At 42.4% G+C, this 72,089-nt stretch overlaps 2 protein-coding genes and 1 long non-coding RNA gene across 4 annotated transcripts in view; 2 read left to right on the plus strand and 1 right to left on the minus strand.

Moving 5' to 3' along the window:
* Positions 1 to 360: 360 nt before the first annotated feature.
* Positions 361 to 27,540, minus strand: COG2 (component of oligomeric golgi complex 2). 2 transcript variants are annotated; one of them, XM_035108476.3, is made up of 18 exons: positions 27,294 to 27,540; positions 25,583 to 25,744; positions 23,744 to 23,809; positions 22,345 to 22,425; positions 21,113 to 21,216; positions 19,466 to 19,574; positions 17,714 to 17,893; positions 17,248 to 17,372; positions 14,062 to 14,188; positions 13,387 to 13,526; positions 11,568 to 11,629; positions 9,735 to 9,886; positions 9,233 to 9,430; positions 7,654 to 7,726; positions 5,868 to 6,010; positions 4,920 to 5,059; positions 3,134 to 3,314; positions 361 to 1,727 (listed from the first exon to the last, which is right to left on the minus strand). In XM_035108476.3, the coding sequence occupies exons 1-18, from the start codon at positions 27,363 to 27,365 to the stop codon at positions 1,626 to 1,628; spliced, it is 2,217 nt and encodes a 738-aa protein (XP_034964367.2). In that variant the 5' UTR covers positions 27,366 to 27,540; the 3' UTR covers positions 361 to 1,625. The 2 variants fall into 2 exon arrangements, with proteins under 2 accessions (XP_034964367.2, XP_088522552.1); XM_088666426.1 differs by lacking the exons at positions 25,583 to 25,744; positions 27,294 to 27,540 and having other exon boundaries at positions 21,113 to 21,218; positions 22,346 to 22,425; positions 23,744 to 23,781.
* A 1,227-nt stretch (positions 27,541 to 28,767) lies between these two features.
* Positions 28,768 to 41,825, plus strand: LOC148686299 (uncharacterized). Its single transcript, XR_015949381.1, has 3 exons — positions 28,768 to 28,865; positions 41,326 to 41,413; positions 41,748 to 41,825. It is a non-coding gene; the product is annotated as an uncharacterized LOC148686299 (long non-coding RNA).
* Positions 41,826 to 61,219: 19,394 nt separating this feature from the next.
* The window catches only part of PGBD5 (piggyBac transposable element derived 5), a 75,941-nt gene continuing 65,071 nt past the window's right edge, over positions 61,220 to 72,089 (plus strand). The window contains exon 1 of the mRNA XM_035108475.3: positions 61,220 to 61,955. Within this exon, the coding sequence (XP_034964366.2) occupies positions 61,253 to 61,955 (703 nt within the window). The 5' untranslated portion in view covers positions 61,220 to 61,252. The remainder of the gene's footprint in view (positions 61,956 to 72,089) is intronic.

The following is a 72,089-nucleotide window of genomic DNA, read 5'->3' on the forward strand; positions in this document are numbered from 1 at the left end:
AGTTGGGGCAGAGCAGCAGGAGCTCACCCTGTTGCACGGATTCGAACTGCCGACCTTCCAATTGGCAAGCCCAAGAGGCTTCTCCTTAACAGTGCATCAACACTCAAGGAAATGCAAATAAGAGCAGAAAACACACCCAACATATAGCATGATTGGGGAAGTCTATCTTGATCGCAAGGAGGTGGCTTCAATATTATGCTATCAGCAAACCTCCAGTCAATCATCCCCTGTCCCACGAGATGTATTTAAATATTAGCTATACCGATTCCCCAAACAAAAGAAGTGGACAAAATTGCAAAGGCTTGATGTTACTCTAACATACCATGAATAATTCTATAAGAAATATAATTCTTTAACAGCTTTCTTTCCAAATTCACATTTATTTGGTTCTTTCTTTGTGATGGGCCCCAAAGGAAAAATCACAGGGCAAACAGGCATGCTGTGCCATTTGAAAAGAACAACAACAATAAAAAATCATTGTATTCCTCCAACAAGCAGACATGATAATCTACCATTTTGTGAAAATAGTTGGAAATAAAAATCTTTATAACTCTTTAAAGTATTTAAATAATTCTATATCCCACCATATTCAAAAAAACTCAGAAGTTAACAATACATTTTTGCTTAGCCATGTGAGAAATGTAGGTAAGTCAGGCTACATTAAGCTTTGAAACCAGACAGGTTTTTAAACCAGGAACGCCTTGGATGGTGTAAAGCAAATACGCCAAGCCATGTACATTAGGTTTCAAATGACCTCAGAGCAGTATATGCTTCCTTAAGGAATGCATAAGGTCAGTTGACTGTCATATGAGCCTTTTCTGAATGTTAGCAGCAACAGGAACAGGTAGTGTGTTTTAAGGAGTTTGCATGTAAATTATGATGAGGTCTTAAAGAGGTGCAAATGAAAACCCCAAATCCCAAAGTAATCCTGAGTTTTTCCATGAGACAGACAGACTGACTTTTAGGTGATTTAAGACCCTTCCAAGACACAAGACAACCACCTTGACAAATGCTTAATTTTCTTCTAAAAAAAAGTAAGTAAGTGTGACCTCTTTAAAGACAAAGCTCAGGAGAATGCTTTCTTGTTTGTTTTAAAATTCAAGAGTAGTAATGCTTATTTTAATCTCTTCTACACAACCCAACGTTCTAACGTATAAGGTATGCTTAGAGGTCGGTCAATTACTATTCTTACATTGTGTGAAGATTAATACTACAAAGCCACTTGAACTTACATATTTAGTATATCTCCTCTCCAGTGATAAAATGTTACAAAGGAAGACAATGCTTTTCTTGTTTATTTTAATCATGTTAAATCAGTTTTCCTGCATGATAAGATTTACAATAATAATAAAAATAATAATAATAACCTTTCATAGCTTTGTAGTAGATTGCTTAGAAATATATAAACTTTCTTCCATACAATGGAAAATGAGAGTATATGCTCTTCTATAAGGTTCTCTCCTTTTTGGTGAAACAAGTTTTTTATGTCTCTTGAGACACACTTAACTTGCTGCTGAAGCTGCATTAGGAAGCACTTCATTGCTACATAGTACTTGACGAGAGAAAATGAAAAGAAACCCTCTCCTTTTTGGAAGCCAGGCCTGATCTCTCTCATCAGCTGAAAATCATGTTTGTTCTGCTGCTATCTGATCCTTGGCAGCTTGAACAAGCTCTGAAAGAGCTGAAAAGCTTTTGATGTTGCTCAGCTGCAATCCCATCTTCTGTATCTAAAACAAAATAATACAGTTCATTTATTATTTTTGCAGGGAAAAGCAAAAATTTCTTCCTTAATCACTGCATGATCAGAAGATCTATAAGACAAGCACATAGAAACTGTCTTGTGTTGACAGCTACTTCTTTTATTTAGCATGCATTTGACAAAGTTATTTTTAGGCAGCTAGAATAAGTAGCATTTGATAACTCAGACTTGGTTAACATTCCAGTTACTTTTGCTGGTTGGGACGTTTTGATGTTCGCCAAGCATGAAATAGCATGTGTGTGGGCAACTGCTGTTGGTACCTGATGAAATGCACAACATGAATACTTGCTAAAAGATCTCAGTTTTGCTGCCTGGGTAATACAAAATAGCTAATCTCACCAAAAGAGCAGTAAAGAGATGGGACACGATGGTTTGAATATGGAAATCTATTCCATTTTGATTGTTCGTAGAATGCCTTCAGCTCACATCTGAAGACCAACACTAAAGGTGAAAGATTTACCTCTAAGAGACCATTTGAGGGGCAGGGGTCTGCAAAGGAGAAAGCCATTCCACATATTTCCCGCCCCAAATTTAAGTAGGGACAACAAGCAGAGTCCTACCCACTTGAGTGCCAATTATAAAGACTGAGTTTGCTAACAGTGGAGGAGGCCCTCTTGCAGTTATCTGGGTCATGCGCCAAGACAACGAAACACCGTTGCACAGCCTGAAATAAATGCTTACTTCCCTTTCAAAGGCATGAAATATCTGCTTCCAATTATTTCTGATCTGTCTGTATTTAATCAGGCTTTTGTTGTATGGTGATTTTTATCCTCAGCAACAATACCTGAATTAGTGTTTCAGTGAACTGTTGGTATTTTTCTCTTGGTATTGTGCTTTTATTGTTATTCTGCTGATGATGTTAAGATGAGTTACACATCACCGTGAGCAGCTCCCCTCTCATTTTATTTCACTTTTAATTTGTATACCACCTTTGCCGAGGGCCTTCTGGCTGTTCCCTTGCTGCGAGAAGCCAAGTTAAAGGGAACCAGGCAGAGGGCCTTCTCGGTAGTGGCACCTTCCCTGTGGAACGCCCTCCCATCAGATGTCAAAGAGAAAAACAACTACCAGACTTTTAGGAGACATCTGAAGGCAACCCTGTTTAGGGAAGCTTTTAAGGTTTAATAGATTATTGTATTTTTATGTTTTGTTGAAAGCCACCCAGAGTGGCTGGGAAAACCCAGCCAGATGGGCAGGGTATAAATAACAACAACAACAACAACAACAACAACAACAACAACAACAACAACAACAACTATATACAAGGCGGTTTTCAGTGGTTTACAAGCTTTGGAAGGAGGCAGATTTATATAACCCAGATGAAGAAAATTGTTACCCCCCAAAACACACATATATTTGTGTCTGCATCCAAGTTACCTGAATCCCAAAGTGCTCCACATCCAAGGCCAGCTGCAGGCGGATTTTGTTATCATCACTCATGCCTCCATTTGGAGCGGTGCTATTTGCTGTCACGGTTTTTCTTGCCTGCTTCAGCCTTTTCAAACTCTCTTCCATTTTCTTTACAGAATTCAGAATATCTGATATTGTCTCAAAGTACCTGAATAAAGAGATTCATTAATGTATTAGACTGTGAGCCCCTTACGGACAGAGTGATTAGCATTCAGAAAAACAACTCTAATCTGCTTTGAGCCCACAGGGCACAGCCAGATAGAAACAAACAAAATGTGTGTTTGTCTCTCTCACTGAATTCAATAGGACTTAAAAGTTTGGCTGAACATGCCATAGCTATTAATACTTAGATTCTTCCTTTACCTTACCAGTAAAGTAAAGGTAAAGGGGCCCCTGACCATCAGGTCCAGTCGTGTCCGACTCTGGGGTTGCGGCGCTCATCTAGCTCTATAGGCCGAGGGAGCCGGCGTTTGTCCGCAGACAGCTTCCGGGTCATGTGGCCAGCATGACAAAGCTGCTTCTGGCGAACCAGAGCAGCGCACGGAAACGCCGTTTACCTTCCCGCCGGAGCGGTCCCTATTTATCTACTTGCACTTTGATGTGCTTTCGAACTGCTAGGTGGGCAGGAGCTGGGACCGAGCAACGGGAGATCACCCCGTCGCAGGGATTCGAACCGCCGACCTTCTGATCAGCAAGCCCTAGACTCTGTCGTTTAACCCACAGCACCACCTGAACCTTACCAGTAAGTTGTGTATACTATATCAGACCCCCAAAACCAACTATTATAAGTGCATATTTAGCAGCCGGGACCACCAATGCCATGTGGGACATGGGTAGCAGTTTCTGCAGGGCCAGCTCCGAGTTTCTATAGGCTCTGGGCAATATAAAGGCAGTGAGCTCTGCAACACCCAGTCACGTGCTGTTGCCAGTCCTGCTGCTGCATCCCATCATTGCAGAGCTGGGCTGTGTAGAAGGAGAAGGGAAACAGCAGCAACAGGGAAATTGGAGACCGATACAAGCCAGAAGACCAGGGTAGCATCAGTGTGGCTGGCCAAACTATGCTTGCCCGAGTGCACTGCTGGAATTAGTGCAGGAATTGGTACAGGCCTCATGAATGGAGGAAGGGAAATGCATCCCATCACTGCAGAAGGCTTGGCTGATGCAGCAGAGGCTGCATGATGACAACAATAGGAGTTAGGCAATCAAGCATGTTCAGTGGGTTTACTGTCTGTAAATGCCTTTGCATACAAAACAGTAAGATTCTAAAAACAACAACAACAACTCCACACCAAAGTTTCCTGGGAACTATAGTTAACTGAAGACAACCTGGATTGTCTGAAGAGAAGAAGAAGAGTTTGGATTTGATATCCCGCTTTATCACTACCCGAAAGAGTCTCAAAGCGGCTAACATTCTCCTTTCTCTTCCTCCCCCACAACAAACACTCTGTGGGGTGAGTGGGGCTGAGAGACTTCAGAGAAGTGTGACTAGCCTAAGGTCACCCAGCAGCTGCATGTGGAGGAGCAGAGACACAAACCCGGTTCACCAGATTATGAGACTACCACTCTTAACCACTGCTGGCTTCTACTACGAAGGGAGGAGCAAAGGGGTTATGTGCGCAGCCAAAGTGCTCACTCATATCTTATTTTATCTAGCCCAAGATGTGATTGTCTTAACCCACAGTGGCTTGGGAAAAGTTGAGTTGAGTTTTTAATGCTGAAATACCCTTGTGAAGTTGCATTAAATTTCACTTACTTCTGTGTGCTTTTGCCAAGGGCTCCTTCAAGCCACTGCTCAATTACAGCTGGTTTTAGTATATCTTTGTACTCATTCTTCAGTTGGTGGAAAGGTTTAAGAGCAGTGTCAACATAGGGCAATGCTTTGGTTGGCACCTCCTGGTTAATGTTACACAAATTGACAAGAAAACAAGTAAAAATCTCGTTATTTTAGAGTTCAAAACAAGCAAAGCTCAACATGCTCATACATAAGCAGTACATGAAATTCAATACTAGGTAGTTAATCAAATGGTTTTTGAATACAAATATATATCACCAAACCTCAATTAGGTTCCTTTCTGTGCCTACACATTTGACTTTTTCAGAAAAGAATGTATTTTTGTTGGATTCCCGTCATACCAGACATAAACATGCACAGAAAGGGTTGGCGTAGGAAACTGCTTGCCCTGGTGGTGTTGAAGTGTGTTAAGTAGTAGTTTGTCTGAATTAAATGAATATGACAAAAAGCAATGGACATGTTATCAAAGGTCCTGGGGGAAAATCTCAAAGTATGTGCAAAGGGCAGGTCTATTCCCATCACATATAGGGAAGGTTTTGGATTGAGGAAGTCTGCTGGTGCCAGTATGCAGTAATGCTATACACTAGGATTCAAACATACACTATTCCTACTTCCTTGGCTTAGGTGGGCATGGCAGGCTCAATTGAGATGCATAAAGTTTAAATTAAACTAGGAGAATTTGAAAACTATGTTACTGCATGTAACACAGATCATCATTAATCATTAATCAGCATAACACCGTGCTCTTCCATCTCATATAGCTCATTGATGATATCTCAGGTAAGAAATTATATGCCAAAGCTACTGTGCTTCATGGGGTTTGGGGCCATCAGCTGCAGGTAAAAGTGGTCAAAACATTCTGCGCTGCTGACAAAAGCCTATATTGTTCAAATATGAAGTGTATGTTACCTTATTAGTTCTTCTATATAGTCTTGGAATCTCAACAGCACTTTTCAGGCAACTGAAGCAAGAATCACTTAACTCCTGAATAAGCTTACTGTTCAAGGTTGGCCAGCAACCCAGCAAAGAGTCCTTTGAGTCTTCCAGGGCTCCTGTTAAGAAAAAAAACAAACGGTGGTAAAATCTGAGCTCCCCTGATTTATCCCAGATACACACCTTTGGAGTATTTCTTAAAACATGTGTATACTGCCCTTCGTTAGAAACTCCAGGGCTATTACAACAGTCTTTTTCAACTCCCTTGTCCGTCCCCCCCGGCAAAATGTAATCAAATAAAGAAGACGGATACTATTTATTATGCTGTGTTACATTGACAATTCACAGCATAATCTTCAGTGAGGTTGGATGGGCATGAAGTGACTGGTTGTCTGCCACACCCAAAGCCCTGCTAGCTTTCTCCAGCCAGAACAAGAGGTGTGGAGGGGTTGTCCCTCTTCCTTCCTGTGTGGATCTTCTTTTTCTTTATCATCCTCCACTACTACCATTGGTTCTAGAAGGGGGATTAAGTATGCCAATCCTGTGGCCTCTCAGATGAACAAAGCACCTGGAATCTAACAAATCCAAGGCTGTCTCCGCCTCCCCTGCCCCACAACTGGAGCAGCCTTTCAAGGGGTCTAAAGTTAAGTAATGAAAAACTAGCAGTTCACAGGGCTATCCACAGACATATGAAGGGCCTCTACTGTGGACATCCAACTCTGCCAAGCTCTTTTCCGCTGGTAGACAGACACTACTGATCCCCCTTCTTGCTATCCCCCCGTACTCAGTGAATCTGTGCTTGAGGATCTTTCTGCCAGGATGCATTAATATTCCAATATTATCTCTCATTCATACACATACAAAAGGCTTGGGGGCAGATGCTAAAACACTGCCTGATTAAAGTTAGGCCATCAAGCAAGTCCTGTGGATTCATGACGGTTCTATGCTCCTTCTTCATATGCAAACATCTTCTTTCCCTTTCATTTGTAAAGCTAATCAATAAAATAATAATAATAATAATAATAATAATAATAATAATAATAATAATAAATACTTTTATTATTTATACCCCACCCATCTGGCTGGGTTTCCCCAGCCACTCTGGGCGGCTCCCAACAGAACACTAAAAACACAGTAAATCTTCAAGCGTTAAAAACTTCCCTAAACAAGGCTGCCTTCAGATGTCTTCTAAAACTCAGATAGTTCTTTATTTACTTGACGTCTGATAGGAGGGCGTTCCACAGGGCGGGCGCCACTATCGAGAAGGTCCTCTGCCTGGTTCCCTGTAACCTCACTTCTTGCAGTGAGGGAACCGCCAGAAGTACTTGCACTGGCATTTTTGCTACCACAGTTAGATCTAAATCACAGTTGCAATCATAGTAAAAAGTAAATCTGCAAACTGTGGTAGTGAAAAATATCAGCGCAGCTGTAATGCCACTTGATAGCTCACTCCAAAAATGAAGGCAAAATAGATTTCTGAACAAGCAAGGAGAAGGAGAGAGAGGACCAAGCCACAGGCATTCCTAATCTCCTAACCATAGTCTGCCAAATAAGGGTAGGGTGTCGCATGTATAAAATACTGTGCAATTTAGAAATTTCCTCAAATTATGGTGAATCTTCTTGAATCAAAAATAGTCTCTCTCATTAAACAATTTATCTCCATTACGCATTTGCTGATATACCTCCCAGCAGAGTATGTTCATCATATCATATCATGAATATGTAACAAAAAATATAAGCAGATACCTGAACTCACATTTACCTGAGATGCAGTCTATGTTCTTGAAACCAGTTGTTTCAAGTTTTGGTTTGATAATTTCCAACAATTCAGGAAACTGAAAGAAAAGTAATATTCAAACAATTACAGCTACATTTGAATATGTTTTCTCAATATATTCAAATTCCCCATGCACAGAAGTGTATCTTGTGTGCAACTACAGTACAGTATATAAATTTTATTCCAACATCACAAAACATAACATTTTGAAAATCAGCTATGCAAATCCAGATGCAACAGCAAGAGATTCTGAATTCAATGCAGCGCACTATGAAAGCCTCAAGGCAAAACATCTAGAATTAATGGAACAGTTTTATTCAAAATAGCATATTTGCTCCTTGAAGCATTTAATTAATCTTGAAGAGAAAAACTGATCAAAAAGTCACACTCAAACAGACTTCATAGCACCCCAGTGAGCTACAAGGCTTGTGCTGCAAAATGAGAGCTTGACAGTTAAATCTTGCAGGGGGCTGAGAGGCTAATCAATGAAAATTTACACTGCAAGCACATGGCTCACATCCCAAAGATACACAAAACCACAGAGCTGCTTTCTATAGAGAGTTGTGAAAAACCGAAGCAGCAGCAGCCATGAATGTTACAAATTGATGGCAAGTTAGGCTGCAGGAGATGAAATAATTCTCTTTATGACATAATGTACTGCATTATATCTTCCCTGCAGATAGACATACTTTGACGTAAGCAGATAAACCTTGATATATCTAAACTCCATGGAAGCAAAGGCACAAAGATTAAGGGATATTTTCTACATCTGCAACCATTATTCATACAGTAGTCAGAGACTTCAGCACCCTATATGTGACAATCCATTCTAATGCTTAAGGTTCTGGAAATTACAGCTATTACTGCCTGCCATTTAAATATTTCAAAAGCTCAAGTTCGGTGTCAGGGTGGGGTTAATGGCAGGACAACAAAAGTGGACTTTGTGGACCCTTATGGTGCCTAAGAGACAGAAATTGTGTGTGTGTGTGTATGTGTGTGTGTGTGTGTGTGTGTGTGTGTGTGTGTGTGTGTAAGTAACAACCATTAGCTCAAATTGAGGATACAGTAACCACAACTACACTCAACTTAATTAAACACATTAGTTAATTTAAGCCCTCCAGATGTCCAAATAAAAATCAACACAAGACTGACACTCTTAAAAATATGTTCAAATGTAGCCAGGACTACATAAAAATATAACATTAAAAATATGTTAAAAATATAAAAATATAAAAAATATGTTCAAATGTAGCTTCCGATTGAGTGCAGGAAGTTCCTGCAGCCAATCAGAAGCCGCGCTTTGGTTTTTGAACATTTCCAAAAGTCAAATGGACTTCCGGAATGGATTCCATTCGAGAACCAAGGTATGACTGTAGATGGCAGATGTTTATCCTTCTAGGCTTGAAGTATAATTTCCTTTCCCTGATTTTTCTCTTTTCCTTCTTTGTTAAAAAAATGACAACAATAAGCATTAAGAAAAAAGTTCAGAATCAGAGTCAGCTGGGCTCAGAGAACCTTAGGCCTGATTTGATACTTGACATGCAAACCAATGAAGTATACTAACCCATTCCTGAAGCTTATCCAGATCCGAAGCAACAAGCACCAGCTGAGTGGTGGATATGGAAGCTAAAGGCTGAGACTCTGGACAAGAGTCGTTTCCTTGGTCTTCAACAGAGTTTGGGTTCAGTGGGCACTCCTTGCTACTGCTTGCCAATGATTTCTTATCCTTTGTACTTTCGTTAGAGATGGGCCTGAGTAGAAGCTGCGACATAAAAAATGAAAATGGCAAAGAGGTTATTACAGCTATATTATACACCAAAAAGTACACCTCTCAGCACAATGTCCATTCATAAGTAAGTTCCACTGATTTCACTGGGAATTGCTCCCTAGCAAGTATACAGAACTGTAGCCTCAGGCTATCAACTTAATACCCTAATTTGATAAACCTACAGTGAAACAGCATTTTGGCTCGCCATACAGGGTTTAGACAAGCTCCTAAAAATAACAACTATAAGACTTGAAAGGAGAACCATAGAACTTTGAGAGGAGCCTGTGATTTTCCTCACCTCGCTAATAAAAAACGAATAGCGCGCTACAATCTGCAGTGAAAGCTTCCAAAGGCGATGTGTGAGCAATGGCAGAAATATCTGATATGACCAACACTTCTGCAGACTTGCACATGCAACATGTGTTGCCAAGAGGCTGTACGAACTTTGAGCTGAAAAGAAAACACAGGAAGAGTTAAATTATTAGTCACAATCCAGAACTGTAGCCCTACGCGTTTTTCCAAATTATCCCAATTAGACCAGCTATATTATGAAGGTTTATGAATACATTTTTGCTTTTATTCTCTTATTTCCAATCCTGTACCCATACCTGCCCCATATCTTCTGTATAGCACCAATGTTTGGGTGATCACTGACACCTCTTCATAGAATCATAGAATCATAGAGTTGGTAGAGACCACAAGGGCCATCCAGTCCAACCCCCTGCCAAGCAGGAAACACCATCAAAGCATTCCTGACAGATGGCTGTCAAGCCTCTGCTTAAAGACCTCCAAAGAAGGAGACTCCACCACACTCCTTGGCAGCAAATTCCACTGCCGAACAGCTCTTACTGTCAGGAAGTTCTTCCTAATGTTTAGGTGGAATTTTCTTTCTTGTAGTTTGAATCCGTTGCTCCGCGTCCGCTTCTCTGGAGCAGCAGAAAACAACTTGTGTAAAGACAGATAAGCTAAAGTGACAAATATCTAGATAACCTAAGGCCCACCCCCACCCTCACTTTATTCTGAGGAAAAGCAACTAAACAACCACCCAAGATTAAATAATAATGATAATAATAATAATAATAATAATAATAATAATAATAATAATAATATTCCACCCATCTGACTGGGTTGCCCCAGTCATTCTGGATGGCTCCCAACAGACTATTAAAAACATGAAAGCTGGAGGTCAGAGGCAGGCACATCTTATGGATTCTGGGTAGCAAAGCCACAGCTGCTGACGAAGGGGAAAGGAAGTCTGCTGCTGTTTCCTTAATAACATATTAGCTTTTTTAGGAGGGTTACCTCTCATTACAGAGCCATGGATGGAGATACAAAAGCAAAATAATGCTATGCTGTGATGGTGCACATTTTATTCCAGTGCTACACAGAGGTTGTAGAACAGGGGTCCCCAAACTAAGGCCCGGGGGCCAGATGTGGCCCGATCGCCTTCTAAACCGGCCCGCGGACGGTCCTGGAATCAGCATTTTTTACATGAGTAGAATGTGTCCTTTTATTTAAAATGCATCTCTGGGTTATTTGTGGGGCCTGCCTGGTGTTTTTACATGAGTGGAATGTGTCCTTTTATTTAAAATGCATCTCTGGGTTACTTGTGGGGCGTAGGAATTCGTTCCAATTTTTCTTCAAAATATAGTTCGGCCCCCCACAAGGTCTGAGGGACAGTGGACCGGCCCCCTGCTGAAAAAGTTTGCTGACCCCTGTTGTAGAACTACCCGTTTGTCAACTGCCCCTCCAGTCACACACCATTAAATGACACAACATTTAGGACTGTAAGTGAAATAACTTTTGTCTTCTTTCCAGTGCAATTCATTCTTCATTCCTAGCCACTATATCTAGCCATCACTGCTACCCAGTTTCTAGGCAGTGCAGCAGACAAAATTTCTGCCACAGCTGATGTCATTGGCAAAAAGCAGAAATCATTCTTGAGAATTATTTCCTTGAATTCCACCTTAGACACTACTGTATACTATTTTTCTTAAAGCACAACTGAAGTTCCCATCAGTACAAACATGACAGATATATTTGTGAAGCGCTTTATAGTAGTGAAAAATTATTATTTGTCATTCATTCTCAAATCCTCATGGCACATGCTAATTACAGTGAAGATCTTTACCTGGAGCTTCTTCTAAGTCATCAGAAAAGGCTGTTTCTAAGGCCCCCGCTATTTCTCTAAACCTAAAAAATAACATAACAATGCTAATTAAAATTAATAGTTGGCAGCTTACTGCTGCATGCTGTAGTCCAATCCCCCCAAATGTATTTCAAACCCGAATAGCGTAAGAATCTCTTTAACACAACAGCTATAACTGCTCCCATGTAATAGAAGAATGACAGCAGGAGAAAGAGAGGCTGTATCAGAATGAGTGGAAACATAAGAGAGTTTGAAGAAGAGTCTGAGAGACAGAGCAGTTAATTAATGTTGTCGTCTCTAAAGAGACTGCCCCATCATCTGCAAGGCCAATATACATTCATTCAATTCAACCCTTGGTTGTGCACTGTAGTTTCCAATGTTAGTTCTTGCTGTTATGATGAGTAAGAAAGCTGGTAGATTTCAGGAATAAAGGCCATTCCCAAATGGATAGGGCTGGTAGAGAAATGCTGGACCTTGTGAGGGCCCTAGAGGTTTCCCCAGCCTCTAGTTATCATCACTATATTTTAGCATCTCTTTAAAACAAAAACATTTTGAGTTTTGCAAGCTGGGACCAAATTTAATGTCGCACTAGGAGGGAAGTGCAGATTGGTTAAGAAGCTTAAAAGGGAAAGTTTTACATTGAAAGAGGGAGGGGGAAGGGGATCAGGGATGTGCCTTAGTTCTTAGAGTTGCTTCTGATGACCTCTGGCTGGCTAGGCCTTATGACCATGGCACCGACAGTTGCCTTTTATTTGCTAATGGACACTGCCACAAGGTCCTGCAAACAGTTCTAGGGGATGGAAATCAATAGTTCTTTCCGATACCCTGAAATTTTTGTTTTTTTAAAAAAAGAAAAGTACTATCACAACCAAGTTTTCAGAAATATAAACAGAAGCAGCTTGTAAGCTTATCTGTGTTTCAACAGAACATGTGGCAATTGCTATCAGGCTATCTGGAGGAACGCCACACAGTGCAAAGGGTCCAAGGAGCGCCACAGCCAAGTCAAATGTTTCGGTCCAATTAAGCAGGAAGGTTTGGTTACCTTACTCTGGGTTTGCTGCTAACATTTAATTATTTATTTATTCAATAAATAAGTCTAATTCTTTTAGGTACAGCTTCGTTTCACTTCACTTGACTTTTAAATCAAGCGGTTACTATTAAAAAAAAACCTTTACTTTATTAATCATATGAGTTTTAGTCAAATCAACTGAATTTGCATATGAGTAAAAATAGACCAAACTGCGGGAGGCAGTGCAAGACAGGAGTGCCTGGCGTGCTATGGTCCATGGGGTCACGAAGAGTCGGACACGACTAAACGACTAAACAACAAAAATAGTAATTCTGAAATATGAAGCTTAATTTCTTATTTGTAGATGATGGATTCCCGTTGGAGGTTACATTATCTTACATGTTCTCTTCTATTTGAAAACGTATGACATCACAAAAAGGTAAAATCAGATGGAATATAATTGTTAAATTTCAAAACACCTAATAGGAGAAACTGTTCCTGTTCAATCCACATTCTACCTCATGGTAGGAAAGTTGACAGAATAGACAACTGCAAACCACAGATAATGTGTAAGATTTGAAAAACTGTTCTATTTCAGTACTTGAAATATTTGGATGCTGTTCTGACAAACAGCATGCTTTCATACCAAAGGACATTTATTGCACTTTTCAACATTTTTGCTTTTGTAGGTTTCAGCAGGCAGCAAGGAACTGTGTCTTTCAAAACATGAAAAATCTTTTTATCTAAATGAAGTAATTTCATGTCCCCTAAAAATAAAACTCAAATACCAACCTTATTTGGAAATAAACAGGCAAATTCCATTTATCATTAAAGCTGTGGTAGGAAGGATGTGACCGTAGTCTTTTAACACTGGCTTGTGAGCCACACTGCCGTTCAAACTTTCTCACGAAATCCATGCTTATAGTGTATTTCTGAAGAAGGAAAGTATACTTTAAGGTATATTTCATACTTTCTTTAACATACAAATATTGAAGTAACATCTATCTAATCTACCTACCTACCTACCTACCTACCTATCCAGCTCTCTGAAATCCAGAATACCAGATATATAATTAGCAATAGAACTGGAAAACTAACTCATTTTTATTCAGCATATATTTTTTGTTTTATTGCAGCTCCTTGAGGGTATCTTTTGATGAGCAGAGATATCACAACTCCCAATTAATCAGAATTGAGATTTTTAGTCAATTGAGTAGGTTAAAAGGCCTAGTACCAAGGCACATCAAATGATGCTTGCTCGTATCAAATGATACTTATGTTGACATTCTTTACACCATTATTGTTAATCTCTGTATATAAAATTCAATACATGACACTGCTCTTAAGTTGTTGAATTTGAGCATTCTGTATTTCAAAAATCATTTTCTAGTTTTCATATTAAACTAAAGCCTGCACTCCTTGGTTGACTGTGTTAAAGAGAAGGTTAATATGCATATTTTAAATTACCTCATGAAATGCATCTGGGTTCCCAGGATTAAACAGTGATGGCAGCTTAACTTCTAAACCACGAACTATTTCTGGCCACACAGAATTTACCAAAAAATCATATCCAGGAACAACATTCCCCTTTTCGCTGCAAAATTAAATAGACATTTTTTTCCCTTATAAATACTTGAAAAATAAGCATTATCAATAGTTATACAAAAATGTACATTAGTAGGTTTGTAGCAAAGCATTAAAATATTTTACTACTTCTACTAGCTTAATGTCAACATATTCTTAGTTTCTTATCATATTAATGTCTTGTCTTTTTGATACTACAATCAAATTCAAATTAATGAGCAGATACTTCTATGAAACATATAAATCTGCTTATATAAATCTGTGGGGATATACTCGGTCTGGGAAAACTTTATAGATATAAAAAGTTCTGCTCAGCACAGAGTTTGCATTCTGAGCAGAGGGAATTTAGGAAGAAAATTTATGCCACGCTGAAATTTATAGCACAGCAGCAGCTAGTTCATACTTAATGCAAATACAGGAGAATGTGTTAGTCAGTGACTTGTTCCCAATAACTCAAGCAGTCAGCAGGACAGCTAGCCAATAGCGCCCATGAACCTGCACAACCTGTAGGCGAATATCGCTACTCAGAACTGGGTTTAAGGGTCTTCCAAATGGGCAGATCCTATCCAGTTGTTGCTTTTTCCGCTACAAGCTACACATGAAATTGCAGGCGACTTTCCACATCACTCAGAACATGTTGCGCTGCATGCTTGTAACATCTCTCAATAATAATAATAATAATTTATTACTTAGACCCTGCACATCTGGCTGGGTTTCCCTTCCAACAGGAGATTAAAAATACATTAAAACATCAGTCATTAAAAAACTTTCCTAAACAGATCTCCACTCTCGAGGACTTAATTCATTTCTGACTCTATAGCACAAAGATGTTGTTCAAATGGTTGTGTGTGTGTGTGTGTGTGGTTGGTTCAGGGTAGGATCTTGCGATAAAGAGGACAGGCAAAGATAGGGAGAATCATTCTTTTCTCCCAAGTCTCTTGAACAAAGCTAAACATGAGGTGCTGGGCATTAAAGGATAGGGAAATGGGTTCTGCAAATATCAAAAACGCACCTCTTTCAAAAGGTGGAAGAGTCTTTCTAAAGCTGTCAATAGTTGTGAGGCTTGTGCTACGCGTTCGCAGATTTTAAAGTTGTATTTTCTGAGGTGTAAGACATGGAAGCATCATGGAGGAAATATACTCCATGATGTAACAACTTTGTGTGGAGTAGCAATTTCGGTGTAAATACCTCATTTGAAAGCACCCTAAGTTCAGAACAAGGAACTGGGTATGCAGAAAGCCCTATTGTGCAATAAACATGGCTTACTTCCTCAACAGCTACTGATAGATAGTTGAGTACATCCTGAGTCTGGGCATAGACGTGATATGGACTGGATACATTTGGTGTTCACCCATTCAGTGGGCCATGTATGTGTTTGATCTTAACATCAAAAGGTCATGTGCTTCAGAGGAACTGAACCCTCCCCGTGGTCTGTTGACCATGGCAGTTTTAGTCTAGTCCAGCTCATTCTAGAGCTTGACTATGTGAAAAGAGGGTAAGGATGTAAGGTGGAAAATGAAGCAGGACTCAGTTTCCCTCAAGAACACATAATAATATAGACATGAATGGGAAACACACTTGAACATTATTGTGGCTGCCCCAGGGAGAAAGAAGAAACTTTGTTATCTTCTTCCCCAAGTTCCAATTTCTAAATGCAACTAGCATCACATACAGATTAGGATTTATACCCCATTTGATAGTTCAGAAACTTGGGAGGCAGAGTGGGGGAATGAAATGTTTTATAGTTCTTGTCCATCACAAACAAAATATTAATGATTTTCTCTTATGAAAGAAGATTAAACCTATTCAGGGATTAAGAGAATTGAAATGTTAGCAAAATATGAAGTCATAGGAAGAGTACCACAATGCCTGGATAATTAGGAAAGTATTTCTGCAGTCTCGAGAGCTAAATCCTAAGCACCAATAATTGCAGGCTACTATGTTAACTGATCTGTTAAGAACAAAATAAATGGATTCAATTTAGGTGGCCTGAATTTAATTGCAATATGAATTAGGCACTTATTTAAGGAGATAGCAATCCGAAATAATATGCAAAGTGCTCAGTCATGTAGCTCCACTAGTCAGCTTTACAATCTCTTTTTCTTATTTGATTTTATATAGACAAATTAGAAAACTACATTTCCCAACAATTAGCTGTTACATGCTGTAACACAATGACCCATTATATGAGATAGCGCCAACCTAGTACACACACATTCCAGAAGTTAGACCAGTAGTTAGTTACTACAGTAGATACACAACACCCTACGTCTTGATGGAATATTGCCCTGAATCTACTGACTGTAGCCCTAACTTCTGCATCACAGTCAAGCTCATAGACTTTACACTCCAGTCCACGGCTTCCTGTTGCTTGTGATTCCTCTTGCTGAATGGGGGACATCCATTCTGTAAAGGCTTGGATTATAATGGTTTTCTAGTTCCCCAAACCACTACAAACATCAAATCCAAACAAAATACAGCACGTGATTTGAAATCATGTCTAGCACATATTTGGAAACTACCAGATGTGCTATCCTGAATTAAGAAATTGAAGGACCCGGCAATGAAAAGAAAAATATTTCATTAATGAAGTGAGAATAAAATCAGACACTTTCAGAATGAGTTGGGGTTATTCTATTGACTCCACCCACCCCCCTTCAAGGAGACCACAGACAGGAATATGGTGCTGATAATGTTTTACTGAGTGTGAAAACAATATTTAGGCTTTTAATCTTTTTTCTTTGTGGAAAACAGTTGCATTTTCAATAATATTCTCAGCAGGTTACAGCATCTCTATTCTCTACTGTAAGATATTGATTTGCTGCAGATGAGGATCAGGAATTCTGCTTGCATCATTTCAAAGAAGCAGGGTGCTATCAGACTAAATCACACTCAGGAGTAGCCCCACTGAAACTGATGCACCTTAGTTACAACTAACTTAAGTCCACTGACTTCAGAAGGTCTACTCTAAGTATGATCTCATCAGATATTGTCCATAGTTATAAGTGAAACTGAAACAATTGCTCACACCATTTAACAAAAAAACAAAACAAAAAAGGTTTGTGTTACCTTGAAATACCTCCCCCTGTTACTTCACGCAAGAGGCGGCAGTGGAGAGGAACAAACTCCAGCAATTTGTTGTACATGGTCTGGAGGCCATTAGGACGAGATTGAACAAACTGTTCCACAATCACCTGTTAAAGAACATTTAGTATCAAATTGAAGATGCAAGACAAGAATTCCAATGAAAAAAAGATTAAAATATCTTACATCCACAGCCCAAAGTCAATAATTACTGCATTATCATAGCAATGCTCAAGATGTTAATATTATTATGTATTAAATTTGTAGATCTCAGGGCAGTTCACAGCATAAAAATGCAAGATAAAAATACAAATGTTCAAATAACCTGCTTTCTGCTCTAACTTTCTTTCCACTGTGTTCTTTTTCATGTCAGGAAGAGCCCCAGAAGTACTAGACATATATACAAAACACAATGTATTCTCCTGAGTCAGCTGCCTCCAGCTTCACTTACCTCATCTACATATGGTTTCACAAGCACTTCACCAACTAATGCTTCAGCATCCCGTGTTTTGTCTATTGTTGCATAAGTTCGCAAGCAATGACGGATTATGTCAATGTTGGAAGTTTGAAGGCCTTCTAAAAGCAGTCCTTCCAGCGACTGCTGCAGCATTGCTGTTATCCCAACTATTCGCTATGATTTTCAAAAAAGAATGAGAAGAATTGTTATAGCTGTGCCAGAAAAATTAGCAACATCCACTTGTTTTATTTAGTCATTTAAGAACTGCATTATAGCCTCCACCAAATCACCAATCACCAAATACTGTATTTTTCCAAGACAATGCTTTTTGCTAAAATCAGGCAAAAATTGGGAGTCATCTTATACATGGATAGTGAATGCAGAGGGGGGACGTGCGATTAATGGCAGCAGCAAGCAGGAGATTGGTAGCGGCGATTGGGCAAGTGATTGGTGGCTGCAGCAAGGCCTGCTGGCGATTGGCTGTGGCAATTGGCAGGCGATTGGTGGCTGTGGTGAGGCGGGCAGGCAATTGGTGGCTGCGGCAAGTGGGCGGGTGGGCTGTTGGTGGCGGGGAGTGGGCAGACAATTGGCGGCTGCGGCGAGGTGTGCGATCGGTAGTGGCAGGCAGGCGGTTGAGCAATTGGCGGCAGTGACCTCCCCCCCCCCCAAAGCTAAACAACTTAATTTCTTAATTTCGAGTTAAAAAATAGGGGTTGTCTTATACATGGGGGCGTCTTATACATGAAAAAATACGGTAGGTTAAAATTCTAATCTGAAGTTTGGAGAAATCCAACCCTTAGTGATTTCTATAGATTATTATTGAATGGCTGTTTAAAATTAAATTGTTTTAAGCAACATGCTTGGATATTTGGGAAAAATAACATTGGTTGAGTTATAACTTGAGTTAATATTACATTTATTACGTGCATTTGCTTCTAAGGGGAAAAACTACTACTCCTACAAAGTTGTAATTGTTGAAGAGTGCTGATCATTCGACTCACAACAAAACTGACATACTGTATTTATTAAGAGTTCTGGATGGTAAACACTGCTGAGCATGTGGGTTAAAAGTGTAAAAATATAAACAATTTGTTGAAAGGATAATTTGTTCCTTACAAATTACTGAAGTAGTAAATATCAGAACATTGTACAGTGGTACCTTGGTTTAAGAACAGCTTAGTTTATCAACAACTTGGATTAAGAATGCTGCAAACCCAGAAGTAGGTGTTTTGTTTTGTGAACTTTGCCTTGGAATAAGAACATTCGCTTCCTGTTGAGCGTGTTCCATTTGTAATTGAGTCCCCCGCTGCTATGGGGAAGCACGCCTTGGATTAAGAACGCTTTGGTTTAAGAACGGACTTCCGGAATGGATTAAGTTTGTAAACCAAGGTACCACTGTACTGCTATACATACAGTTTTAACTGATAGGCATGATTTACTTATTTTTATAAAAATAAAAATAAATTAGCCTCAGCTGAGATAATTGGTGATTCACCTGCCAGAAGGCAAATAGAAATGCAAGCATTTCAGTTTCCAACAAACAAGATTTTAGGGACTTTAAGGAGAAGAGAACGTATTGGCTGACTTGCTGTTTGGTAACAGATTTAATTTTTGCATTATTTTTGTTCATTACAACTACAGTCCACAATAAATGCATGAACTTTCATAATGATAGCACAAAGTCCACAAGTTTGTTTGCTTTTTAAATTGTGGCAACTTTTTTGTAAAACAAGGCAACATACTTACTGGTTTCAGCTTGTCTAGGAGTGGCATTCCTTTGCTCTGTACTGCATGAAACTGTAACTGGTTGAATTCTGTGGCAATTCTTTCCAAAATCTGTCCAGTCAGAAGTGGACTTGCAAAGGAATTGGCACACATCAGAATATGATTTTGATAAATGATGGCAGTAGATAATCATAATCCCTCTTCCCCCCTTCACACAAACACACAGTCTCTTTCCTATATATGTATGTGTGTATATATACGCAAGTTCCTCCCAGCTCCCAACAATCCCTTTGCATTTAGTGTGACCAAGAAGATCCTGCAACAGGGCTATGCAGTTAGGAACAGGTTTGACTCTTAATGGCGGAAGCTTTCAGAGGCTTCAGGGCAAGGGACAGGTAATTCTGCATCCCTTGTTGCACCCCTTTCTTGTCTTAAAAGGTAAAGGTAAAGGGACCCCTGACCATTAGGTCCAGTTGTGACCCACTCTGGGGTTGCGGCACTCATCTCGCGTTATTGGCCGAGGGAGCCGGCGTACAGCTTCCAGGTCGTGTGGCCAGCATGACAAAGCCGCTTCTGGCAAACCAGACCAGCACATGGAAACGCCGTTTACCTTCCCGCTTGGAGCGGTACCTATTTATCTACTTGCACTTTGACGTGCTTTCGAACTGCTAGGTTGGCAGGATCTGGGACCGAGCAACGGGAGCTGATCCCGTCGTGGGGATTCGAACTGCCAACCTTCTGATCGGCAAGCCCTAGGCTCTGTGGTTTAACCCACAGCAGCACCTGCTGTCCCTTATGCCTGTCATACCTGGGCAAAACACAATAGAGGCCACATGGGATTATGCAACATGTCTACTCAAACCAGCTTCAGAGCAACTGAAACATGCCAGAACATAGGAAGCTGTGCCAGGCCGTCTCCTCTGTCAATTCCAAGGAGTGTCAGAATCCCAGGTGGATCTCCTATCTTCAGAGACCAGCTAGTGAACCCTTGCAAAGCCTAGAGATATGCTGGGAGATTTGTGAAAACAGGCAAGACAAATGGGCATTTGCATTTTAAAAAGATATACTGAATGCAAAGACCAAGAGGATTTCAGAGGCTATGAAAACGTTCCAGTGCTATGTCTTCATATGTGATATTTTTCTTATGGTGGTATCACAACACGTAAGTACAGTGCATTCTCTGTCCATTATACATGAAGAATGCATACATGACTGTTTCACTAAGCAAGGGATCAATCATAGGTTTCTACCACATATACAGGTCATGAAACAGGCACATGCGACTTGCACAGGTTTGTGTGCACACCTCTTCCATACGTAGAAACCAGATCTAAGCAGGGAAAACATGACCATAGCTCCCTTTTGTTGCTGGCACAAGATAAACAACAACAACAACCATAGAGCCATAGGGAAAATCTACAACTAATTTACTCCAGAGCAGCCCTATGAAAGTCAGCAGACTGCTCCACAAAAGGGTACACAGGTGGCAGAACAGGTGCTCTGCTAACTGTAAAACGGCATTTGCTATTTTGGCATGTTATTATGACAGTGGCAGTATCACGAACTAACTTCTTTTAAAAGTTGCTTCCTTCCATTTTAATCAGGATGCTGATATATAGATTTCAAAGACAGACAGAACTAAGCAAAAGCAACTTGCTGATCCCATACCTGCTTCCTTCTAGTGATGACATTTCTTTAGAATTTTGGGAGTGCAGAATTTTCTCAATTTTCTCAACTGCTTTAATAACTTGAATAAGTCTCAGGACACACATCTGGTTGGGAGGGGGGGGGCAAAGAAAAGAAAAACTTCTCATATTGAATCTGAGATATTTTCTTCCCAACAAATTTGCAGGTATTTGGGGGAAATGATTTGACTCAATAGGTAAGGAGCTGGAAGTAATAAACCTATTACAATATGATCTCTGAAGTGCACCATTATGCCAAAGGGACCGCCACTTCTCCACTGCTGAGGTTAATAACTGTATGGAGCTCCCAGTTAAACCTGGTGCTTCTTGGCATAAAGGGGGGGGGGAGGTGTGTTGTGTCAGAACTGCAACACGTATTAAAGACAGTGCCTTCTGTTACCACATTCAAAGGAATGCATAAGAAAAAACAAGGAACCCAAACGACAAAAACTTTGTCCATGTTTACCATGATTTAAATGCATACTGTTCAGTGCAAGTGGGAAACAGTTTAAACAGTGCAATCCTACCCATGGCTATTCAGGAATAAGTTCCACTGAATTCAATGGGACTTAGTCCCAGGTAGGTGTGTATAGGACTGCAGCTGGCAGAGCAATTCAAAAGAAGAAGGGAGAAAGAATCAAAGTCAGAGAAACTACGAAATTCAAAGCTGTCAGGCTCATGTAGAGACGGTAAACTTGTTTTTCCTCCCTTGCCATTAGCTCTGAGGTCCTATCCACAGTTTCCCTCCCATAGGTTTCTATGCTTCCAGCTCTAGGTCTTGTGCAGTTTTCTCCTTGACTTGGTAACGTACTAGAGGCATGAGAGCACTTTAGATTCAAAGCCTCCTTCGATCCATCCTGACACACCTCTTTTTTTCTCACTTGCATTTGAGCACTGACAAAGGTTCCTACAGCCACAACAAAGTAGCCTCCAATGAAGGATCTCCCTTTCTATGGCCAAAGGGAAAGGTGTATTCTATCCTATAACTCCTAGAACACTCTTCAAGAGAACGTAGGTCATGCCTTGAGAAAGTGTGTTAGAAAAAGTAAGGCTCTGATCTTCTAGTAAAGCAAATCTGCCTTTACTAGTGCCTTTTTATTTTGCCATGTCAGAAGATTGCACGAAGTACTCTCAAACTAACGATTAAATTTCCATATGGTGGTATATATGTTCATTTTGCCCTTTTGCCATAAAAATGCAATAAATGGATTGTACCTTTTTTGCCCTGATATCTTCTTGTTTAGACACACGTTCATCAATTGCTCGAATTCCTTCACTGACACATGACTTAAGACTCTGGAAAAAATAAACATACACACACACACTCCATATTTCCTCCCAATTAAAACAAGCAGTTCTGTGCACATATGAGTAAACATCTCTCACACAGATTAATCACGTATTTTGTGCCTTTCTAAAATGCATAAGCAAGTAATGAACAAGGCCAAAATATTTATTCAAAGCCAAATGTCAGGTGATGGACACCTCCTATTATGTGCTCAGCTGGAGCTCCTTTCCCTCCCAAAACATGAAGCAGAGAAATATCACTTATTCCAGGCTGTGCTATAGTGATTGCAAACCCATCTACCTTTTGCTACAAGACTTTCCTATGCTGAGCTACATTTGAAAAGAAAGGTGGACATGACAGGAGATTGCTGGGCTTGTTGGTCATAGGCAATTTCCAATTGAACATGATCAGGGACGCATTGCATCCAACTGGCACCATCCCACTGTTGATATAACTTCTGTTTGTTTCTGATAATTCCTAAGGATCCTTTCCAATATTATCTTAGCAGCATGGGAGCCAACGTTGTATTTTTCTAGTGCTACTTCAGTAACATAGCAGCGCTGTTCATCTTGGAAGCATAGTCAATAGTGACATAGTCTCCCGTGTACCTGGGGCTTTCATCATTCCCATGTCAGCATAGGAAGGACACATCCTTCCATGATCTAAGGTAAAGTGTACCTTACAAGTTCTGGATGGCAGCTCTCCTACTGCTTCCTGTGTGGGAGCATCAGTTCTGAAGAACATGACCCTTTACCAATTTCTTTTTCAGAGCCTTATTAGATTTCAGCAGAGCCACTTATAATCATGAGTTTCCAGGCAGTGACTAGACTAAAGGAGTGCAGCTCCTGGTTCATTAGGTAGATTAGTAATGAAACGGTTATGGAGAACCAATAAGTTAGGAGTGGTGGTAAAAGAGCTTAGGGAAATTAAATAAGAGGAAATTCAGCCCAAACAGAAGCAACACTTCAGGTCTTGCTATCAATTTAATCTAACTGCGGTCTTGTAGAAAAACAAATGTCTCAATATCTAGAAATTATTCTAGTTATCTTTTCAATCCATTGGTTCAGAGACATTCCATCCCATTTCCGTTATTTCAGTTCATGAGGTCACCTAGCTAATCTTGCATGTGTTGCTGGTTATTAATATTATTTCCTATTTTAATGCTATCTGCATATTTAATCAGCACAGCCCTACTTTCCTTTCCAACACATAATACATTTAACTTTTTTTGGGGGGGGGGGAAGGTGACAAATAAATAATTTGTTTTTTACTTGGTTTCTCAATATTTCTCAGACAAATGATATGAGAAGTTATTTCAGAACATACCATAACTTCCTCTCGCAGTTGTCCTAAAGGCACCGAAAGCTGATTAAGGGCTTTGTCCATGCCAACCTAAATAAATTGTCCAAACATATTACATATTACAATTAATGAGCAGTTGAAACTGTGTATGTGAAGATATATATTTTGTAACAAATTACATTTCCATTGAAAACAAATATTTAAAAAAATCCTGTTTACAATCAGTACTTCAGAACACATGCCAATCCTGACTTATTATATTTTCCTGGCTCCAATCCTGCACAGAATTATCTGTGAATGACTGAACTCAAGACAACATAAACTGTGGACAAAAATGGAAGACTGTATGTCCACAAACTCTATATGTGCAGAGTGTTCAATAGGTACCTTATCTTTAGCACTATTATCAGCACCCCATGCCAACTAAGAAGACAGAACAAGGATCTGGACCAAAGGGACCCATTTCAAATATACACTCAGCCAGGAAACTCATTTAGTGGTATGGAACAAGTCATACTAATGCACATTGTTGTTGTTTAGTCGTTTAGTCGTGTCCGACTCTTCGTGACCCCATGGACCATAGCACGCCAGGCACTCCTGTCTTGCACTGCCTCCCGCAGTTTGGTCAAACTCATGTTCGTAGCTTCGAGAACACTGTCCAACCATCTCGTCCTCTGTCGTCCCCTTCTCCTAGTGCCCTCAATCTTTCCCAACATCAGGGTCTTTTCCAAGGATTCTTCTCTTCTCATGAGGTGGCCAAAGTATTGGAGCCTCAGCTTTACGATCTGTCCTTCCAGGGAGCACTCAGGGCTGATTTCCTTAAGAATGGATAGGTTTGATCTTCTTGCAGTCCATGGGACTCTCAAGAGTCTCCTCCAGCACCATAATTCAAAAGCATCAATTCTTCGGTGATCAGCCTTCTTTATGGTCCAGCTCTCACTTCCATACATCACTACTGGGAAAACCATAGCTTTAACTATACGGACCTTTGTCGGCAAGGTGATGTCTCTGCTTTTTAAGATGCTGTCTAGGTTTGTCATTGCTTTTCTCCCAAGAAGCAGGCGTCTTTTAATTTCGTGACTGCTGTCACCATCTGCAGTGATCAAGGAGCCCAAGAAGGTAAAATCTCTCACTGCCTCCATTTCTTCCCCTTCTATTTGCCAGGAGGTGATGGGACCAGTGGCCATGATCTTGGTTTTTTTGATGTTGAGCTTCAGACCATATTTTGCGCTCTCCTCTTTCACCCTCATTAAAAGGTTCTTTAATTGCACATTAGAAGACTTTTAAAGAACTGCATATTCTATCTATTTTCAAAAGTATCAAATGATATAAAAACAAAACCTTATCTATCCATTCATACCCCTTGAAGGAAAAGCGGGATGCAAATATGATGTAAGAAAGAGCTTTTAATATATATTTTACCTCTGGACTATTGAACCTCTCTTTTATAGCATGAATCAATTCACAGTAATTGCACACACTTTTTCATATTACAGCTAAGAGATTTTAATCCAAAGGGTTCTTTTTATTCACCAGTTATCTTCCTTCTGTATATTGAAGTATCCTATAACATCCTGCACACCCACCTCAAACAGCCTATTCACATACCAAACCCTTGTCTAGAAGCTTCCAGTACCTCCTTAAAATGTAAGGCCCTCAAAATGTTGCTGGACTACAACTCCCATCATCACTGACCATTGGCATGGTGACTGGGGCTGACAGGATATGCAATCCAACAACATATGTAGAGCCACAGGACCCTGCTTTGGGAAGTATGTTGAATATTAGCATCTTCAAATATATATTATTAATATATTTATACACTAAGCTTAGTACATATAAAACATCCAATTTGAAACTTACAAGATTGGTGGAAAGATTAACAAAGTCTGCATAATCCTTGTTTATGAGCTCTATCATGGCAGTTTTAAGAAGTTTGTAGTAGAGCTCAAGATCATCCCGAAGCTCTTCCAACTGAACACGTTTCCTGCACTCCGACACAAAGTGATCGACATCAAAATTCGGCTATATATGAAACAGGTAAATAACAATAATCAGGAATTAAGAAATGGCTCATAACAGAAAATGCAATTTCTTGTAAAAGCAGTTTGTGTTTAGCTAACTTCCAAGAATGCTTGAAGTGAAGGGATAAAAATGAGGCCCATGGACTAGGAAAAGTTTTTGTTCTAAATGAAACACTAATATATAAAATGTGTAAACACAGTCTTATTGGTTTGTTAAAGTGCTTTCTGTCTGGAAAGCCTAACTAATTGGTACTATTCAAAATAATGATGATGATGATGATGATGATTTATTACTTCTACCACCCATCTGACTGGGTTGCCCCAGCCACTCTGTGCGCCTTATAACAGAGTATACAGTAAAAGAACACATGATACATCAGACATTTAAAGCTTCCAGATACAACGCTGCCTTCAGATGTCTATGGAAGGTCATATAATTGTTTATCTCTTTGACATCTGATGGGAGGGCGATCCACAGGGTGGGCACCACTACTGAAAAGGCCTTCTGCCTGGTTAATAATAATAATAATAATAATGGGTCCGACAGCATAAGACCATAAGAAGAGCCCTCAGGAATTAGGCCAAAGGCCCATCTAGTCCAACATCCTGTTCACATTGTGCTCAACAAGATCCCTATGGGAAACCTAAAAGTAGGACATGAGTGCAACAACAAAGAAGGTTTTAAAGTTGTATAATTGCTTACATCCAGGAATCCCCTTTATTTTATTTTTTTAGGTATTTTGAACAGCAGTTTTTCAAGGGAACAGTTATGTGTCCAGAATTAGAATCACTGAATTGCAGAGTTGGAAGGGGACCTTGGATCAGCCAACCCAAATTCCTGCAACGCAGCAATAGGCAGTTCTTGAACCCATCATCTTATTAGCACCATGCTCAGTCTGAAAGAGCCAGTCTCCATGTATGACAGACAGTAGTAGTACTATGACAAGTGAAATACAAAGAGCTGTCTGGCAGGCTGCAACACAGGGATGCCTCACAGGATCAGAGGACCCAAACCCAACACGGGCGTGAGCTCTCCATAGGAAACATCCTGGCTGGGGCATCCAGATTTTAAACCGGTTCAGGCTGAAAAATGTGTGTGTGTGTGCAGCATACTAAACATAAAAGCCCACACAAGATGCATGCCATGAACAAGCAGCATGGACTTACTTGTGGGAATTTAATAACGTGTGAACGGGGCAGCAGTACGGAGTGCACATATTCATCTATTAAAAAGAGGTGCATATATCCCTATCTCCCCCACATGGAGAAAAACAACCTATAAATCTCCTCTGACAACCTCACTAAGGAGAAAAATGAGCAGTACTTTGAAGGGCTTTCCGGGTGGGGGGGCAGGACTAGAGGTCGCCCCCCGACGAGCTTCCCTGCGCTGGCGAGGCCTGCGAGTCATTGCAGCCCAGGCAGGGTCTCCCACAGACACGCATCTCCGCCTATCATCTCCCCACACCTCCCAAGTTGCCCCTCCTCTCCCTTCAGCCACGGCTCCGGCCCCGCCAGGAGCCCTCCTGCCCAAGGGGCCTCCACCTCCTCACCTTCATAAACTCGTCCTTGTCGAAGCACAGGTTTTCGGGCCCCCGGGGTAGGTTCATATTCCACGTCTCCATGGCTGGCGGAGGGCTCCGCTCCCTCCTTCCCGGCGACCCGGCCGCCACGTCTCTTTCCCGGATCTCCGCTCGGCTTCGGCTTCGCAGTCGACACAAAATGTACGCGCGCGCGCCACACTTCCGCCAGCACCGCGGCGCCGAGACCGGGCACCGCCACCGCCGCCTCCTGCGCTCGGGAGGGCGGCCTCCAGCGGCCTCCGGCCTCACTGCAAGCGCGCTCGAGGTCTCCCTCCTCCTCGGGACGGGATGGAGCATCGTAGTCGTGGGGGGTGGGCTCCCGTTTTCTCATTCTCCCCCTGGAAAGTGAATACCGGGAGGAAAAGGGTCTGACCTCGGCCCCAGCATTTATTTTCCAGGCCCGAGGTCGACGCCGACCTGCAGGTGAAACTCGGAAAATTAGAATATTGTCGAAAAGTGCGTTTATTTCAGTAATGCAACTTAAAAGGTGAAACCAATATATGAGATAGATGCATGACATGCAAAGCAAGATATGTCAAGCCTTTATTTGTTGCAATTGTAATTATTTGTCGTTAGGTGGGTCAATTATAAATGGGATGTAATTAATGAAATGTGATAGGGATGTTTATTTTTGTATTGTTGTAACTATTTGTTTTATCACTGTGGAATTTCCAAAAGAATGCATTTGTAAAAATAAAAATTAATAAGTTGCATTACTGAAATAAATGCACTTTTTGAGGATATTCTAATTTCCCGAGTTTCACCTGTATGTATTTTAGAATTTCTGTTTTTTTTTGGAAGCCGCCCAGAGTGGCTGGGGGAACCCGGCCAGATGGGCGGGGTATAAATAATATTATTATTATTATTATTATTATTATTATTATTATTATTATTATTATTATTATTATGTGGAGTCTTGGAAGACTTTGGGGCCACATGGTTGCAGACTTGGGTGGGAAAGTAGGGGCAGCAGGTGCTGCGCAGGGAGACTCTTGTGCCTCACAGTTTCCTTACATGAAGCCCCTTGTTTTAGTATCCAATAAGGTGGAAGGATTAAAAAGTAAGCATTCCATGGTTTGGGTGCCTGGAATGTCCTAAACTACGGAAACAGCCCTCCGCTGCCAGGGAATATGAGAAAAAGAATACCATGAGTGTAGCCAGGAATTTTGTTAAGGGCCCTCCAAAAAAGTTGTTGGGAGATCGTGAGTAAAAATCAGCACAAAAAAGGACATTACAGGGGGCAGGCTTTTATTATGTAAAAGTTTACAGATTTTAGATATGTACGTGTGGTAGTGTTGGGTTGTTTTTAATAAGGAACATGACAGAGATTGGATTACTGCTTCACAATGTAAATATAGTACAGCCCTAAATTCCATAGGACTATAAACGGAGGGACAAGCAATTAAAAGTACTGTCATCATTATCGTTGCTGCTAGAAGTGGGATGGGAGGGGATTTATAGCGAGCATCTTTGTAGGTGGATTTCTGCTGGGCCTGTGAAGAGACGCTGCCTGAAAGAACATGTAGGATCAATGTAGGCCAGGTAAGGTTACGCAGTTCAGGTAGCAGATTGTGGCGTGCTAATTAAAAGGCAGAAAATTGCGATTTATTTAAGATATTTTCATGACCATGGGAAGTGTGTTGCTCTGACCCTCTTTGCTTCTTTGCTTCTATCTCAAATCACCGTAAACTCTCTGCCCTCAACTCTGCCTCTGTCTTTTTAACTATCCCACCCATTTACCATCTTGCACAGAGCCCCTTTCCTTTGTTTCCCTTAATGGCCCATCACCCAGGCAATCACCCCAAAGCAGGAAGCTAGCCTGGCTTATATTTTAACACTTGCTGGGGCTAGAATGGTCTTGTCCTACAGCCTACGTCTCCCAAATTCGTAACAGTATCACTTGGAACTCTGACTGAAGTCCAGAGGAAGCAGGAAACATACTGAAAACAGTATGGCTTGCTATTATGTAAAGATGCATAAAATCACACTGTCAGTGACCCAGTAAAGGTACACACGATACCTTTAAAGCACATTTGAAGCACATTCTTTCCCTCTGGACAGTGTGCTGTTTACTGGCATTTCTTGTTTCCCTCTAACCATAGTTTGTGATACATTGTCAAGGATGCTCCCCAGCCAAAGGATTGCACATGGCAGATAACTCTTTATTGTCAAAGCTAACAGTAGTTTCTATGGCTCTGAATACCCATGCACACCAGTCTAGCATCTAGGCAGCTGTTCCCAAGTCCACACTCTAAGGAGTAGTAACAGGGAGCCACTCCTCCTCCACCAGTTTATGTACCTCCCCACAACAGGCTGCACTCACAGCTGGAGACTACATCTGCATGAAGCTTTTTTCTGCTCATCCCTCCTCAATCCCCTCCTGGTTTTGGGAAACAGTGGTGCAGGAGAGGGTGGGGAAGCACCCAGCTCCTTGCCTGACCTGCCTTTTCCTCCTCTTCTTCCATCCCAGCCTGTGCTCCACCCTCCAGCTCTGTAGCTTCTCTTGCCTCCTGGCCAGTACAGTTCCCACAAATCACTGCCCCCCTCTCCTGAGTCAGACTCCATTCCCCTTCCCCCAGTGCACACTTGCCAGCATCCTGCCAGTCCCTGACACAGATCCAAATTGGACAAACGAATAGAATAGAATAATAATTTATTGGCCAAATACTAACATACAGTACTTGGAATTTTGTTTCAGCTACATTGCAATGTAAAAGTACTTTATACAAAGTGTGCAGAACACTAGTTCAAGATCACCAGCAGAGTGACTTCAGAACAGATTGAGGTTGTTGGTGGTGCCTCTGGCGCCGACTGAATAGCACTAGTTGATAATGCTTGACTTTCGAACCTGCTATAAAACTGATTCAAACTGACCTCCAGATCAGGATTTAAGACCGTGGCTTGGAGATTAGAGATAACCAACTGCCTGATTCAAACATCACAGCAAACTATGGTTAAATCAACCAGAAAATGGAGGCCAATGGGTGTGCAAGAGCGGAGAAGGTGATGTGAGTCTGTGGCACGTTCCTATGGTTTGGAGGGCCATCAGAACTGAGCCAAGCAAATAAGGTTGGAGGATGGAGATAAAGTAGCATGCTAGTAGTTAATGGTTGGATTAAATTTTTCCCAAAAGCTGGAGGTTGCCAACCATGAGGAATTGCCCCTGTCTCCTAGTTCTGTGTTGGCACAATCAATATACTTTCAGCCACATTTGTCGCGTAGCAGTTAGGTTGGCAGATGGGAAATCCAATCTGTATCTACCTAATCTATGTCCATTCTTTTGTGCCCCATTGTTACTTGGTGTGTTTGCATCCAGTCCCACACAATGAATTAGATACTTCTTTCAGTAATTTTACACTCCGGACTGATAATTTTTTCCAAACACATTTTATTTCTGATTTTCCATTACAGGCAAGTCCTGTATGCCCTGAGCATTACAGTTGTTTATTCTTGTCATCTGCTGGCTCAGCTGCACTCTGTGGACAGATCTCTTTCACACAATCCCTTCAAACTCTGGGAAAATTGTGTTTTTAATTACCTCTTAGGGGACCTTCCAAGTACTTAATCTGCAGTCCTTGGTTGACACCAGATTAATAGATACCTGTCCTTCTGCAAGCCCTTGGGGAGGCCACAGGTGGAAGATCTGAAAGTCATTAGAAATGATTTTCTGGTGTGGAACCATTACCAAATTAGTGTGAAAATGAGGAGAGATTGATAAACAATTTGCAGAAAACTAGTTTTTAAAGACCAAAATTGTTCTTAGAACTACCTTCGTGTGATAAAGTTGCCCTTCTCTTGAACGCTCCCTGTGACTAATTCCCTATCTTGGAAAAGCTCTGAGTCCAAAGACATTAGTTAAATCAGACTGCAAAGAACTATCTTTTGCCTCTGGTCTCACAATGTTTCACCTGACATATTTTTCTCCCTAAAGAAAATGTTTTGAATTTAGCAGCACACCAAAAATACACCAACTGGAGCATTCAAATTCATAGCTATTATCATACCTAAAAAAGGACAGCTTACCAATAAAAGTAACTTGAAACATGCCATGTACCCTAGTGTGAAGATTCCACAGGATTGCGCTGATACATACTATAAGCAGCTCATAAATGTTATGGTTCCTGCAGTTAGGTCTACTGGTATTTTGGGGGTTTTTTAAAAAAATATTTTGAGACTGATTTTCCCCCCATCCATTATTTTCAGTTGTACTGCCAGTTACCTACAAAACAGGTAAACAGTTGAAATGCAGTTTCCAAAATGTAGGACATCTTGGTCAGAAATATTTTAAATCGAAATCCCAGATTTTGACTTGATTTTCAACCGTTGCAAATCTTTTATCTCACTTTTATTCCTTTCTTACTTATAGGTAGGTATGCTGTTCGCTCCTATGTAGTTTTCAGGTACAAATCCAGAACATATTGAAAATCCTTGTCATTAAATTTATTGCTTTCTGTACCATAGGAACTTTCTGGTTAGCTAGCTACCATTACATCGCAGTAATTCACATTAATTTCAGTGAAATTGCTTTTCCATGGAAATTGAGTCCAGCATTCTTGCTTGTCATTAAGTATGCCTGGCCCACTTATTTATTTATGAAAGTAGGTGTATGCCACTTTGGTGTTAGGACGACGCACATGTCTGTAGTGGTCATCAGCCAAAGCAAACCAACTGGAGGTCTCATGAGCGAGGTTTCCAAAGTAGATCTAAGTGTCCAGACAACCAGGCTCATATGTATGCAGGTCGTGCTTCAGATAACTCAGTCCCAAATCATTTTGGACTTTAATGATTAAATTGTGCAGAATGCCCCAATAATAGATGACCAGAAACATTATGCACCAGTTTCCAAACTGTCTTCAAAGGCAGCACTACAAAACAGCATTTTACAGTACAGTAGTTTAACCTGGATCTGACTTGGGCATGGATTACTGAGGTCTGACCTCTCTAAATAAGCACACACCCAGCACACACACACACACACCCTGAAAACCCTATAGTATCAAATTTAAATTTATAGAAAGGTGGAGGAGATTTAGGGTTATCTGTAACACCTGCCTCCAAAGTGGAAACATTATGGACAAATATGTTCGAATCCAGGTGACAGCTAGGTTTAATTGAATGATTTTGGAAACAATGGGATGGAAAACATCACTTTCAACCAATTGGATCAGGGCATTTTATCAAGTGTTATCTTTAAACTGGGATAGCCCATGGAGTTTTTGTCAAGAATAGACCCTTCTCACTGATAAAGTACGTAATAGGAGAAAAAGAGTGGGTTGTAGTCAACTAAGTCCTAGTCAGAGTAGATCCGTTGAAATGAACGAATCCTAACTTTAGTGAGCCTACTCTGAGTACGACTAGCATTGAGCACTACCTAATGCCTTTATAAGACATCAGTTTTGCAGGTATCCCTGTTACTGAGAAAGGAGCAGAGGCAGCAATATGATACCTGCAGCTACATTTATTGCAACTACACTGTCACAATCAGCTCATGCAAAAGTAGGTCAGATCCATAAGGCAAAATGAGCTCGGGTTTCTTATGAAATTCAGCTGGGCTTGTTGTAAGCCAAAAATGGCTTATCTTCTGAGTTAGCCCAATAAAACTCAGAGACAAGAGGAGTTAGGAGTCCATTATGTTTATTGCAAAGCAATAAGGTTACAGTCATAGAATCATAGAATCATAGAGTTGGAAGAGACCACAAGGGCCATCCAGTCCAACCCCCTGCCAAGCAGGAAACACCATCAAAGCATTCTTGACATATGCCTGTCAAGCCTCTGCTTAAAAATCTCCAAAGAAGGAGACTCCACCACACTCCTTGGTAGCAAATTCTACTGCCGAACAGCTCTTACTGTCAGGAAGTTCTTCCTAATGTTTAGGTGGAATCTTCTTTCTTGAAGTTTGAATCCATTGCTCCGTGTCCGCTGCTCTGGAGCAGCAGAAAACAACCTTTCTCCCTCCTCCATATGACATCCTTTCATATATTTGAACATGGCTATCATATCACCCCTTAACCTTCTCTTCTCCAGGCTAAACATACCCAGCTCCCTAAGCCGTTCCTCATAAGGCATCGTTTCCAGGCCTTTGACCATTTTGGTTGCCCTCCTCTGGACACGTTCCAGCTTGTCAGTATCCTTCTTGAACTGTGGTGCCCAGAACTGGACACAGTACTCCAGGTGAGGTCTGACCAGAGCAGAATACAGTGATACTATTACTTCCCTTGATCTAGATGCTATACTCCTATTGATGCAGCCCAGAATTGTATTGGCTTTTTTAGCTGCTGCATCACACTGCTGACTCATGTCAAGTCTGTGGTCTACCAAGACTCCTAGGTCCTTTTCACATGTACTGCTCTCAAGTACATGTGAAATCTCAATCTTTTCGGAATACTGCAACCCCACCCAAAGGTCGGGCAGGAATTTATAACATTTCAGACAAAGGATTTTGATTTAACCAATCACATAAATCATTACATCATTTTATATTTAATATTCATCATCTCATTTCATATTTAATATGTATGTCATTACCTAATCTAATACGCATGCGCAATAAGCGTTGCTAACTAAACTTTGATTCTTACCGTGATCTGTTACATATTGTTAGTTTGCATGTATGGGAACCTGTGTTACGTGTGGATGTAACAATTTATGTTCTAGTTTATGAATTGCTTCTTTGTGATTTACGTATTAGCTGACCTTCTATCCCAGTAGGGACGGCTTCTTGCTGAATCATCAGTTTCTTTAAAGCAACAGGTTACCATAATTCACTAATATAAGCATATTCCAGGATTTATAGGGATTTACATTATCACCTTAATTGGGGCCCTTTGGGCCCCTGCTACAGGCTGATTAGATAAATGAGTATAAACTTGCATCTGTGCACAAAGCCAGATGTTTAGTAAACACTAGTGCCTAAATTGAGCCTGGTGATTGTCCTTTGGCTTACTGAAGAGGGCAGTAAGAACACTTTTCTCCTCTCACGTGTGCTGCTTTTTTTAAGAGGATTTGGCTGCTGCCTACTTAAATTACTCCCCACTTTATTGCATAGTTGTATATTTCATATGGCAGTTAGCAAGAACCTCATTGAGATAATGGAGAATGTTAAAGAACAACTTCACACAAAGTCTACAAAACTTCTGTTTTTAGGTACCTGGCCTGCCAAGTGCTGCTTGCACAAGCACAGAAACTTGCTTAACATTCTGAGCCATACTGGCGTTGGTGCCCAATCTTGGGTTTTAAAAATGTGTGTGTTATGTTTGATTTCCTATACAGTTCAGTCTTGTGAGCTGGAGAAATTGATATATTAAGCCAGACAAGCTGCTTTAACACCATCCGTCGTAGTAGCAGAGGGGTTGTGAACAACATCGGCAGAGAGCTTTCACAGTGGGTTGCCATAAGCAGTAGGGATCAAGGTCCTGTTTACTGGAAGAGCTCCCAAGTCCCCTTTTTACTGTTATAATTAAAGAAACATGAATATGCACTCCAGTAAATGTGTAACAGTCAATATGGAAATCTGAAAATTAATTCATGCCTCACAATTCCATTCCGAATGTTGGCAATGTCAATCAATATGAATGACAGTTATCCAGCTGCTGCTATGAAGATGCTTCCAGAGAGATGCTTATTGTCAGATGTTTTGCAGCATCCACACAATGTTGTTGGCATCAAAATGTCAGCCAGTTCTCCACCCTAGCCCCCATTTTATTCAGATTTACCCTTTCTGTGGGAAATCCGATAAGTTAAAAAAAGGGGGCGGGCAGTCCCTACAGCCAATGACTCATTTTCAATATTTGTACAACACATTAACAATACATTCAGCCCTCATTTTGGAGGACTGTAAGACTGCTTGGTTTTCTATCAAAGCCTCTTTAAAAAAACCAACTTGTTCATGATGTAAAATGGCAATGACTTTGTGTCAGGGACATTTTCCAGCATACTGGGATATGAGTAGTCATTCTTGCAGGAGGCATACCTGATGGGAAGAGCAGGGAAGCCCAAGCCCTGGAGGGGCCTGAGAGATCATCACAGCTCACCAGGACGTGGGAGTTCACCCTATCGTTAATATTTATCCTTGCCCAGGAAAACATGAGCATACCTAGGATATTGGTGAGTACCAACACACAGGATTTCCCCCCAAGGTAGTCAAGTGCAGGAACAAGATTATGGAGGCTACAGATCCCTAGTAAGCAAAAACTGAAACCATTTGAAATTACAGCTTTATGAACAGAGGAGCTTTCCTATTTCCCAAGCAACCTCCTCATGAGACACTCACTTGATTTATATCATGATCAACCAATTCCAATTCAAGGTAGTCAATTCACATTTTCACTTGCACTCCTTCCATTTCGTAGGCTTGCCATACGTCTAGAATTTCCTGGACATGCCCGGGATTTGGCCGTCAAGAACTGCATCCGGACAGGAATCCCTTTAATGTCCAGGGAAATCTGGATGTATGGCAACCCATATTGGAAGTGGCAATTTTGGCAATTTCTTTTTTTAAAAAATGCCCCAAAATCACCTCTTCTTTTTTTGCCCAACTTTTCTATCCAGATTTTCACTTTCTGAAATAAGGCAACTCTACAATAGGGCAGTGCCTGTCTGTGCTTCTCTACCTGATTACGGAAGAAAATAAGTGTCCTTAATTCTTGGTGTCAATTATTTCAATTTCATTTTGCCCTCACCACTTATAAATGCTCTCAAGAATCAATCAACATAGGCTTTAGTTGATTAATCTGCAATTAATAGCCTTAGAAGAAAGGTGCTCAGCATAGCTGCCAAGTTATCCCTTTTTTTAAGGGATTTTCCCTTATGCTGAATAGGCTTCCTCGCGAGAAAAGGGAAAACTTGGCAGCTATGGTGCTCAGTCGACTCTGTATTGATAAAATTGTTACTGGTATGTGTTTGGGAGGGTGGGCCGTATGCCTGAACCCCCACTCTAATTCCTGGATCCAGCACAGATTCAATTCTGGGAATAGCTTGGCTAGCTTCCTCTAAGTATGGGCCATTAAGGTAACAAAGGAATTGGCTCTGTGCTAGATAACAAATGGGTGGACCTTCCTGCAACTCCCTGGTAGTTAGAAAGATAACGGCAGAGTTGAGTTAGAAGCTGGAAGGGCGGCCACAGGCTGGGCAGAAATAAAGAGCTATGCTTAATTTCTGTTGGAATCCAAGGCTGTGGCTATGGGAGAAGCAAGACCCTCTTGGGGTGTTAATGTTGTGAACCCCTCCACTGCAGGCTCAGGTTGTATGTGTGTGATAAACCATATATCACAATGACATCACAGTCTCTGCTGTTCCTCATTCTGAAGAAAACATGAAGTCTTTGGGTCAACATTTTATTTGGACCCTGCTATAAGAAACGTAGATTTGGGTCAGGCAGCCTAAATCACCCCACCAATTCTAACAGCAAAATCTGTCAATCTCCCATTTAAAATAAGTCCTAGTTTGACGCTTCAAAACCATTGTGGAATGGAAGTTGTAAAATAATTTGCTAGCTGTAATTGGTTTCCTCCAGTTTCTCTATTTGCTCTTTTGAGGAATGCTAGATACCTTAGCTACTAAGAGATGTGATTAGCTTTTCTTGCACTAAGGCCACAGAGAGGGCCATTCCATCATTACTTTAATAATAGTCTCTCTTCCTCTCTCTCTCTCTCTCTCTCTCTCTCTCTCTCTCTCTCTCTCTCTCTCTCTCTCATATTCCAGACATTTATTTCAGACTCTTTTATTCTGACATAAAATGAAATGTATATACAACCTGACTTTTGAGAGCTTTGACCTAGTTGTGCTGGCCTCACCAGTAGCTTAAATGATATGACACTAAAACAAATGCAGGAATATGTGTGACAGTGTATATTGGGAAATTAGTTAAGAAACTAAATTAAAAAATTCCTTCAGTAGCACCTTAAAGACCAACTAAGTTTTAATTTTGGTATGAGCTTTCGTGTGCATGCACACTTCACCAGATACCAATTTTGAATTAGTATTTTATTTTTTAAAAACCCTATAATTTCTTTTGGGAACGTGGATGAATTTTTACCCGTTAAGGAAGTGATGTCAAACTTTGGCCCCTTTTGCCTCTCTGTAACTTCCAAAGCTGCCAAGCAGCATTTATTTATTTACTATATTTCATAGAATTTCATAGAATTGTAGAGTTGGAAGGGACCACGAGGGTCATCTAGTCCAACCCCCTGTAATGAAGGAATCTTTGACCCAATGTGGGGCTCAAACCCACGACCCTGAGATTAAGAGTCTCATGCTCATCAGGCTTACAAAGAAGCAAAGACAAAGAAGGGGGGAGATCAGTTTTTTTAAAGGGCAGTGTTGTTAACTGAATAGCAGCTGGCAACTCTTGTTCCTTTGGCCTATGGATGGGAAGCCTCCTCCAGGCATCTCTGTCTGGTGCCTGACACTCTCCAGAGGCCACAGCCCACACCAATCTTGCTTCACACCCTCCTTGAGTGTTCCTGCCGGGTTGGGATGAATCTTTGAACTCTGACCTTTGCTTGCCTAGATGGAGGATAGAGAGGGGTGTATGAGGGTGCAGGAACTAGCCTATGTGCAAAGGTGATATTTTTCTCCATCGTCAGGGCACAGCCTCTAAAACAGGTGGCTCTTCATGTGTAGAGACTCCCCTCTAGTGCTCTAATTCCACAAGGTTCTAAATCACAGGGTGCATGGAAAAGGCTTCCCTTTGCAGACAGAGGTTTCCTGGACACGTAGACAGTGTGAGAGCAGATGTGCCTTCCCTACTCTGTGCAATTGATTATTTATTGTGGGAACTGAATGCCCAAGAGTAGAGAGTGTGATATCCATGCCGGAACCTGCAGATAGCGGCATGAATCTCCAAGGGAGATACAAGCTGACAGTCGAAACAAAAAATAAAAAAAATTCCTTCCAGTAGCACCTTAGAGACCAACTAAGTTTGTCATTGGTATGAGCTTCCGTGTGCATGCACACTTCTTCAGATACCTGACAGTGCTCAAATGACCAAAGGATATTGATTACATTGCTTAATTAAAATATTTTATTTATTTTAAAAATTAAAACCACAACATTACCAAGCAATGAAACAGCGACACTCCAGAAAAGCCAGCTTTCCTGAACTCTCCTGGGTGGAGCTACCAAAATGGCTTCATCCTAATACGACACAGTTGTCTGAACCTGACATATGTCTTCAGACAGCGGTGCTGAACGTCAAGTTGGAAACTGGCAAGTGGGTCCACACGGGCAAAGAAACCAGGTTGAATCCTTGCATTAGCTCTTCTCCCAGAGACTAGTGAAGATGCACAAGAAAAATACACAACATGCTTCTTCACGGAACTGCATCAAGGCACTTCAATAGAATTTGTTCAGCTCATAAAAGCTAAAGTGGTTTCTCCTGCTTTTGATAGAAACTCGCTTATAACATTTTTATTTGCTTGGCATAACCGTGGTTTCCCCCCCCCCCCGGTGTGGATGATTCAGACAGCCCTTCCATTATCCATCCATCCATGCAGCAGCAGCAGTAGCAGCAGAAGAAGAAGATTTTATGTAAGTCTATCCAGAGAGCGGGTGCATCTTATGTCATGCCTCACCCTGGTGTAAGAAGTGTGTGCATGTGCAACAATGCACAGAAAAAGCCAGGACTCCGATGCCTTGGAGCCTGGCATTGGAGAAGTCAAAAAGATGTCCTGTCTGCTTAGCAAAAACTTGCTTAGCTCCAGCTTGTCTCTGCCAATGTGCCCATGGCTGACAAAACCCCAGACTGCCGCTGCACATCACTGACATTTCTACCAGAATGTTCTTTTTCTTCCCTTTTAAAATGTGGGGTAGTTTACAGTTACCCAGGGGCTAATGCACATACCTATTTATTGTGAGTTGCCATGGCAGTTTGGCACATGAGCGCCTTAAGCGTGACTGATTAAAATGATTCGGTATTGTATCCTCGCTCCTTAATTTTTTATAAAGTGGCTGAGAAAAGTTCTCGCAATTATGTGGTATCTATTTTTATCTCTACAGAAGCTTAACTAATATTTGCCCCTACAATGTCCTTACATTAAAGACAAGCATAAATCATTGGCGATGTAGTGTTGCATTGAAAAGCCATCCTTCAAAGCCCAAAAGGAAGCCAATTATTATAGGAATGATTATGGGAAGTCAAGGGAAGCCAGCTTCGCATGGCAACTTTGGCTTTCCTGACAAGTGATTAATTTTACCATAGCAAAACCATTGCTCCCCCCTTTTGAATTTCTTTTTAAAAAAACATTGATTTTTGCAAAACAGTTCCTTCTCTGATATGAGCTGCTTCAGAAGCAAGAACTCAAGAAAAATGAAAGAAATTGTATAAAGAGAACAGAAAAGCACAACAGTGCTAGTATTAAATATAAAAGCCAGTTTCCCTTTTCCCCTTGCTGCTTCAAAAGGAAACCCTTCTGATTGTTTAAATACACTCTGAGCAACAAGCAAACCTAAACATTAAAGGCCTAGTACTTTGTGAAGTATTAAATATGGGTCCGGACTATGCTTCAGACAGGGTGGGAGGAACTCGCACCACCACTCTGATATCTGAACAGGGTAAAATTGGATTTGCGTGTCATATGAAAAGCTGCACTGAGGAGGGGGTGATTTTGAAGTAGAAAAAGAAGAAAGGGTGAAGCAGCTGAATGCTCCCTCAAGAGATGATTAGAAGGTGGTGACAAAAGAAAGAGCCTTTTTGGTAGTGGCTCCTGGGCAGTGGTTTATAGAATTATCTTTTCCTTGTACCAACCTTAACATCTTTTCATACTTCCAGGCATTTCACAGTATTTGATGGTAGCTGTTGGGTTTTTAAAATTGTTTTTTTGTTGGATGTAATAATAATAATAATAATAATAATAATAATAATAATAATAATAATAATAATAATTTATCTCTACCCCACCCATCGGGCTGGGTTTCCCCAGCCACTCTGGGCGGCTTTCAACAGAACAGAATAAAACTTCAAACATTAAAAACTTCCCTAATCAGGGCTGCCTTCAGATGTCTTCTAAATGTCGGATAGTTGTTTATTTCCTTGACATCTGATGGGAGGGTGTTCGACAGGGTGGGCGACACTACCGAGAAGGCCCTCTGCCTAGTTCCCTATAACCTCACTTGTCATAGGGCGGGAACTGCCAGAAGGCCCTCGGAGCTGGACCTCAGTGTCTGGGCTGAATGATGGGGATGGAGACGCTCATTCAGGTATACTGGGCTGAGGCCAAGACAAGCTGTTATCTTGAGATATAAATATTTGTGGGGTAGGATGCTTTTTAATGTTGTATTGTTCCTGTTTTGAATTCAGTATGCTTATTTTCTGTAAGTTACCTTGAGGTTTGTCTTGGTATAAGGCATTTTAAGAATAAATAAATGAATAATCACAGTAGCATTAGTAAAAAATAACTACCGGTACTATTTCTCTCTCCACACTCTACCACTACTCCTAGCCGAGTTATTTTGTGAAAATCTCTGGAGGAAAGTTACACCAAACTGTGCCTGTAGTTTGAGCCTCAGGGTGAGGGTGATAAAAGAAAAATACATAAAAACAAAGAGCAGTACTGTATAAAACAACATTTTTGCCGCCTAAGTTTGATCTTTTTTAATTTTTTAAAAAGAGACTTCAGAATTTTGAGCCCAGAATAAACTACACAAAACAAGAATTCTTGCATATACAGTAGTGACATGTCATGCATAATGTAATTTGTGCAACCTTCAGATCATTTGTCAAGGAACATAACAGCAAAGGGATAAGGTATAATATGAGAAGAATGTGGAGATCATATTAGACTAAGCTTGGGGTTGCCCATGTGGCACCCATGGGTACAATGGCACCCTGGAGGATTTCTTCAGGCACCCACAAAGCCCCCCTCATCCTGTGATGATGAAGGAGATTATCTTTCTCCCCATGGGAAGTACAGACCCTCCAAGTGTCCCTGTTCTCCAGGGACATCCCTGATTTAGAAAATCTGTCCCAGTTTCTGATTAGATCCCGGAATGTCCTGCTTTTCCTTAGGATGTCCCTATTTTCATTGGAGAAATGTTGAAGGATATGGAATTATCCAGCTCCTGAACCATCTGAAGGCAATCCTATATAAGGAAGGGTGAGTTTTTTAATGTCCAATGTTTTATTATGTTTTTATATATGTTGGAAGCCGCCCGGAGTGGCTGGGGCAACCCAGTAAGATGTGTGGGGTATAAAGAGTAAAATTATGATTATGGAATGGGACGTCCCTATTTTCATCGGAGAAGTGTTGGATGCTATGGAAGTACACAGAGCTGAAGGAGGAGGCTGAGAAAGCAGCACCCTTTCCCTGTTCTCCTTTCAGCTTTAGGTGCTGTTCAAAGGCTCCCTTTGGCACCTGAACTGCTAATATGAGCCTCAGAAAGCACATAAGGTAGAAGGTGAGCATCACTGTCTTTCGCTTCCTCTTTCAGCTTTATCTGCTTTTCAAGGCTCAGATGGGAGGACAGAATGTTGGATACAACAGGAGAAGGGGAGAAAGAGAGAGAGAGAGAGAGAGAGAGAGAGAGAGAGAGAGAGAGAGAGAGAGAGAGGAAAAAACACATGTAAATGAGTAAGAGCCATTCAATCCTGTCAAAACTGCATATTTTTTTCATAGACCCCTCTTCCCAACCCATCTCTCCTCAACTGGCATCAAATCACTGATCACATCTGTCTTCCTTGCCTTAATTGTAAATCTCTCTCTCTCTCTCTCTCTCTCTCTCTCTCTCTCTCTCTCTCTCTCTCTCTCTCTCTCTCTCTCTCTCTCTCTCTCTTTCCAGCATTGCCACAGCACAAAAATATGGACCAGAAGCATGAGTCCTTAAGAGTCCCAATAACTTTGCAAAGGACCCCCTCAAAACCAGAATCACTTTTATAATGTGGTTTTGTTGTCATCCAATGTGAAAAATAAATAAATCAAGAAGATCCATGAGAGTCTGTGCTTTCCACCAATTTATTTAGAGTTCTAGCAAGCACTGACTTTATGACTTCTGCTATGCAGTCTACCAGTGCAGCTTTTATTTGATGGTGGTTTGGGAGGGGGGAGCCCCGTGTAAAATCATGCAAATTCAAGAAGAGGCATTTTAATTTTACAGGGTTTAACTTTCACCTAGAGACTCACAGAAAAACAGCTTGCACACACGCGTGTGTTTTCTCTCTTTCTGCCCAGGGTTGGCAGGGACCCAGGGGAAGGACAGCGAAGATCCAGCAGAATGTCTAGGACTAAAATGAGATTAGGGACCAGATCTCCCAGGCCCAACACTCCTATTCATACAAAAAAAGAATGGGAATGGTGGATTGTTTGGGAGGAAATTTGGAAGCTCTATCACCCTTCAGTTTTGAGCATAGTTCTCATTGACACAGCATGCATTTCCTCTTTCATATTTCTCAAGTTCTGTTGGTGCCAGCAGTTCCCCTCCCTCCATGCACACACATAATAGCCAGCCTCAGTCACAACCATGTGATGTTGTGTATTTAAAGTGCTTCAGTTTTATTTATAGCTCTTCTGAAACCAGCATCAGCTCATCATTTCAGTGTGGAATAGAATATATAATTTGAGCACCAATGTTTCTATTTTGCACAAGAATATGAAAAACCCCACATGGTTTTTGTCTGTTTTTGTGCCTCTGCCTACAGGCACACACACACACCTTTTGTCTGTCTGTCTACATGTGCATGCCCCCCCACTTCCACATCATATTTCCCCCCCCCTTGCTCTTGACCTCACTGGATGGAGATTTCCATATTTTAGACTCCCCACCTCACGCCTTTCACATTTAGAAGCCAAGGAGACAGGTTGGGACTAAGTAACTCACAGAGCTGTGCAAATCTGCTCCCGGGAGGAGGTTATCCAAAATCAGTTTTAAAAAGAGCCCCTCAAGGATCCAATTCCAAATCTGTCATGTCATGATTGGACAGATCATTGGTGTGTACTTTATGGGAACAATATTATTAGTTTTTTTTAAACATATATATACTTCGTAGCATACACTACTCATGCCCATGCTCAGTAGCGAAGTACAATATGGGTACACAGTAACATGATTTTTCATACTGGGTTACACAGTGTTATGGAATTGGATTCCAGTTGCAAGGAAGGAGCTTCCGGCTAAACATCAAGAGGAACTGTCTGATGGTAAGAGCAGTTTGACAGTAGAACAGACTCCCTCGGGAGATTGTGGATTCTCCTTCATTCGAGGTTCATAGCCGTCAGTCTTGGTTGCATTGCAGGGAGTTGGAATAGATGACCCCCAGCGTCCCTTCCAACTCTACAGTTGGAAATGCCATCATTCTCCAGTGTTTTTTTCTTCCAAAGGAAACCAAACCCAGCTCATGCTGACCCTGAACTGAAATTTCTCATTGTTTGGCAAAAAAAATGGGAAGTGAGCCACCATGTTTGGCAAACAACAAGGGAGAAATGGGTCCAGTCCAGATTGTTTACATGTGTCCTCTCTTAATCTATTTTCCTGGTAAGAACAAAACAAAGCCCAGCTGTTCTTCCAGACCGCAAATAAATATAGGCCCAGATCCAAAGGCATCCTGTTAGTTTTGTGCATCCAGGGGGCCTTTGAGCTTCCCAGTGGTGCAAGTATCTTAAAAAATGTCATAGTATGGGAGCAAAGGCGGTTTTAGGGTTGTACAATGGGTGTGGTGGCACTGGGAGCCATGCTGCAGGGGACGCCATTGCACAGGGTGCTGCTAAAATTTGAGAGTCCAAAGTCTGCCGCCACAGGGGAGTCACTTCAGCTGTGGTGCATTCCACAGCAAAGCAATTAACACTGAAGGGCTTGCAATGATCAGAGTGTGGCTAATGCAAAAGCCCTGTTTGGGAATTCGTTTTTTGCATGTGATGACGTGAAAGAAAGCCATGTGTGTGTGTGCCAACCCCTGCTGCCTTCACTGTGTCATCTTCTCATATTTCATCCTCATCCCTCCATGAGTTGGAGGGTCACCTTCTGGAGCAGAGAGCAGCCGGAACTCATGGAGACTCCCTGTGTGTGGAACCCTGGAAAGATCAGGCTGCTAAATTGCATGGGGATCCTTTGAGAGTGGAAGAGGCCCTCTGCTTCAGAACTTTGGCTTCCATCTCATGGAGAGCTCAGAAATATGAGATGATGACACGCTGGAGAGTTTGGTCCCTGGGAGTGGGCCTGCTGCTCCGCCTCACACACACCCAGATACAGCTGAAATCATTGACAATTTCATGCTAACGTTTTGTGTAGTTAGTTTCATCCACATTGTTGTGGGTGTGGCATATACCCACCATAGCAGCTGCTGACCTGTTCAGGGGTGGACAGTGACAAGGTCCACCCCTGGTGCCAATCCAACAGTTCCACCAACTTTCCTCCTAAGTCCCATCTAGGTAAGCAGCAGTGAAGCTGGTACTGGAAGGAAGCACTCCTGCCACATATACCACTAGGTAAAGGTAAAGCCGAGGGAGCTAGCTTACAGCTTCCGGGTCATGTGGCCAGCATGACTAAGCCGCTTCTGGTGAACCAGAGCAGCGCACGGAAACGCCGATTACCTTCCCGCCGGAGCGGTACCTATTTATCTACTTGCACTTTGACGTGCTTTCGAACTGCTAGGTTGGCAGGAGCTGGGACCGAGCAACGGGAGCGTCGCAGGGATTCAAAGCGCTGACCTTCTTATCATCAAGCCAGAGCCATGCCACAGAATGAACCAGTAGCAGATGGTGTATGGAGGGGCCTGTACTCACTTGACCTCTGGTCGGTACAAAAGCACAGGCAGAAACACCCGATGGACTAAAGTGGTGCATTTGCACTGCATCAGCCTCACCAGGACCTCACTCTTCTCCTTCGATCTCCCTGTAAGCAGCAGCAGCAACGAGACTGGGGAGTGCCACTCACTGCCCCATCATGCCATCTGCTGCCGGAACGAATTCATAGAAAAGCATCACCTGCTCCTAAAACATCAAAAACTTACCAAACCACTTTTTAAATTGAAGGGATTTTCAAAACTGATTTGTTGCATTGACTTTTAGAGGTCGGTAATGTTCAAAGGAAAATTTGATTTGAGTCCTATCTAGAGAAAAACAGCTTACAACATTGTCCCTATTCAGCCTGTAGTTATAATATATAGTGGGGAAGGGAACAATTTTGCATCTTCAAGGCACTGGATAGGATGTCTTCAAAAGAATTTATTCAGCTCATAAAAGCTAAAGTAATTTCTCATGTTTATGATATAAACCAACTTACCATTCTTACTTGCTTGGCATCAGATCAGGATGCAATATTTTATCTCTCCCTCTGACTCTGACCCCTGGGTGTGGCAATGATTCAGTCAGCCCATCAATGCAGCAGATTTTATGCTATTATTTTCCTACTGTGAGAAGACATATCTCATCTCATGCTTCATTTGCCACAATGTTTTCCTGCCACTGAGCAGAAAGGGTGTGGTTGGTTGGAGACAGAGCACTTATATGCCCGCAATATTTAAATCCTATTACAGTATTTCCTTGCATTTTCAACAGCAGTTAAGCCACTTGATCCATTTGGCCAGCTGCAAGCAGAAATAACAACCCACAGAAACCTGTTCTTCCAGGTAGCAGGTACAATATTGAGAGCCAGAGTGTTGTAGTGGTTACGGTGTTGGGTTAAAACCTGGGACCAGTCACTTCCTCTCAACCTAATCTACCTCATAGGGTTGTTGTACCACCACTCTCCCCCTGCCAGCACCTGCTGTCTGAGGCAGCCACTTCATCCTACCTATTGTTAGGGCTGGCCTTGTTCTACATTCCAATTCTTGGTCACACTAGAATGTGTCCGAGAGACAGAAATCAAGAACTGGGTTTTAAGTGTATGATAATGACACGTGATAGCAGCTACTGCATGGCACATCTGCAGCAACATCACATTAGTGATGTAGAAGAATTGACACTGTTTTATTTATTTATAGACTATGTCTGGGTATTTGTCAAGGGTCATGTGTGAAGCAGCCCCCATGGCAGGCATATTATTCAAGGCTTCACCACTTGCAGGTAGATGCGAGTGACTGCTACATACCTTCCTTGAGAACTGGATTGGGTGTGGTGTATTCCCCCTCCCCCTTATAGTTAATTGCCTATTACTTAGTTTCCATTGTCTCCATCAGCTTGTGGGTTGCATCATGCTCAAGAGAGAAGATTTTTCCATTCCACTTTGCATGACAGCAGAAGCATGTACTAACTGTGCTGAGCTAAGTTCCCCAAGGAACAGTTGTTGCACAGGCAGTTGTTGAAGGTAGGACAGTTTATTGAACTATTTATTGGTAACTGATGATAAAAGAAAAGTAACAAACTGGACAGTCTCTGGTCTGGTTAATAGGTCTGAATAATCTGCCTCTCTTGGCTTCCTTTAAGCTGAGTGCCCCATAGCAAACTCTATCTATCTAATCTATCATCTCTATATCTATCAATCATCTATATCTATCTATCTATCTATCTATCTATCTATCTATCTATCTATCTATCTATCTATCTATATCTATCTATATCTATCTATCTATCTATCTATCTATCTATCTATCTATCTATCTATCTCTATCATCTATCATCTTCCTTCCTTCCTTCCTTCCTTCCTTCCTTCCTTCCTTCCTTCCTTCCTTCCTTCCTTCCTTCCTTCCTTCCTTCCTTCCTATTTACATTTATGACCCATGCCTTCATGTATATAGATGCCTGAGTGGGCTACAGCACATAATATGAGCAAGGAGTGCAATTAAATTAACAAAACAATAAAACCCCATGACAGAAGCGTCTGGGGCAGGTGATCAAAACAAACTAGGCTAGGTGGCCCCACCAGAGAAAGGGAGACACTCATTCAATCAGAGGATAAAGGTGTGGTGGCTGGCAGAGAAGGATCAAGGAAGGGGAAATAGTAAGAAACAAGAGATGAGTAAAGAGCCAGGCCATGGGAAAACCTTGTCACAGTGACTTGGGGCACAATGTGGGAGGATGGAAAAAGCAGCAGTTCTGTTGCCAACCACTCTAGTGACAAGTAGGGGAAAGTTAACTGGAGGAAGGAAGAGGCTGCTTGCACTCCAGATGACAGAGAAATTAACAGGGAAGCAAGGCTACTTAAATAAGCAGATCTCAGAAGAGTTCACTGGGTGTTTTCTGAAGGTAGGAGAGTCCCTGGTGCTCTGGAGACCCTTGGGAGCGAGAGGATGGAAGCTTCCACATCAGATTTATTAAGATTATTATTAATATGGTTGTTTGTCTTGTTAGAAATAGCGGCAGTTAAGCTAAATTGACACATGGGGGGGGGAATGCTCTAGGTTGATCTTCTAGAATATCTGGCCGGCTTTCGCACTTGGAGTAGAGAAGGTGCCACCTCGTCCTTCTGCTCAGGTGGGCCAACCTTGTGACCAGCCCCTTGAAATGAGCTTGAAGGAAGGAGGGTGCCGGCACAAACACTTCCCACTTCTGTTTGCTTCCTACAGGGATTCAAAGAGGACAGGACGTGGCCATGGACCGTCATCTCCCAGAAAGTTTCTGTCCCATTCATCTTAATAACTATATTGATTCTTCTTCTGCTGTCATATATTTAATTTCCACTAGATCAGAAAAAAACACCCCTCTCCCCAAAGTAGCCTTGTACGTACTTGTTCCTTGTATGTGGGAAGGACTGCATCTCGCAAGAGAGCATTTGCTTTGCATCCAGGTGGTTTTTGGTTCAATCCCTGGCAACTCCAGGTAGGGCTGGGGAAAGGTTCCTGTCTGAAACCCTGGAGTGCAGCTGCCAATCAGTGCAGACAGTACTGCAGTTGATGGACTGAGAATCTGGCTCAGTATAAGGCATCTTCCTATATTCCTGAAAAAGACCAGCTAGAGCATCTCACCCTTTTCCCCATACTCTCATCAATGGTTAAATGGGGATTTCTGGCAGAAGAGGTAGCATGCAGTGTGTGTGTGTGGGGGGGGGAGAGTCTTCCTTCCCTTTTCTTTAGTATAATTTGCTTCTGTCCTTGGCTACTTAGTATTGCATTTTGTAGCTAAAGCTGCTTCATTCCAGTTTTAATAATGCAGCCAAGCTGCTTTCTGCCATAATCTCAATATAATCACCATAATTCCTTCAGCTTCCAATATAGGTCATGTTATGTTTGATTCAATAAAATTTTGCTCTAAAGCTTTATTAATCTGATAGTACATTAGGCTGCGTCGATTTGATAACGCTCTGCTGTTATTTTGTTTGCTTTTATACCGTTGTTGCTTCTAATATTGAGTTTGATTAAATAAATAAATATGTCATTGCTGCTGTGTAAGTCTGCCAGCTCTGTCTCCATTCTTTTGGCATACAATGATCATATGTGCTTTCAGATCCACAAAGCCTTGCTAGGTCAGAGCAATGGTCTAACTTAGCCTTGGGAGCCTTGGAAGCTACAGAGGAAGAACAAAGGAGTGGGCATTAATAAAGGATTCCTTTCTCTCTCTTTTTTTTAAAAAATAGCTTTTATTTATCTGCAAAGAAAGAACAAAGATGTTTGAGTAAAGAATACAGGCAAGGTTTGTGATCTCCCCATTGACCCATGCAAGTCATCACTTGATGCTGCAGTCATCACCAACCAACCCTTATCTGAAAGAAAGTTCTGTTGAAGTCAATGAGATTTAGGACTGCTTCACAGTTGTTTGCTTATTCCTACACATGTGTAAATGCGGGTGGTGCTATGGTCTAAACCGCTGAGCCTCTTGGGCTTGCCGATCAGAAGGTTGGCGATTTGATGGGGTGAGCTCCCATTGCTCTGTTCCAGCTCCTGTCCAGCCTAGCAGTTCAAAAGCACGCCTGCGCAAGTAGATAAATAGGAAGGTAAATGGTGTTTCTGTGCACTCCGGTTTCCATCATGGTGTTCCGTTGCACCAGAAGCGGTTTAGTCATGTTGGCCACACGATCTGGAAAACTGTCTGTGGACAAACACCAGCTCCCTCGGCCTGAAAGCGAGATGAGCGCCGCAATCCCATAGTTGCTTTTGACTGGATTTAACAATCCAGGGGTCCTTTACCATACCTTTACATGTCGGGTGTTATGAGTAAACTCTGTCTGCTAGGCAATATGGATAGGCTAACATACCCTACATAACCTGCGGATTTATTAAGGATTAAGGTGCAACTGTAAGCAAAGTCCTTACTTGGAAGTAAGTCCCACCAGGGATGAATTTCAAGTAAAATGTTTTAGGCCTTGAGTATATATGGATGCGGGTGGCGCTGTGGGTTAAACCACAGAGCCTAGGGCTTGCCGATCAGAAGTCTGGTGGTTCGAATCCCATTGCTCGGTCCCAGCTCCTGCCAACCTAGCAGTTTGAAAGCACGTCAAAGTGCAAGTAGATAAATAGGTACCGCTCCAAGCAGCAAGGTAAACGGCGTTTCCATGTGCTGCTCTGGTTTGCCAGAAGCGGCTTTGTCATGCTGGCCACATGACCTGGAAGCTGTACGCCAGCTCCCTCGGCCAATAACGCAAGATGAGCGCCACAACCCCAGAGTCAGTCACGACTGGACCTAATGGTCAGGGGTCCCTTTACCTTTATACCAGTATGTAGCTTACCTTAATCTTATCTATGAAGCTGTCCATATAGAGCAAAAGGGAAGAAAGAAGCCTCTTTCACTAGCTGTGCTTTTGCAGAAGGAGAGAGTAGGAGGAAAGGAGAGGGAGGGGAAAATGAAGTATAGAATTTTATATATATATTAAAAGATTTTTGCATCCTTTGGCCAAGAAACTATGTGCAGCAGCATTTGTTAGTATAATTGCATATGTTGAAAGCTTCATTACAAAAGAACAGTGAGTACTCAGCAATGGGAACATTTCAGTAAAGTGCTAATTTTCAGATGGCTGCCTGTCAGCATCTTTATTTGTCTCACATGGCCAGAGTGTCTGGGAGCAGTTTCTACCAAATTTGGACCTTTAAATAACTCCTGGTCACTGAGGATTGTATCATTCCAAATGCACAAGGCAGAGGGGAGAAAGCATCTTAATCCTGTTGATGAATGTGGTTTAATAGTGTTGCTCATGTTTGAAGCTGCAGTGCAGAAAGAATGGATCTTGAGTATCATAACATCAGAATTGAATCGTTTTTTCTTCCACCCAGTTCCAAGAAACATCTTGGGAAAGCTTTGGAAAGCTGAAGTATATGTCAGTGATAGAAGCAGTCATGGCTTCTGCAAAAGTATTTGCAAGTCACAGAAACAGAAGCTCGGCTCATTATAAAAAGGGGACAAAAGGGGACACAGTTTTGCATAAAATTTCCATACGCAAATTTATATGTGTAGATGAAAAACGAGAAATGATTACTAGAATATAAAAAGAAACAAATTAAGAGTCATCCCAATGAGGAAGACGATGACCAGGTGACTGCTATGTCTGCTCAGTCTGCAATTTAGAACAGAGCCCATACTTTTCTATTTATTTTTTCATTGAAATGAATAAAGGCCCCTCCTACTTGTGGGCTGGCATTCTGATATGTGGACTCTGTGAAAAACCTGCATGCATGAGCAGTAAGGTAAAGGTAAAGGGACCCCTGACCATTAGGTCCAGTTGTGACTGACTCTGGGGTTGCGGTGCTCATCTCGCATTATTGGCCGAGGGAGCCGGCGTACAGCTTCCAGGTCATGTGGCCAGCATGACAAAAGCCACTTCTGGCGAACCAGAGCAGCACACGGAAACGCCGTTTACCTTCCCGCTGTAGCGGTTCCTATTTATCTACTTGCATTTTGACGTGCTTTCGAACTGCTAGGTTGGCAGGAGCTGGGACCAAGCAACGGGAGCTCACCCCGTCACAGGGATTCGAACCGCTGACTTTCTGATCAGCAAGCCCTAGGCTCTGTGGTTTAACCCACAGTGCCACCTGGGTCGCTGTGAAAAACCTGCATGCATGAGCAGTACCTAGCCCAAAATAAACACCCATATGGAGGTACTATAATTTAGTTAAATTAACTGAGCATCCAATAACCAGAGTTCTCTAGGCAATGAGCACATTGAAAGCCAAGTGAAATCACAAGTCAGCAAAACAGATGTCAATAACAGTACAATTACTTGCAATGGAGACATAGCGATGCATTTAAAGTTGGGGTGGTTAACCTTTGACACTTTAGATGTTGCTGAACTACAATCCCAACTATCTGACCATTGGCCCTGCTGACTGAGGCGCAGGGGTATCATCTTCCCCCCAGAAATATCTCATTGCTATTCAAACATTTTGAATCTCCTAATAATGAGTTCCCATCGATGAAAGATCATTCTGGGCGATCCAGGAACCTCCCTAACATAGGAATGCTTGGCCAGCTAGCTGAGCACCTTGTTAGAAGCCCAAAACAGTGACTCTTGCAAGGAAACAAGCAGGGAACGAGGAGGAGGAGGAGGAGGAGGAGGAGGAGGAGGAGGAGGAGGAGGAGGAGGAGGAGAAGAAGAAGAAGAAGAAGAAGAAGAAGAAGAAGAAGAAGAAGAAGAAGAAGAAGAAGAAGAAGAAGAAGAAGAAGAAGAAGAAATGTAAAGAGGAACTCTAAAAACAGCTCAATGTTTTGGGAAGACCAGCATACTTGACTAACTGGAACACTAAGCGGGATTGCTGCACACTGCAACATTTTGCTGCAGATCCCAATTGTTCTTTTTCTGTTAAAAGTGCAAACTTCTGTGCACAGAATAGGGCAGGGCCATGCACAAATCCCACACATGAATAGAAAAGAAAGAGAAGAACTTGCACAGAGACCTTACACTGACCCACTTCAGTCCTTTAATGGTACATTATCGACTTATCTGTTTTTGTTGTGGGCAGAGAGTTATTACATTTTGTGCTTCCTGTACTGCCCATGACATTGGTGGTATATTAGTCCATTCCTGATATAGCACCTGGCTGGGGGATTTTTTTTCAAGTTCAACAGTTATATAAGGTACTTTTTTCCAGGCTATCCTTATTTACGGATAGGCACCAGCACAATGTCTTTTAATTTATTTGCTGCCTTTAGCTATTCTTCTCCACGGTGGAATCAATGACTCTTTATTTAAACTCCACAGATGTCAGGTTCTCTGTGCCAGGCAGAACAGGCTAAGAAGCTTTTCCACATAAATCCTGCAAGAAATATATCTGGAAAGACATTTCGGAGACAGATAAACAGTCAGGATTTGTTTCCTCATTTGGCTTTCGCTCCACCTTTGTGTGGATTTCAAGATCAGAAAGATTTATGGGATTTGAGATCCCTGAATTGGCAAAAAGGGACATTATTACGGTCAACAAATAAGGATCTGGACTCTCTTCACTCTCTGATCATAATAGTCCAGAAAATTGGGTTGAAATGTTCTGAGACTTACTGTAGAACGTGTCTCTGATAAAATGTATTTCATTTGGTGGCTTGGAAATGGCTGGAAATATAACAAAAAGTCAAGAAAAAGTCCTTATAGAACAATGCTATCAAATTATTAATCGGCAGAAAAGAAATTGGTTTGCTGTTGATGTGGTTTATTACTATCTTGCTAGGACATTAACTATTCCAGGGAAATGAAATTGGCACAGCGATCCTTAAATAGAGGCAAGTGTGAATCTATTTGGAAGAGGGGTGTGCAGGAAACTGCTTATGTTTTTCTAGGAGGGGGGGAGGGACCCACACTTTTTTTAACTAAAGAAAAAACCAGACACTGTGCATGATGTTCTTGTTGCAAAAGGCCAGGACATAAGTGGTGCTAAATATATGTTTTTGTCCCACTTCCTAACACTTTTTAAAAAACCTGGCAAATATGGCTAGTGGAGCACATAATGTAGTCATGGAATATTTTTAATGGTACTTTGTCTATTAAACTTGAACTATTTGGATGAGCACTTGCTACTATTCTATTTGTATAGAAATCCATCTATACCAGATATGGTCATCTAGTAAGGTGTTTGACAAAGTTCCCCATGATTAGTCCTGCAGAGAAGATGGCAAAATGTGGGCTGGATGAGGTAACTGTAAGGTGGATATGTAGCGGTTGATTGACAGACCCCAAAGAGTGTTCACTAATGGTTCCTCATCATCCAGGAAAAATGTGACAAGTGGGATTCTGTCCTGGACTTGTTGTTCAGTGCCTTTATAAATGACACTCATCAAATTTGTACATGGGGATGCTCATCAAATTTGTACATGGTACCAAACTGGGAGGGGTACCTAACAACAGAAGACAGAATTGGGATTCAAGATGACCTTAACGGATTGGAGAACTGGGCCAAGATTAACAAAATGAATTTCAACAGGGACAAAACTAAGGTTTTACACTTAGGCAAGAAGAACCAGCTACACAAATACAAGATGAGGGACACCTGGCTCGCCAGTAGTACACGTGAAAAGGATCTAGGCGTCTTAGTAGACCACAAGCGTCATGAGCTTAATCATGAGTCAACAGTGTGATGCAGCAACAACAAAATGCTATAGTGTCTTGATCAAGGGAAGTCATAGTACCACTCTATTCTGCCTTGGTCAGACCCCACCTAGAGTGCTGTGTCCGGTTCTGAGCACCACAATTTAAGAAGGCTATTGGCAAGCTGGAATGTGTGCAGAAGAGAGCAACCAACATGATCCAGAGTCTTTAAACCAAGCCATATGAAGAAGAGTTGAGGAAATTGGGTATGTTTAGTCTGGCAAAGAGGAGACTGAGAGGAGATACCGTAGGATAGCCAACTTCAAATATCTAAATGACCATCACATAGGAGCTGGAGCAAACTTGGTTTTTCCTACTCTGAAGGGTTGGTTCCAAAGAAATGGCTTCAAGTTATAAGAAGGAAATTCTGACTAAACATCAGGAGGAATTTTCTGATAAGAGCAGCTTGACAGTGGAACGGACTCCCTTGGAAGGTGGTGAACTCTCCTTCGTTGGAGTTTTTAAATCCAGAAGTGGAGAGTTGAAAATGCTTTTCCATTACCAGCCCCCAGGCTTCTACATTAAAGTGTAGAAGATGAAAAACAAAACTCAATCCATGAGATAAAGAAGGCCAGTGTGAAGCTACAAAGTTTTTTTTAATGTACAAGCAAGAATAGATACCACCTGACTCCCTCTTAATTATTTTAAGGTAAGAAAGAGATAAACCCTCACTCCTCTGTAAGGGAATGTGGAGGGTTTCCTTTTACTTCTCCTAGAAAATGTTCCTGTACCTATATGTTTGAAATTTGGGAGAATTAATCCACTCTAGAGGGGCTTCTCTGTCTGTAAATTTCATCCACTGTAAATTTCATCCCCAAAGTGAAAGGTGATAGTTGTTTTTAGATTCCCTGTGATAGTGAATTGAAATATACAGAGCTTTGGCTCAGAACCTGAAACAAGAGAGAGCATACAGTATTTCAGAAACAGATCAGATTTTTTTTTTAAATGCACAGAATCGTAGGGAATGTGCACACTCCTGTATAAAATGCTTAACAGCAGGCTAACAGCTGTACAGATTAACATGCTGTGTTAAACATTAATTACTGCTTTAATTTCCCCACTTTTTGTCCCCAACAAAATCAGTGGAATCCTGGGGACCCACCAATTGGGGGGGGGGGAAATAGATCAAGGACCCAGTTCAGGGATTAACCACTCCTGCTCAAATGACTGGTATGTTGCAGAATTATGTATTTACCCATTGCATTTCTCAAACTGATTCTTTGGATGAAAAATGAATTGTTGCATTACTGTTTGTTTTAAGCTATGTACCACGAATGCTGTTCTTTGTAAAATGTGGATTTAGTAACACATATCTTGTTTTAAAAGTGCACATCTTTGAAATACTTTTGGAATACTGCATTTGTACATGAATGAATGGCTTATTTTAATTTCAGCTTAAGTACCATTGGGCAAATAATCATTCACTCATATATGAGCACATGACATCTCATGAGGATAATAGCAAAAACAGATGACTAAAACATGCAGCCAATTTCCCAAGTCTTAACAATGGTTAAAATAGACTCTACTTCTGTTTCTTTCTGAATCATCTGGGGCTTAGATGTACTTCTCTACAAATCTGCATTTAAAACATTGAAAATTAATTATAAATGCACACTTTATGATTTATGCTGCAAACGTATTCCTGTCTCGGTCCTAATTTTAGCTCCTCGTTTACCAAAGGTAGCTGCCACCTTAATTACTTGTGACTTTTCTGGGTTTTTTTTTTTAAAAAAAAATCCAACTTTTGTTCCAGGTAAATAGAAACCTTGTTTTTCGAAAGAAACAAGATCTATGTTTCCCTATTTCTTCTTGCATTTATATCTTGCCCTTCTGTCAAGGAATCTATACATGGCTCTTCCCTCTCATTTTATCCTTGCAATCAGAAGGTCCCAAACAGAATCATTGGCATCTTCAGTACCCATCTCCAAGACCTCTGCCTCTTAGGAGACACTGGGCTGTAGAACTGCTGTCAGTCAGCAGAGGTAGCTAGATCAGCGTTTCTCAACCACTGTTCCGCGGCACACTAGTGTGCCGCGAGACGCTGGCTGGTGTGCCGCGACGTGCGGCGACGAGAAGGGCGATTTGCATTGTCACGTGCCTGGCGGCCGCCAATATACAACGCTGACCCGCCGGAAAGGAAGCCGGCCGGGTCACGACGCGGGGAGAGCGCAGCTCTCAACAGCCACCACCACGGGAGGGTGGTTTTAGACAAACTTAAAGAAGCTGGCTGGATGAGCTCAACCTGAAACTTGCTGAGCAAAGGATTGTGCTGGCAGAGAAATCAGCGGCTTGTGAAGCCTTATTACAGGAGATTGCAACCAACACAGCAATTGGCAAGTGTTTCTTACAGTCATAATTATATAATCAATATAGGGCAGCACAGAGTTAATTTTTTAAACTTTTTTAATGGTGGTGTGCCTCGTGATTTTTTTCATGGAACAAGTGTGCCTTGGCCCAAAAAAGGTTGAGAAACACTGAGCTAGATGACCTGACCTGATATAGTTAGGTTTCTATACAAATAGAATAGGAGCAAGCACCCATCAAATTGTTCAGGTTTAATAGACAAAGTTTTCTTTGAGATGAACTAATGGCTTGGAAATAAACCAATAATAATAATAATAATAATAATAATAATAATAATAATAATAATATATTATTTATACCCCGCCCATCTGGCCGGGTTCCCCCAGCCACTCTGGGCGGCTTCCAACAAAACACTAAAATACAGAAATCCATCAAACATTAAAAGCTTCCCTAAACAATGTTGTTACTCAAACCTATATCAGTCCAAGGAACATTTGCAGGTTGATACCCCTTCAAAGAGGGACGCGGGTGGCACTGTGGGTTAAACCACTGAGCCTAGAGCTTGCCGATCACAAAGTTGGCGGTTCGAATCCCCGTGACGGGATGAGCTCCCGTTGCTTGGACCCTGCTCCTGCCAACCTAGCAGTTCGACAGCATGTCAGAGTGCAAGTAGATAAATAGGTACCAGTCCGGCAGGAAGGTAAACAGTGTTTCCATGTGCTGCTCTGATTCGCCAGAAGCGGCTTAGTCATGCTGGCCATATGACGCGGAAGCTGTACACCGGCTCCCTTGGCCAATAACGCGAGATAAGCGCCGCAACCCCAGAGTTGGTCACGATTGGACCTAATGGTCAGGGGTACTTTTACCTTTACCCCTTCAAAGTGAGGGCAATGTGTTTGGTTTGATTTGCCCTTGCTCTCTTCAGAAGCAGTCCTAATCAAGCCATAAGAAAAATGACTGGGGAAAATAGAGCCCTTGGTATCAAAAGGAGACAACCAGTGGTGGAGGAAGAGGGTGGTGTGGGGGGCGCCTCCCCCTTGGGATGCTCGCACGTGCAACTTGTCACACCCTCGCATGTGACATGCCACACCTCCACATGCAACATACCATGCCCCCGCTGCCTCGGGTACCGAAGCCCCTTCCTCCGCGACGAGACAACCTGGCAACATTAAACACAATAATATTGTGTTGCACCTTTTGGTACTCATACATCATCATCCATTTAGCATCAGCAGCAGGAATACAAAGGGGCACTTGCCCACTCCTTCATGTAAATTAAGTGTCTGAATCAGACCATAGTAATTCATCCTTACCAGGACCGATTTACTACAGGATGGGGAAGCTGTGACCTCATCTGTTATGGGTCTATAGCTCCCATTATCCCTAATCATTTGTCATGTTGGCTGAGGCTGATGGAGTCCAATAGCATCCCTAATCTAGGGTTGATCCTACTGTTAGGGAGAGTGGAGCAGTTGCCTCAGGCAACTTTATTTGAGTGTCACGAAAGGGCAGCAAATTGTTACTTTTCAATGTATTTTTGTATTTCTACTACCAGAGGGAGAGAGGGGCAATTTGGGGAATTTCTACCATCCCACAATAACTTGACTGGTCTGCACCATGACTGGGTAGGGGTTTGCATTTGCTGCTCTACATCAGGCAGCAAAATGTTTTGGACTGGCCCTGTTCATATCTTTAACTATGTGGTGCATGATTCCCACTTGGTTGTCTAGAATAGATTTTGTAAATTACTCTGCAAGGAACTGACAAATGGAGGGTCCATTAGAACTGGGAAATTTTCTTATACCTTTTATTCCTATAATTCTACCCTGTTCCATTTTCAGACAACAGACTTTCTGTTAATGATGTGTAATATGCCTGGCGTGCTCTAGTCCACAGGGTCACGAAGAGTCAGACATGACTAAATGACTAAACAATCTGTCTCCCATTGAATGATGGTGGAACAGGATTTGAGTTCTAACTTGGTACTTAGAAAGTGTGTGGTCTGTCTGGTTTAATCGCATCCTGTCCCTGCTGTTCCTCTTTCTTGTTTTGATACAGAAATTTTAAGAATGTGTTTTGTTTTTACTTTTAGAGGGGTTTTTTTTATTTTTAAAAACCTGATAACATACCACAGGGAGATCATTGGCTGCTTATTGCAGGAATTGGAAATTGTTGGCCGACATGCCATTTCATCCAGTAACTCCATCCTGAATCTTATTTGACTCAAAGCGGAAGAATATAAAAGGAAGAAACACTTTATATTTGGGAGAAATTAAAAGCTCTACTTCAGGTTGCCATGGCTACAATATTCTATTCACTGTTTCGACTCTTGTCTGACTATCCAAACATAGGTAAAGTAATTATCATGAAAGCAGGATGTGATATGTAATCATCCATTAGATTAAGACAGATTTAGGTTTAGCTGAATTGCAGTGCTGTGATTACTATGGTAGCCTTTGGAGTACTGACTTCAGTAATAACGTTGCTCAATAAATTGCATACGTACTTTACAAATTCAAAGATACTAGGTTTCCTTTTCTTTATTTTAAAATCCAGCCACATAATTTGCTTGAGAGCTGAAGCTAAACTGCCATTTTGCTTACGGATTTGAATATCACTCTGCAATACACTTACAACCCTATCCTAAATGAAATAAGTTGTCACCCCCACATTCAGTATAGCCTTATTAAGGCTTCATGCCAGAGTAGGAATTGGAATATTAATATTTTTCTCCCATACAAAGAAAAACATGGAAAGAATGGACAGAATTAGGCTCCCCCCCCATTTACTTAAAGTAAGCCCCATGGAACTGAATGGGAGTTACTTCTGAGTAGACATGAATGCGATTGCATGGTTAATCTCTTAAATCTAAGTACCCTAATCATAGGGGTAAGTAGTCTGCATTAAGGATTGTTGGCCAAGGGGCAGATCCACAACACATTTAAGCACATCCATGTACATTTAAAGCATGTGGCTTTTCCAAAAGATGCTGAGAACTGTAATTTAAAGGTGCTGGAAATTGTAGCTCTGTGAGGGGGACACAGTTTCCAGGGTTCTTTAGGAAAGTCATGTGCTGTAAGTGTGCACTGAATGCATTGTGTGGACCTGCTCTTTAGGTTGCAGGTTGTGACTATAACTGCAGACCATCATCACCTAACTCCATTGCCCTACTGAAAGGAGTCTATTGTCCTAGTTATTCTGGCACTAGGGGTGGGTGTATTTTACTGGTTTCAAGCTGGAAAAATTCCAGTAAAATTGGGTTATTTTTCTGGAGCATAAGTGGAAATAGAAATACTTTAGTTTCCTTTTCTGAATCTGCTGGACCTCTAAATGTAGATATGTGTTTGTTTGTTTGTTACATTTGTAAATCACTCCTCACCCCAGGATTTCAGGGTGGTGAACACACATAGCAAAACCATTAAACAGTTAATTCAACCAATGAAACCAGTTCACAAGTAGCATAAAAAATAGCCATACCCAAATGCTTTGTGTGTTTTCAACTGCCTTTTTTTTAAAAAAGGAAAAACTAATCAGAGTGGCAGCTTTACCTCTATAGGTACGGAATTTCACAAATGGGGACTAATACAGAGAAGTTCTTATCCCTTTTCAACACATAGCAAACTATGCTTATTGATGGGGACATGAGACAGGCCTCCCCTGCAGATCACATGGGGAGCCAACCTAGGGAGAGGCATTCTATCAGGTAGCTGGGCTTTAAGTCATTTAGGACTTTACACTTTAAAGTTAGCACCGTGAGTTGGGTCCAGTCACAAATGAATGGCCAGTGCAGTTTGTGCAAAATTGATACTATGTGATTCCTTCTTGCTGCATGACTCAGAGCCTGTGCTCTTGCACTTTTATTTTATACTGTACTTCAGTGTTACACGCTAGTGCCTAGAGGCATCTGGGCAGGCCATGAGTTGCACTTCACACATAAGGGCCTCCCTGCTGTGGGAAATGACATTGGGAGGTAGCAGCCTGCCCTGCCCTGAGGTGAACTGTGCAGAGACCCCAAATACTGGCTTCTCTGTGTACACATAGTGCAGCTGTGGGCATGTGGCATCATGGCAAATCCAGGTCTTGGGAGGCCTATAAATCCCAGGAGGCAAACTGACATTGCAACAGATTCCAGTAAGTTGTTTGTTTTATCTTTGGGCTGGACATGCTTTTAGTATTTCTGGTTTTATCAATGTCGTGAGTTTTATGGGAGGTTTTACATTGTATCCTGTTTTATTATTGTCAACATTGTTTTTTTTTAATTAGTAGTTGTGCAAATACTTTAAATAAAACAAAACAAATCTCAAGACCATACTAGGGGTGGCTTCCCCATGCACCTTTAGTAATGTTAGAAATCTGAGGTCAGCAAAGCAAGTGTCAGCTAATGGGCTAGGTATGTCCAGAGAACCAACATTCTCCTTTCCAGGAGCTGAAGCAATGCTGCTATGGGAACGATCAAGATCATGGTATGTCTCAGCTATTTCAAAAACAAGTCTGACTTCCCAGTACGTTGGTACCCGACCTTCCAGAGCTGCAGATGAGCAGCGACTCTTCCCCTCTTTGCAGTCTTTCCCAGATTCTCTAAAGTGCACTCTTAGTGCCACTCCAATTTACTCCGACATGAAAGCGACTCGAAGACCCTCATCACAGCTGAGTGCAACAAGCGTGCTTGCAGATGCTATTTGCGATGAAGGGTATGTGACAGGATGCTTATTATGGCCAGCCGATTGTCATGTCCCAGGTTTGTGCAGAAAGGCGTGCAATTCCACCCCCCCCCTTTCCCCAATTCTTTTCCGGCTCCGGTGAGCCGACCAGTTCTGCTGGGTCCTACTGCTTGCCGTCTTTCCTTTCAGACCATGTGCCACATCTGTTTGTTGTTGCGAGTGGCGATACGGCTTGATCTCGCTCGCCCTGCCTTGAACTCACTCATTCCAGACTTCTGGGGGAAGGATTCCATAGGCTGGTGGGGCTTCAGCACCAGCGCCGCTGGACAGCTCCACACGCAAGAGCTGCGCAGAGGGGCTCGTTGGCGTCGGCGGCGCACGGAGTGAGGCGCTTGGCGTCTCGTCCGGCTGTGAGGTTGCTCTGTGCGCCGCAGCCTCTCTTTCGCCTTCCTCCCAGGCAAGCCTGTGGTTTTAAGCGGCGGAGACCCTCCCCTTTCGGGGCGGAGACGGGGCGGACTCTGGGCGTCCGGAGCACGCATAAAACCCCACCTCCCGCTTCAGGACTGCAGCTACAATTGGCTCGATGAGGCACAGGGAGAGATGTTGAGCTGGCTGCTTCCACCCATGGCTCTGCACACACACAGGGGCGGGTTGTGCCGGGGAGAACGGGAGGCTGGGCTCCGAGGCGGCGGAGGCGGTGGAGGAGGAGAAAGCGGTGGTGGCGGCGGTGGCGGCGGCGCTGCTGCTCCCGCAGCCTGCCTGCCTCCTTCGGTGACCGAGCCGCTGCTGCTGCTGGGCTGCTGCCTGCGGCCGGACGACCCGGCCGAGCGGGGGCTGCTGCTGGCGCCGGCGGGCGAGATGATGGCGGAGGGCGGCGGCGGCGGCGGCCAGAGGTTCAAGGCGCTCTCGCTGCTGGAGGCGGCCCGCTGCCGCTACGAGAGCCTGCAGATCTCCGACGACGTCTTCGGCGAGTCGGGCCAGGACAGCAGCGGCGGCAACCCTTTCTACAGCACCACGGCCGAGTCGCGCTCCGCCTCCGACGAGGACGCCGACGAGGAGCGCGAAGCCCCGGACGGAGGACGCAGCCAGCGGGGAAGGACGGCGGGGAGACGCGGAGCCAAGCCAGCGGCCGAGCAGCAGCAGCAGCAAGTGCCCGGCGGCTCGGAGGCGGCTTGCCCGGCGGCTTCCCAGGAGCAACAGCAGGAGAAAGAGAAGGTGGAAGAGGAGGAGGTGGAGGACGAGAAGAGGGGATGGAGCCAGAGCCTGAGAAACACCGCGACCCCTTCCTTCAAGGATAGCAGCGGTAAATCGGCTTGTTCGTGTGTGTGTGTGTGTGTGTGTGTGTGTGTGTGTGTGTGTGTGTGTGTGTGACGGTGGGGTGACTCGAATGCGTGGGTCTCTTAAGTGTGCGCGTGGGGGAGTAGCAACCCTTCGCCCGTCGTTCCGAGGATTCTGTAAAGTGCGTTGGGGAGAAGTGGGGAGCTACTGGGTGGTGCCTAACACTTCCTGGTTAGGGAAAAACCCGCGAACTTAGGGAAGAGCACAGCTGGACGGGCTCCCGGGTAGGTGCATGGCTTCCTCCTCCCCCTGTTGGACGGTTCTTCTTGCAAGGAGCGCCCCGCTTAATTCCCAAAGACGGTGGCACAATCGAAAGTGTGGCTCGATCTGTAATGGGATGGTCCCCTGTTGCATCAGTGCTGCTGCTGCTGTGCCTGGCCAGGAAAGTGTCAAGAGATGTGTGCGTTTTATAAATGGATAACGGCGATGCTCTTCTATCGAGTGACCCTTCCACATTGTGGGGTGGCGAGGAAAGAACCCCCTTTTGAAGGGGGTGACCCTGCCTGAGCAGAGCCATCTTCTGTGTGAGCTCGAACGAGAGGAGGATGCTGATCTGCCAGTGCCAGACTGCAGTCACCGCTGCTGCCTAGATCTGCCCAGAGGAGAGGAGATGCGGAAAAGGAGCATCTCCTGGAAGCAGAGGAAGCTGCTTTAGAGCAGGTCAAAGCTAGTTGATCCCAGCTAGTTCAGTGTTGTCTACACAGACTGGCAGCGGCTGCTGGGGTTTTCAAACAGTAGCTTTCTCAGCTCTACCTGGTGTCTTCTGTATGCAAGGTCCTTCCCCCTTATTGTTCTCTTTCATAAAATGTAGAAGGGGAGTGGGAAACTGGTATTTATGATGTTGTATTTTGACATTGTTGTAACCTGCCCTGGGACCTTGTGTGGAGAGGAAATCTACTGAATAATAATGACCACTAATAAAAATAAGGGAACTAAGCCAGGCTCCATCCCAGTGCCACTCTATCTGTTTAGAAGGCAAAGCCACAAAAAAGTCTCAGATCAATTATATTTTCCAGTTTCAGAACTGGCTGTGTGGTGTGATCTGTAGAGTTTGAGGGAGCTGCGGAGCATTTAAAAACAAAGCACCTTGGAAGTGTGTTCCTGAAAAGGGGACCACCCTGTGCAGTAAAATGGTCATCCTTTCAAATAACAGAGCATTTTGGAAATTTATGCTCAAGAGAATCCCTCTCTAACCTGACTGGTAATAAGGAAGCCTTGGGTGTTCAACTGCTGAGACAAGCCGTCTCACTGCATCTTGTAAAGAGTGGGGCAGCAGACATAAATGAGCTGCAAGATCCCCAGAGCTAGTGCGACAGCCCAGCCCTGAATGTCTGGCTGCATCCTGGCCTCATTAAAAGACTAGCTTGTAGGGCAGACTCGTCTTCATCATGCCTGTTAGTCATTAGGGGAACAAGCTTTTCTTAGGCTGGGGCCTGGGAAATCAGCTGTGCAGGAGGAGAATGGTGGCTTTCAGGAATGGATGCACAGAGGTTCCTAAGTTTTCTTTGGATATCACTTTAACTAAGTGTAGATCTACATGCAAGTCAGAAACTTTGAAAGCTTAGTCATTGGCAGGCAGGGCTTGGCTACTTTTAGAAAATGACATCTGCTTCTTGTTTATGATTGATTATTTATGAGAATGGTTTATATCCCACCTTTTAGGATACAAATCCTTTCAAGTTTGCTTACAATTAGCATTTAAATTACATTTTTAAAAACAATCAATATCAACATATAAAACATATTAAGAAGTTTTGGGGATTCTTCCTCTGGGGCAGTTGGTGGCAGGTAGAGGTAAGTCTACCTGGAGGAGGTCTTTTGAGATGTTCTGGTTGGAGGTGGTCTTCTGAGGTGGTCTTTGCCTTGTCCCTATCTCTCCCGGGATCCCAGGAGGGGCAGGGATTAGCAGGATCATAAGCCCTTCTACGTGGATGATTCCAGGAGAGTTCACAAATGAAATGTTCACCACTCGGTGACTGCAACAGCTAGTGATGACTTGCCTGTACAAAATGGTAATTGTGCATGTCAGAATCTGCTTTTATGTTGCTCAAATACAGTAATTTTTGCCCATAGAGACAGTTCTACCAAGAGCCAGTGGGTGATGAGTTCTAAGTGACAATGGTGCAAGTGTGAATCGGCCCTAAGGATACCTCCAAACAACAAAGTGTGTTAACAAATGTGTGGCTCTTAACAATGTGAAATACCAGGTTTTATAGTATGTGGTGGTGAAAAATGTTGGATGTAGCCTGGTTAAAATTATATTGTAGCATTTTTCCATTTTCTTAATGAAGAACCCCACCACTATACTGGATGCATTCACCGCACTGAATTGCAAGAACTGGACAATGTGAGCAGAATTTGGCAACAGCTGTGTAGCAAGTAGGAGTGGGTGTTGCTCCAGTTGGAATTGCTTTGGAATTATCCAACTGTGTATGTGTGGTGGGGGAGTTCGTCTGTTTTCGGAGACTTCTTGTCTAGCTCATAATTTATTCAATTGGTTCTCAAAATTGTATGTTGGTTTCTCATTTTGTTTAAGCCCTGGATACTATATTTACACCCCCATCACATGTGAACATCCCCTCCAACGTAACACCAAATATGCCTTGTTTATTTGATTTAATTTGACTGGTGTTAAATACCATCTCCAAACTAATTTATAATCATTTTCTTTTATTCTTATAGACAAAAAGCTCATACCAAAATAAAAACTTAGTTGGTCTTTAAGGTGCTACTGAAGGAATTTTTTTATTTTGATATACTTTGTACACTTCTTGTATTTAGCCCATGTGCTTGGTAAGACCTATGCCCTAGTTGTGCTCCCAGGTCTACAGTGACTTGAGCTGTTGCAGGGGAGAGGGGAGATTTACAAAGCCAGTATAAATTTACAAAGCCAGTATAAATGGAACCTGAAGTCCCAGGCTTTAACTCACTCTGGTTGGGGAGCTTCCCTGTGTTACATCAGGCAGGTTCAGAGATTGCACAGCTCATTTTCTCCCAAGACAATGGGCCAATAACTCGGGGATCCCAAAGCTCTAAAATCCACCCTTTAGCTGCTCCATTGATGCTGTGATTTAGTGTCCTAAAGGTAAAGGGACTCCTGACCATTAGGTCCAGTCACAGACGGCTCTGGGGTTGCATGCTCATCTCACTCTACAGGCCGAGGGAGCCGATGTTTGTTTGCAGATAGCTTCCGGGTCATGTGGACAGCATGATTAAGCTGCTTCTAGTGAACCAGAGCAGCGCACAGAAACACTCACCCCGTCGCAGGGATTCGAACCACCAACCTTCTGATTGGCAAGCCCTAGGCTCTGTGGTTTAGACCACAGCGCCACCCGCATCCATAGTGTCCTAGTCTTGAATTAAAAAACAAAAATGTTTTCAATTTTTGTACATTTAGCTGTAAGACAGTCTGGCCCCTAGTCTTACATTTAACTCTTTTCACATCCTGAGCTGGAGAAGAATTTTGCAGGGAAGAGACACTGACTTTGCAATACATCTGAGCTCTAGAAGTCAGACAAATATATACTCCGGACCATGTGACTGCAAACTTCAGCAATCTAACTAGTTGCCAAGGTCTATTTTGTCTGAATATTTTGTATAGCCATCTTAGGTTGCTGATCTCAAAACACTCACTTAAGAATCCATTTAAGAACATGAGACTGCTTCATAGAGTAGGGCTGAGGAAACCATAGTGTACCTTGTGTGATGATACTTTTGTTCTATAATCCATTAGCTTGTGAGTTAAAAATAAAGAGTGGACTTCAGTGTAGCACCAAGGAGATTGTTCCATCAGATATCATCTCTCCCCCCCCCCAAACTACTTGTTGCAATCCTAGAGCAGATTTGGAGGAGGTGGAGGGAGGCAGAGTAAGATGAGAGACTCCTGCTAAGGCACGTGTTGCCTCTGCAAGATCACTTTTTCTGTTGGAGTGAATGTTATTATTCCTGTTAATAAAAGTTGGTAGCTTGCATATGGAGCTGCTGGGCACCAAAACGGCTGGAGCCAGAAGGTCCCTGATGATGCTGATGGGAGGGAAATTTCCAAATATGCAGTAAAGCTTGACTTTTGGATTAAGGCCCTTGCCCTACCACTCCATTGCAGGGGGACTGACAAGGGAGAGCAACAAATGGGTTTGAGCTTATCCTTTCCATGCAGAAGGTCCCAGATTTAATCCCTAGCATCTCTAGTTAACAGGGCCAAGTAGCAAGTGACAGGAAAGACCATAGAATCATAGAATCATAGAGTTGGAAGAGACCACAAGGGCCATCCAGTCCAACCCCCTGCCAAGCAGGAAACACCATCAAAGCATTCCTGACAGATGGCTGTCAAGCCTCTGCTTAAAGACCTCCAAAGAAGGAGACTCCACCACACTCCTTGGCAGCAAATTCCACTGCCGAACATCTCTTACTGTCAGGAAGTTCTTCCTAATGTTTAGGTGGAATTTTCTTTCTTGTAGTTTGAATCCGTTGCTCTGTGTCCGCTTCTCTGGAGCAGCAGAAAACAACCTTTCTCCCTCCTCTATATGACATCCTTTTATATATTTGAACATGGTTATCATATCACCCCTTAACCTTCTCTTCTCCAGGCTAAACATACCCAGCTCCCTAAGCCGTTCCTCATAAGGCATCGTTTCCAGGCCTTTGACCATTTTGGTTGCCCTCTTCTGGACACGTTCCAGCTTATCAGTATCCTTCTTGAACTGTGGTGCCCAGAACTGGACACAGTACTCCAGGTGAGGTCTGACCAGAGCAGAATACAGTGGTACTATTACTTCCCTTGATCTAGATGCTATACTCCTATTGATGCAGCCCAGAATTGCATTGGCTTTTTTAGCTGCTGCATCACACTGCTGACTCATGTCAAGTTTGTGGTCTACCAAGACTCCTAGATCCTTTTCACATGTACTGCTCTCAAGCCAGGTGTCTCCCATCCTGTATTTGTGCCTTTCATTTTTTTTGCCCAAGTGTAGTACTTTACATTTCTCCTTGTTAAAATTCATCTTGTTTGCTTTGGCCCAGTTGTCTAATCTGTTAAGGTCATTCTGAAGTGTGATCCTGTCCTCTGGGGTGTTAGCCACCCCTCCCAATTTGGTGTCATCTGCAAACTTGCTCAGGATGCCCTCAAGCCCATCATCCAAGTCATTGATAAAGATGTTGAACAAGACTGGGCCCAAGACAGAACCCTGTGGCACCCCACTAGTCACTACTCTCCAATGCTGGAGACCCTGGAGAGCCTCTGATCAGAATAGACAGCCCTGGGCCAGATGGATGGAGAAATAGGCTGGCCTGCTTGCTACGAATTGAAAATGCTTGGCAGGCGACTCTAGGGCAGACAAGACAAAGTGCTACTTTGTACCACCTGTGAGTTTTAATTGATGGAAATCCCTACCATTTGATGTGGTGATGGACCTATAGCCAGCTATTAAGATGGGATTAGGCAAATTTCATGGAGGACAAGGCTATCAGTGGCTTCTAGTCCTGACATCTAACAGGAACCTCTAGGTCTGGAGACAGTTTTCAGCTGAATATCAGCGGGAGAGGGGCTGTTGGTTCCTACCAGGCTTGTGGGCTTTCTGGAGGTGTGTGACTGGCCCCTGTGGGAAGAGGGATGCTGGGCTATATTAGGAGCGAAAGACCATTTTCAGCCTGAGGGCTGCCTTCCTTCATGGGGAGCCTTCTTGGCTGCCATGTGCTAGTGGCAGCAAACTGCCGGTTTGAACCTAGAACCTAAACAAAATGTAGTCCTCTATTCTGCAAACGATGAAGATTTCTTGTTAAAAACGGCATGGAAGCTGGAATCAATATAATAAAACACATTCTTGCTACTTCTTCTGCCTTTAAGCAGTTGTAGGTTTGAAATCTTACTTTTGGATGGGAAATGCAAGCTAAGGATGAAGATTCCTAAGGAAAAGCCAACAGGAGCTGGGAAGCATCCTGTTCGTGACAATTTATCTATTATGGGGTATGATGCAAATGTTTCAGAAACTTAAAAGTAAGAGAGAGGGAAGCTGTTGGCAACACGTACAGAGAACCAATTTTGTCACGGGGGAAAAATTGCACGTGAAAAGGGCATTTGAGAGGAACAGCGGGGACTGCATCCAGCGGTCATCAAACTCAGTTTGAATGTAACTAACTTGGGTCCATTGACTGTGAGTCTTAGTTAGATCAAACCCTATGCATTGCTGATTATATTCTAAAACTAGAAGGTTCAAAAGCAAATGGGGGACAAGGTGTGTGAAAAGAAAAAGGGCTTTTTGGATGTGGGGACACTTCCCCATCACCCATTAGACGGAGGGCAGGGAGTGCAATAAATATGGGGAGGAGCTCTAGCTGAGTTGGAGAGCAAATGCTTTGTGTGTAAAAAGCCTCAGCTTCAATCCCCTACTTCCTACAGATAGGTCAGTGAAAAGGACTTGTATTTGAAACACTGGAGAGCCACAGCTATTCAACGTAGCAAATAATTCTGAGGTAGATGGTTTGACATGGTATAAAGGTAAAGGGACCCCTGACTGTTAGGTCCAGTCGCGGATGACTCTGGGGTTGCGGCGCTCATCTCACTTTACTGGCCGAGGGAGCTGGCGTACAGCTTCCAGGTCATGTGGCCACTGCCAGCATGACTAAGCCGCTTCTGGTGAATCAGAGCAGCACACGGAAACGCCGTTTACCTTCCCACCGGAGCGGTACCTATTTATCTGCTTGCACTGCGTGCTTTCGAACTGCTAGATTGGCAGAGAGCAGGGACCGAGCGACGGGAGTTCACCCCGTTGCAGGGATTCGAACTGCTGACCTTCCGACCAGCAAGCCCTAGGCTCTGTGGTTTAACCCACAGTGTCACCTGTCCCTCTTGACATGGTATAAGGCATCCTGTATTCCCCGCACCAGAAAATGTAAGAGGAAAGGTAAAATGGATGCTTTTGTTGAGTTTCCTCCATTGCAGGGAGTTGGACTAGATTGGGGTCCCTTCCAACTCTATGGTTGTATGAAAGAGCATTCTTGCAGAATCGCCGTGAATACAAATATCTGCCCCACCCCCACCCCGCTGCAAATAATATTTACTAATACATTGTTTCCTCACTTGTCAGCCCTGCTCAGTCCCTAAAGCGGCTGCTAATGTTAGAAAAGTCGGGTGGGGTGGGGAAGAGCATATCATGATAATAAAGCAATAATAAAAACAAGCAGAGCTAAAAATAATAAGAAGCCTGAAAGTACAGCAGCAGGGGAGCAAAAACTCCAAGCAAAGCAATAGCTTGGCAAAAGAAAAAAAAAATCTTTTCGGTTTGCTGAAATTGCAGAAAAGGGGTGGGGGTGGGTCAAACAGGATTCTGGAGGAAGTGAGCTCTACAGTCTAGAGCAGGCATGTCAAACCTGCGGCCCTCCAGATGTTTTGGACTACAATTCCCATCTTCCCCAACCACTGGTCCTGCTAGCTAGGGACCATGGGAGTTGTAGGCCAAAACATCTGGAGGGCCGCAGGTTTGACATGCCTGGTCTAGAGCCAGTCTATGTTGTGTGTCAGTCACAACATTTAGGAAGCTGCCTGATCTCAAACACGCCGGACCACTGGTTCAGCTACCCTGTTTCTCCAAAAATAAGCCATAGCAGGATTTTTAAGTATTCAATGAATATAAGCCATACCCTGAAAATAAGACATAGTGATAGGCGCAGCAGCAATGCCGGCCATGGCAGGAGGAGGAGGGAAAAAAATAAGACATCCCCTGAAAATAAGCCATAGTGCGTTTTTTTGAGGAAAAATAAATATAAGACGGTGTCTTATTTTCGGAGAAACACGGTAGTTCAATACTGTTGACTCTCTAGGATTTCAGTGTACTTCCCCAGTGCCAGGGATTGAAGCTGGTACCCTCTGTCTGCAAAGCACCTCCTCTACTACTGAGCTACGGCCCCTCTTCATGACCTCCAAAGGCAATGGGACTTGGAAGAAGCACAGTGCTAGGGGCCATGTTACCTCCCTGACCAGACCTCTGTGGGTTATCTCAAGAAGGACAATAAAGGTGGAATGAGAGCCAAATGTTGCAATGCTAACAGCAGGCGAAGTTGTCTATTTTTTTCATAGGACCAGGATATGTACATTGAGATCTCAGCAAAAAGAAAAATTTTCCTTAGGAGAGCCAGTCTCTTCATGCAAATGGCATTAGTCATTCCTTTTCTAGAGAAGTGCTTTTTAAAAAGGGTAATTTTTCTTTTAGAGGAGAAAATCTCGTGGATCTTACAGCTGGGCTCATTGAATCTGTCAATCTTTTTGCAGTGTTGGAGGCATTGCAATGAAGCAGAGAGATAATATAAATAATATAAATTCTAGACTATCTCTATTATATAAAGCTTTTCAAAAGTGTGACAGAACATGTCTCCCCCCCTTTTCTGCTTATTTAAAGCTTGTGATTTTTCAACATTATAAATCTTCTTAGCTTTTTCCTTTAAAAAAATGTTCTAGTTATGCATGATATCTGTCTTGCAGAATAGAGATTGCAAAATTTTAAGTACCACCAGTTTTTCTTAAGGGATGGCATTTATTATTGCAATTGAGATATGAAGGAATTTTAGCATAAAATCAGTACACAGACCCCCCTCCCCAGGTTTATTTTTTGGTCAGGCAGTTATTTCCTTTGCATCTATAAAATTCTTCAAGAGGCAGTTACAGTTAAGAAATATTTGTCAAGAATATTATGATTTTTCTAAAAGGGAATTAGTATCTTTGAGTATCAACAAACCTGCAGAGAGGAATAACTAGTAGATATTTCACACTGGGCTTTCGAAAAGCTTAGTCTCTCACCAAAGGCTCTTGGGTGAAATTGGCAGTCATTGGATAAGAGGACATGCTCTCTTGGGGATCTGTAATTGGTTAAAGAACAGAAAGCAGATGCTAAGAATAAATGACAGCTTTCACACTGAAAGGAAGTAAGCAGTGGGGATCCTCAAGTATCAGAATCTGTTCTGTTTAACTTACTCAGAAATGCTTTGGCATTACAGGTAAGCAATAAGTCTCTGCATGGACCTCCAACCCAATCTGATTTGTAAGTGCTGCTGAGGCCCTGTCTGTTTCAGACTGATTTGGACCTGTTGTTGTTTAGTTGTTTAGTCGTGTCCGACTCTTCGTGACCCCATGGACCAGAGCATGCCAGGCACTCCTGTCTTCCACTGCCTCCTGCAGTTTGGTCAAACTCATGTTCGTAGCTTTGAGAACACTGTCCAACCATCTCGTCCTCTGTCGTTCCCTTCTCCTAGTGCCCTCAATCTTTCCCAACATCAGGGTCTTTTCCAGGGAGTCTTCTCTTCTCATGAGGTGGCCAAAGTATTGGAGCCTCAGCTTCACGATCTGTCCTTCCAGTGAGCGCTCAGGGCTGATTTCCTTCAGAATGGATAGGTTTGATCTTTTTGCAGTCCATGGGACTCTCAAGAGTCTCATCCAGCACCATAATTCAAAAGCATCAATTATTCGGCGATCAGCCTTCTTTATGGTCCAGCTCTCACTTCCATACATCACTACTGGGAATGTTGCAATGCAAGCCGATGGGATTTTTAGAGTTGTGTAAAACTCAGGTGCAGATTAGGTCAAACTAGGTCCAGATCACTACTAGTGATGTAGTGATCTGGACCTAGTTTGACCTAATCTGCACCTGAGTTTTAAACAACTCTAAAAATCCCATCGGCTTGCATTGCAACATGCAAATGGCTATAACATTCTTGGTTTCTGACATAGCGGCATGAACTTTGTGGATATGGTAGCCACTATAGATGAGCGCGCAACCCCAGAGTCGGTCACGACTGGACCTAATGGTCAGGGGTCCCTTTACCTTTTATAGAAGGGGTTAGCCCTGCCAACATTCCAGGTGTGTTGTTCCGGCGCTTTATATGTTAGCTACCTTGAAAGTTTGCTTTTTTAAAACAAAAAACAAAAACAGGCTGTGAGTGCTCGGTTCTCATGCTGCTGTATTTGCCCTGTTCCTTATAGCGTGGGAAGCAGCATGAGGATATCTGAGCAGTGCCAGGGGATATAATATAGATATGGGAGTCTTTTCAGGGTTGTCTTTTTCAGTGAGAAAAAGTAGTATGTACATTGGAGTCACAGAACAGAACCTATCAT

The sequence above is a fragment of the Zootoca vivipara genome, chromosome 3 (genome assembly GCF_965207765.1).
Source record: "Zootoca vivipara chromosome 3, rZooViv2.hap1.1, whole genome shotgun sequence".
NCBI lineage: Eukaryota > Metazoa > Chordata > Lepidosauria > Squamata > Lacertidae > Zootoca > Zootoca vivipara.

Bases quoted from the DNA above. Each gene is read 5' to 3' on its own strand.
- COG2 (XM_035108476.3), bottom strand. From the start codon at position 27,365: ATGGAGACGTGGAATATGAACCTACCCCGGGGGCCCGAAAACCTGTGC. The intron at 14,189-17,247 runs GTAACACAAACC...TTAATTTTGCAG, and splicing joins ACAGGGGGAGGTATTTCAAG to CGAAAAGGGGAATGTTGTTC. The intron at 9,431-9,734 runs GTGAGGAAAATC...TTTATGTCGCAG, and splicing joins ATTCGTTTTTTATTAGCGAG to CTTCTACTCAGGCCCATCTC.